This window comes from Hordeum vulgare, chromosome 7H, assembly GCF_904849725.1.
Source record: "Hordeum vulgare subsp. vulgare chromosome 7H, MorexV3_pseudomolecules_assembly, whole genome shotgun sequence".
NCBI lineage: Eukaryota > Viridiplantae > Streptophyta > Magnoliopsida > Poales > Poaceae > Hordeum > Hordeum vulgare.
The window spans coordinates 223,282,436-223,354,524 of record NC_058524.1 but is presented as its reverse complement, the minus strand read 5'-3'; the positions used below and the strand labels follow the sequence as shown (position 1 = coordinate 223,354,524).

The window sequence follows — 72,089 nt, the reverse complement described above, 5'->3', positions numbered from 1 at the left end:
CCTTGTCGATTCGGCCGACGACCTCTCTCAGTCGACCGATGAAAGGTCCCACTTTGCCCAGGCAAATGTGCGCTCGGAGCATGTCTCGATTGGCGTCCTCGCCGAGTGGAACGTTCGGAAGAACCGACCGCTCAACGTCAACTGCTTCAGCCTCAGCGTCCATGCAAAAATCTGCAAACACAAGACGAGCAAAAAGTAAGCGCAGAATGAAATACACAGTCAAGACGCACTCGGAAAAACAGAACTTACCACTGAGAAGCGCAATCATCTTCCATGCCCTGTTAGTGACGTACTTCTCCTGTGCTATGCACCGCCTGTTCATCACCTGCATCTGTCCCATCAGCTCGGTTCTTTGTTTCCCCATTTTCTCCATTTCGGCCACCAATGCCTTGTTTGCCTCACGGGACTCATCCAAGGACTTCTCTCGTTCAGCCAGAACACCCTTCATACCAGCCAAGGCAAGCATTGCTGCATCCAGTTCCGCAGCAAACTGAATCTTTTCAGCCTTCAGAGTGTCGTACACTGATCCCATCTCGCAAGTCTTCTGCAAGTCGGCGCCAAGAGATGATCAGACAAATTCAACAAGGACAACAATAAAAACTCGAAGTTCTTCAGACCCCTGCTGACACAAGCAGTCGACAGCAGTCTCGGGGACTACACCCAGTGGGTTCACTAAGAGTGACCCCACTGGAATGAAGCTCAAACAGTCCGCCCTATTGAGATACATAACAAAAACAAGCCTACGAGGCTACTACTACCCGACCTGAGTAAAATTACTCTCGGGTACTAATCCAGTAGGTGCACTCGGAGTGCCCCCACCGGTAACATTCGAACAGATTAGTTTTGACCTGATCAACTTAAAGAAAATGTATATAAAGACAACTGCCGGTGCAAGCACTCGACAGAAGTCTCGGGGACTACACCCACTGGGTTCACTAAGAGTGAACCCACTGCACAATACTCATCCTGCACCCGAGTATATTGCTTAAACACCCAGTGGGTTACAAGGAGAAAGCAAATACTTACTAGCCCACTTACTCGGATATCGTCCCGGAGTTCCAAGCTTCGCTTGTACACAGACGCGATGGAGTCGTACGCTCTCTTGGCGTCACCCACCATCAACTCCGCCTGCACCATGGCCCCCTTGGCAGCTCCCACCTGATCTTCCGGAAGGCGCTGGACGTCGAACTGGACGGTCGACGGACCTGGCACCACAAGAGACTCCTTGGGCATCCCAAGTCCTGCTCCAGTCGGTTCAGCAACGATGAGCGTTGTGTCAGTCGACGGCATCGTCTCAGCTGGCAGCGCGTCCATGGCGGGAGTAGTAACAGACGGAACAGCCTCAAGGACAGGCGCCGCAGCTTGCTCGGACCTCTTCTGATCGTCCTCCTCCACATGGATCACCTCTGAAGGAAGCCCAACCAAACGACGTGAGACCACAGGAAAAAGGACAAGACCAAAGACAGAATTCGTGAAACAATAATGTAAGCTCTCGGAGTCGCCACGACGTACCTTGCTGGGATGTGACAACGTTGTCCGTATCCATGGGATCGTCCCCCTGGCGTGACATAGAAGTGGCGGAGGTGGTAGCTCTGTCGAGTAAAATTCACTCGACCAATAAGCATGAGTTCGATCAAATACTGGAAGAAGATAGAAGAACAATACACTTACGCTGAGGCGACGGGAACGGCGATCCTCATCCGGGGCAAAGCCTTCCGAGGCTTGGATCCACTCGGTTTAGCCACCTTAGAGGGCTGGCCCGCGGGCTCAGCAGCAGAGTCCCTGGTCCTCGGAACCACGGGAGAAGCTGGCAAGGCACTCGGAATCGCAGGAGGAGCTGGCGGAGCACTCGAGGCCGCTGGAGGAGCCGACGGAGCCACGGGTTCGTGGCGGCGTTTAGTTCGAAGCTCTGGTGGTGGGGGTGGCGAGTTCTGTTCCTGATCTTCCCCCTCTTCTTCTTCGGACTCCTCCTCCATCTCCCCACTGTCGGAGACGTACTCGACGCTCTCCACGCTGCCCTCCTGGGTGCCTTCCTCTTCCTCAGCCGGAGTCCCGTTCGAGACGGGAGAAAACCAGTTGGTCCACGCCTACGCGAGATACAGTCGACAACATCAGACGTCAGACAGTGATACAAGAAAAAGTGATAAATCTAAGACAATTGTGTGCACTCGACAAGTTATACTCACCTCATTCGGAGGAGGGTTATCTGCGCGGAAGGGCTTCATTCGCCGGGCTCCTCTGGGGTTATCGCAAGCGCATGTGATGTTGCGGACCCACGACGTCACAAGCTCCCCGGTCACGCACTCGGTGTTAGTCCGAGTGGAGTCCTCACGCCCCGTGTAGTGCCACATGGCGTGGTGTCGAGCTTGCAGAGGCTGGATACGCCGGCCCGGAAAAATCTCCAGCAAATCTATGCTAGTGACTCCCTTTCGGACGACCTCTACCAGCGCATCGACCAGAGGCTGGATCTGGATCTTCTCCATCTTCGTGAGCGCAAGCTGCCTAGGCGGAGCCGGACGGTCTAGGCTAAAAGGTGGCAGTTCAGTTGCAGCATTCGGACACGCAACGTCCCGGCAGTAGAACCAAGTCGACTGCCAGTTCCTAACGGATTCAGACAACTGAAGAGCAGCAGAGCTACTTTTACTTTTCTTTTGGAAGTCTAAGCCTCCGCAGAGCTGGAGGAGGTGAGTTTTGTCATCCGACTGGCTAAGCTTTTTGATGGTTTGAGATCTAGCAGAGAAGATGTGCTTAAAGAGCCCCCAATGGGGAGGACAGCCGATAAAACACTCGCACAGCACGACGAAGGCACAGAGATGAGCTATTGCGTTGGGAGGAAAATGGTGGAGCTGCGCCCCGAAGTGGTTCATTATACCTCTGAAGAAGGGATGGGGAGGCAGAGAGAAGCCTCGGTACACGTGACTGAGCAGCAAGACGCGCTCCCCCTCCTGGGGCGCCGGCTCCGTCTCGCCCTCCGCCGGCAGCCTCCACGTCTTGTGCTCGATCATGCCTTGCTCCACCAGCTCCAGCATGTCCGCCACCGTCACCGTGGAGGGGAGGAAATCCCCCTGAATCAAACCCGCCGGCAGTGCTCGCTGTCGCCGCCTTCTTCTTCTTCTTCCGCGCCTCGAGCTTGCTCGTCTGCCCCTTCGTCATGGCGGAGGCTGCAGATCCGCGGAGGAGGAAGGGAAGGAAGGAGCTCGGGATGCGCAGGAGGTCACGAGAGAAGCGGGGCAAGTGCGAGATGTCAGGCGAGTGCAACGAAAAACCCTCGTTGTAGAGGTTTAAATAAGGTTCCGACTGGGTCACTAGCAGGTGGCCCCGAAATCTTATCCCCCGACCGGTCACTGCGATATTAGTGGAGAAGATGAAGGTGCAGAAATCGAGGCGGCAGATACTACTCGATTACGATGTCGTCATCCCCGCTGAGCGCGCGGCAACCGAAATTTGAGGATCCCAGAAAATCCGCCGCTGTCAGTTGACTGGTCCCGTCGAAAGATTCCACGGAAACACTCGGTCCCTGACGGTTCGTTTCACAAATACATCCACTCGGATCACTGGTCAAGAGGATAAAATGGATCGAGGCAAACAACGCCAAAGTCGCATCCATACCAGTCGGATCCGTGCTCCAAGCATCGTTTCGTCGTTCCAACCCCAATCCATTCGGGGACTAATGATGGGGTTATAGTCCTAGGGTAGGGTCATAGGCCTGCCCAATGGGTCCTACCCAAGGACTACCCTACATAAGGGATAAGGCCCTTAGTCAGTTCCGACTGAATTAAGGACTTCCCATCATCCAGTCGGTGACGATTCCTATATCATCCAGTCGGAGATGAGCATTCGGAGCGTATCAAACTTACCGACTGGATTCCACTCTGTACATCGTAACCCCCTGGAGGGCAACGGTCATACGTTTCCATGTACCTTTATTAGCATTTAATACATACATTACCTATAACGTAGGCCTTTATTCGCCACTACTCCACCCCTGTGCACCGAAACGTTGTGAAGGGCAGCGCACTCTATATAAGCCGCCCTTCCCCACTGGTGCAGGGGTTAGAAATTCATTGTAATCTATATTACACTCGACAACAAGCTCCAAGAGCACTGAGACGTAGGGCCTTTACCTCCATCGTAGAGGGGCCTGAACTCATACAACCTCGCCGTAGCTAAGGCTCTGCCCATCCTTTCGTACCCTATACATCTACTGTCATACTTATACCCACGACAGGGGATATTCATGAACCTCGTCCACGGGACTTGGAAGCTTTCATCGATACTATTTCTATAGGAGAGGAGAGAGGAGTGTCTTGCGCTAGAGCTGCTAGCATACATTTTCCCGTGCTTCGGTATTTCTCACTATTTGTGGGAAAATGTTTGATTGGCCGTGGGAAAGCTGGGTCCCTTAGTTCTCCGGATCTTTCGGTCTTCCGCAAAGCCCTTTATAATGATAAAACTTATAGCTTGGGCGCTATAGTAGCTCATAGGTTGAAAGCTAACCATTCTAAAGGCGTTGTCTATGCAGGTATCTATGCTACTCATCTTGCTAGACATTTTGAGATACCTATTAGACTGGATGGGGAAGAAGAGATTCTTCTTCCCGAGAGATATCTAGATTATGATAGCATCGTTCTCCATGACTTTCTTGATAGAGATATAAATAGAAGGATGATTTATAACCTGGTATTTAGTCAGGGTACTCGTGAGACTATTACTTTGCCTGCTCCTTCTTTGTTTAATCTTCATGTAGGCAAGTACATTATTATGCCTTCGGACATCTATGCATACTGGGGCATAGCCCAACCACAGGTGCCCGTGCCCGAGCCACCAGTCGAGTACCAGACGCCAGTTTATCAGTGGGAGCCAGAGGATCTCACACAGCACTGACATCCTCAGTCCACCCCGGAGCTGGTTATTTGCCTCCTTGGGAGTAGACCAACTTGGGCCAAAAGCCTAAGCTTGGGGGAGTACGTGTTTCTCACCGACTTTATATTCTTGCTTACGCTTTCACTTTGTTAGTCAGTGTTCACACTTTGCAACTGTTTCATCCATGCTAGTTTATTTCTTTTTCTCGTTTTATTTTCGTGTGTCTGTCTAGTTTGAGAAAACCCAAAAAGATTTTCTTGTTCTTCTTTTGTTTGTTGGGAGCTTTCCCGTGTAAATAGTTTTCTTTTTCTTTGGGTCAAGGTAGAATACCATGGTTACAATGTTTAGTGGCTCTCACATGCATATCTGTTTATCTGTTAAAGAGTCATATTACTTTGTCTTCTCCTTTGTGTTTGCATGAAGATTCCAGCTTAGTCCAATGCGCGAGCACTCTTATTATTGTTCACATCGTTCGCGCGTGCAAGTGAAAGGGAATAATGACGATATATGATGAAGTGACTGAGCCTGGAAAAGCTAGTATGGACTCGATCTATTTTGTTTTTGTAAATATGACTAGCTCATCGTTCCTGATTCAGCTTTGTTGTGACAAAAACATGTTTGCAATGACAACTTAGAGATCATAGTTGCTGATGCCATGCTTAATTAGCTAGGACCTTATAATGGTTTGTCTTGGATGCCCACATGAATGTTTAGATGACTATGTGATGACCCACAAGCATAGGGGATCAATCGTAGTCCTTTCGATAAGTAAGAGTGTCGAACCCAACGAGGAGCAGAAGGATCTGACAAGTGGTTTTCAGCAAGGAATCTGCAAGCACTAAAATTGTCGGTAACAAGTGATTGTGTGGTGAGATGATTCGTAGAAGGCAAAAAGTAACAAAAGTTGCAACGGTGCAGCAAAGTGGCCCAATCCCTTTTGTAGCAAGGGACAAGCCTGGATGAAGTCTTATAGGAGAAAAAATGCTCCCGATGACACACGGGAATTTCTCTCATGCTAGTTTTCATCATGTTCATATGATTCGCATTCGTTACTTTGATAGTTTGATATGTGGGTGGACCGGCGCTTGGGTACTGCCCTTACTTGGGCAAGCATCCCACTTATGATTAACCCCTCTCACAAGCATACGCAGCTACGAAAGAAGAATTAAGACAAAGTCTAACCATAGCATTAAACTAGTGGATCCAAATCAGCCCCTTAAGAAGTAACGCATAAACTAGGGTTTAAGCTTTTGTCGCTCTAGAAACCCATCATCTACTTACTACTTCCAAATGCCTTTCCTCTAGGCCCAAATAATGGTGAAGTTTTATGTAGTCGACGTTCACATAACACCACTAGAGAAAAAACAACATGGAACATATCAAAATACCGAACGAGTACCAAATTCACATGACTATTATTAGCATGACTTATCCCATGTCCTCAGGAACAAAAGTAACTACTCACAAAGCATAATCATAATCATGATCAGAGGGGTAATGAGTAGCATCAAGGATCTGAACATAATCTCTTCCACCAAACAATCCAACTAGCATCAACTACAAAGAGTAATCAACACTACTAGCAACCTTACAAGTACCAATCGGAGTCGCGAGACGGAGATTAGTTACAAGTGATGAACTAGGGTTTGCAGATGAGATGGTGCTGATGAAGATGTTGATGGTGACGAGTTTCCTCTGATGAGAGGAGTGTTGGTGATGACGATGGCGACGATTTCCCCCTCCGGGAGGGAAGTTTCCCCGGTAGGACCGTCCTGCCGGAGCTCTAGATTGGTTCTGCTCAAGTTCAGCCTAGTGGCGGCGGCGAAACCACGAAAAAGCTCCCTTCTGATTTTTTTTCCTGGACGAAACCCTCCATATAGCAAAAGAGGGGGGCCAGTGGGCTACCCACAAGCCCCCATGGCGTGGCTTGGGGGCGTGGCCGCGCCATGCAAGCTTGTGGGCACCCCCTCGTGCCCCTCCGGCATTTCTTCGGCCCAGTATTTTTTATAAATTGGGAAAAAAATCTCAGTTGATTTTCACGGTGTTTGGAGTTGCGCAGAATAGGTATCTCAACTTTGCTCCACTTTCAGGCCAGAATTCCAGTTGCCGGTATTCTCCCTCTTCATGTAAACTTTGCAAAATAAGAGAGAAAAGTCATAAGAATAGTACCGTGAAGTGAAATAACAGCCAAAGAAGCGATAAATAAAAACATGGAAACATGATGCAAAATGGACATATCAACTCCCCCAAGCTTATACCTCGCTTGTCCTCAAGCAAAAGCCTAGCTCACTAAATATGTCCACATGTTTAGGGAGAGAGGTGTCGACAAAACAAGATACGAACATGCATGCATCATGATCAAGATTAGAACAACAATACCAACATATAATCTCTCATGCTAAAGTGATGATTCCTTCACAAAGTAAAGCATGGATCAAGAACCTTACCGAGAAGTAACAATCGATAGCCTTTAGTCATTGAAGCAATTGAAATTTATCACAACATTAGAGAGAGTTAAATAAGAGCTTATAAAGAAAATCCACATACTCAACCATTCTTTCATTCTCTACAATTGTTGCAACTCACGTGGTACTCATGAGATCAAAGTTTCAGCTGGACACAGAGAAAGATAGGGGCTTATAGTTTTGCCTCCCAACTGCTTACCTCAAGGGTAATGTCAACAATAATAATTCATGAATGCCTAACTCCAAGTTGACATATGAATATAGATCTTTCCCAAGCATGCGACGGTAGCCTGGATAAAGGCGAAATAAGGAATTGGTGAAGATCACCATGACTCTTTCAGGGGCAAAAAGTAAAGGTACAAGATAGGCCCTTCGCAGAGGGAAGTAGAGGTTGTCATGCGCTTTTGAGGTTTGGATGCGTGTCCTCTTAGTGCGGAGGAACGTCACTTTATATTGCCCCCTGTGATAAAGAACTTTATTATGCAGTGTGTCGCTTTTATGTCTTCCTCATCACAGGTTTGTATAAAGCTTATTTTCCACACACACTAATAGATCATACATATTAGAGAGCAATTTTTATTGCTTGCACCGATGACAACTTACTTGAGGGATCTTACTAAATCCATAGGTAGGTATGGTGGACAATCATGGCAAAACTGGGTTGATGGTTTATGGATGCACAAGTAGTATCTCTACTTGGTGCGGGAGTTTTGGCTAATATGAGGTGGAAGCAATCGTCACATGCTAAGGGATCTCTAATCATATAACATTGTTCAGAGCCAACAAACACAATTCATTACGTTGTCTTCTTTGTCCAACATCTACTTCTAGGAATGTAATAGTTTAGTGAGTGTTCACAATCATAGATGGTGTCAGAGATGATATATTTATATGTGAACCTCTCCTTCTTTATGACTTCCTATTAATTGCAACAATGACCAAGGTCTACGTTTGCCTACCCTCGACAAGTTTCAATCCTCATTCTTTTTATATGTGAAGCCATCACTTCCCATAAGATCATTACATGATCTTTCATGCTTTTGTTCTATTCTCACTCTTTTGATCATGGCAAGAGACAAAGCCCTTCAACTAAGACACTATTTATTATATGGCTCAAGAGCAAGAATACATCGGGGGCGACACAAAGCAAAACTCAAGACTAAAACACTAAGACTTTTAAACTACTAGAGAAAGAGAAAACTGAAAAGGAAAACTAAAACAAAGGTAAAGCCAAAGATGTGATGGTGATACGATACCGGGGCAACTCCCCCAAGCTTGGCACAAGCCAAGGGGATTGCCCATACCAATGCTCAGTTGTCTTCGTTTGGTGGTGATGGTGGAGTTGTTGCAATCTTTGACTCCAAGAGGGCCATTAATCTTTTATTTATGCCTTGGAGATCTGCGATATGTTTTTCCAGCAAAACAACTTCATGAGTAAGACAAGTATTGCGAGCACGAGTTGTTTCACAAAACCTCAAGAGTTCAATCAAGGATGGAGACAGTAGGTGGAGGTAGGGTTGGAGGAAATCCACTCCTTCAACTTCTTCCTCGTTGAGCACAGATTGCACTTCATCCCATGCTTGATCCTTCTCCTTGGCTTTGCCCTTCGTTTCTTTACGTAGCCTCTCTCTAGCCTCCATGACCTCCATCCTTTTCAGATCAGCATGAACTTCCCCATAGATTTGACGGAGGCTGTTCTCCCCCACAGATTCCTAGGACGACATCTTGACCTAGATCTGCGGCAGAAAACAGGCTCGAAACGAAAAACAAAGGAAATTTGCGTGATGCAGGGGTCAGACCAAACGGAAGTATATATAAGGATTTTTTTCAGACCAGAAGGAGTCCCCTGCACGAAAACGGAGTCCGGGAGGCGTACGAGGTGGCCACAAGCCCTCACGGCGCGGCCAGGGGGTGGGCCCGCGCCGTGCAGGCTTGTTGCCTCCTCGCGCACTTTCCGGACTACTTCCATTTTTTGTATTTTTTTCAAATATTCCAAAACGGAGAAAATTTCCTACTGGAAAAGTTTTGGACTCCGTTTACTTACCGAAACACATACCTCTTCGTTTTCGGAGTCTGAAATAGGGTGATAAACATCCCTTAGGTATTCCTCCAGAGTTATGGTATTGATGATATTGCTTTCAACATTTATGGGAGTACGTGAGATATAATGCTTGATTCTCTGCCCATTTACCACTCTCGGACAATTACCTTCCGTGTGGTTGATCTTGATAGCACCGGAACGATATACTTCCTCAACAACATAGGGACCTTCCCATTTAGAGAGAAGCTTGCCAGCAAAGAATCTTAAACGAGAGTTATATAGCAAGACATAATCACCTACATTGAACTCACGCTTTTGTATCCTCTTATCATTCCACCTCTTAACCTTCCCTTTGAAAAGCTTGGCATTCTCATATGCTTGAGTTCTCCACTCATCAAGCGAGCTAATGTCAAATAACCTCTTCTCACCGGAAGTTTGAAATCAAAGTTGAGCTCTTTATTGCCCAATAAGCTTTATGCTCTAACTCAAGAGGTAGGTGACATGCTTTCCCATACACCATTTTGTACGAAGACATGCCCATGGGATTCTTATAGGCAGTTCTATAAGCCCACAGTGCATCGTCGAGCTTCTTAGACCAATTCTTTCTAGACTTGTTGACAGTCTTTTGCAGAATCAGTTTAATCTCTCTATTACTTAGCTCTACTTGACCACTGGACTGAGGGTGGTAGGGAGACGCAATTCTATGGTTGACATCGTGATCAGCACTACTAGTGGGGATAGCTTCTACCTACTTAGTGACGTAATCAACAGCAACTAGGATATGAGTATACCCGTTGGATTTTGGAAAAGGTCCCATATAATCAAAGCCCCAAACATCAAATGGTTCAATACAAGTGAATAGTTCATAGGCATTTCCTCATGTTTGCTAATATTACCTATTCTTTGACATTCGTCACAATACAAGACAAACTTACAGGCATCCTTGAAGAGAGTGGGCCAATAGAAACCTGATTGCAATACCTTGTGTGCAGTTCTATCTCCCGCATGGTGTCCTCCGTAGGCCTCGGAGTGACACTTCTGTAGGATATGTGCCTGTTCATGTTCAGGTACACAACGTCTAATAACACCATCTACTCCTTCCTTATAAAGGTGAGGATCATCCCAAAAGTAGTTTCTCAAGTCAAAGAAGAATTTCTTCTTTTGCTGGTACGTGAAACTAGGTGGTATGTATTTGGCAACGATATAGTTTGCATAATCAGCATACCATGGTGCACTACGTGAAGCATTGCTGACATTCAATTGCTCACCGAGAAGCTATCATCAATAGGTTGTGGGTCATCAAGAACGTTCTCCAACCTATACAAGTTATTTGCTACTGGGTTATCAGCACCCTTTCTGTCAACAACGTGCAAATCAAATTCTTGTAGCAAGAGAACCCATCTGATAAGTCTTGGTTTAGCGTCCTTCTTCTCCATGAGGTACTTAATAGCAGCATGATCAGTGTGAATAGTGACTTTGGAGTCAACTATGTAAGACCTAAACTTTTCACATGCAAACACGACTGCTAAAAATTCCTTCTCCGTAGTAGCATAGTTTCTCTGGGCACTGTCTAGAGTTTTACTAGCGTAGTGAATAACATTCAACTTCTTATCAACTCTTTGCCCTAGAACAGCACCAACAGCATAATCACTAGCGTCACACATGATCTCAAAAGGCAAGTTCCAATCAGGTGGTTGAACAATAGGTGCAGTTATCAAATCCCTCTTAAGTATTTCGAAGGCTTCCTCACAATCATCGTCAAAAACAAAAGGAATATCCTTCTGCAAGAGATTGGTAAGAGGCCTAGAAATCTTAGAGAAGTCTTTGATGAACCTTCTATAGAAACCAGCATGACCAAGGAAACTTCTTATTCCTTTGATATCCGTGGGGTATGGCATTTTCTCGATTACATCATCCTTAGCCTTATCGACTTCAATACCTCTTTCAGAAATTTTATGTCCTAAGACGATGCCTTCATTAACCATAAAGTGGCACTTCTCCCAATTCAAGACAAGATTGGTGTCTTTACATCTCTGTAAGACTCGATCAAGGTTGTTGAGGCAATCATCAAAGGAAGACCCGTAAACGGAGAAGTCATCCATGAAAACCTCAACAATCTTTTCACAGAAGTCAGAGAATATAGCCATCATACATCTTTGAAAGGTGGCAGGTGCATTACATAAGCCAAAAGGCATACGTCTATAAGCAAAGGTACTGAAAGGGCTGGTGAAAATGGTTTTCTCCTGATCAGATTGTGCAACTGGTATTTGGGAGAAACCAGAATAACCGTCTAGAAAGCAGAAGTGTGTGTGTTTGGACAGGCTTTCTAGCATTTCGTCGATAAAAGGCAAAGGGTAATGATCTTTCCTAGTGGCTTTATTCAGTTTCCTAAAATCGATCACCATCCTATAGCCAGTAGTAATCCTCTGTGGGATCAATTCATCTTTATCAATAGGGACAACGGTAATGCCTCCCTTCTTAGGGACGCAATGCACCGGAATCACCCAATCGCTATGAGCAACAGGATAGATAATACCCGCTTCCAGGAGCTTTAGTATTTCTTTTCTCACTACTTCTTTCATCTTAGGATTGAATCTCCTTTGATGATCAGCAACTGGTTTGAAATCAGGATCAGTTTTAATCTTGTGCTCGCATAGAGTAGCGCTAATACCCTTAAGATCATCAACAGTATATCCAATAGCAGCACGGTGCTTCATCGGAGTTTTTAGTAACTTCTTTTCTTCATGCTCTGAGAGGCTAGCACTAATTATGACAGGATATATCTCTTTTCAACAAGATAGGAATACTTAAGAGTATCAGGCAACTGTTTAAGCTCGAACACAGGATCACCCTTTGGTGGAGGTGGATCCCCAAGCAGTTCAACAGGCAAGTTATTCTTAATGATAGGATATTGCTCTAAGACAACTCTATCTATTTCATCCCTTTCATCCATATGCATATAATTTTCATGCTCAAGCAAGTATTGCTCTAAGGGATCAGTAGGAGGCACGGCAATAGAATCTAAGGCAATAGTTTCATCCTTACTAGGCAACTCCTTTTCATGAGGTTGTCTACCAAACTTGGAGAAATTGAACTCATGTGACACGCCTTCAAAGCCAACAGTGACAGTTTGCTTCTCACAATCAATATGAGCATTGACGGTATTGAGAAAAGGTCTACCAAATATGATGGGACAGGAGCTATCTTGTGCGGTAGCAAGAACGAGGAAATCAGCAGGATACTTCGTTTTACCACCAAAGACTTCAACATCCCTAACAATTCCCACAGGGCAGATAGTATCTCCATTGGCAATCTGAATAGTGACATCAATGGGTTCTATCTCAACAGGTGCAATCTCATCTTTGATTTCATCATATAAGGATTGAGGTATTGCACTAACACTAGCACCCAAGTCACATAAACCATGATAACAATGATCTCCTATCTTAACAGAAACCACAGGCATCCCAACGACAGGCCTATGTTTGTCTCTAGCGTGAGGTTTAGCAATTCTAGCAGCATCTTCACAGAAGTGAATATTATGTCCCACAACTTCTTCAAACAGAAGATCTTTGATAATAGTAATTCTAGGTTCAACTCTAATTTGCTCAGGGGGTGTAGGTGTTCTAATATAGCCTCTATGTATCATAGTTGAAGCTTTAGAATGATCCTTTATCCTAACAGGGAAAGGTGGTTTCTCAATGTAAGCACTGGGTACCACAGGATCGTTATAGGCAATGACTTTCTCTTCAACTGGAGTGGGTTTAACTACATTGACTTCTAACGGAGGATGATATTTAAATCACTTCTCATTGGGGAGATCAATATGGGCAGCAAAGGATTCACACAATGAAGCTACTATCTCAGAGTCAAGTCCATACTTAGCGCTAAAGTCAGAAAAAGTATTTGTCTCAACAAAGGATTTAACGCAATAAAAAGTGAAATTCATACCTAACTCCTTACCTTCTTCAAGCTCCCAATCTTCAGAGTTGCGTTTAATTCTCTCCAATAAATTCCACTTGAAGTCAATATCTCTCTTCATAAATGTGACAGCCCGATGCCGACGTTCCAGAAGATTCCCCTCTCTTTCCGTTTTCGTCGTGTGTCTATTTTCTTTTGTCGCATCATCATCACATCATGCACATCATCTGCATTGCATCGGCATCTTCGTTGCCGCCCGTTTTCAAAACTTGCATCCGTTGTTAGTTGCCGGTTCGCTTCGTTGTCCGTTCTGAGCCCGACCGCACATGCACGCGCCCGCGGCTTCATTCGAACCCTGTTTTAAAAGTGTGCACAAAACTTTCTCTGATCGGATTGAGATTTGACGTGCGGTCCTATTTTAATATAGCCAGGCCGCCTGTCGAATTTCGCCGCGATCGGAGTCCGTCTGGTACCCGAACGGTCGACCGTAGCGGCACCGTATTCGGTCTACCGTCGGACGTGTTTCGGTGTTTTAAAAATTCGTGTCGCGCCGCCCGTTCTCCCTCTCGTCTCCGGATATCCACTCTACATGGCCACGTAACCGTTCCCGCGTTCGGAATCGTCCGAATCCGACCCCGCGGTTGGATCCGGAACGCGATACCGGTTAACCCAGCCCCTCTTTTCTCTATAAATACCCCCCTCCAGCATATTTTTAGACAGCCCCCTCTTCCCCTACCTTGTTTCCCGTGCCAAACCTAACCCTAGCGCAGCCAGCCCTCCTCCTCTCTTCTCCCTAGCGCCGTCGGCCCGCCAGGCCCAGATCGGGCCCAGGCCAGGCCCATCCGCCGCCGCCGCCTCCCGTGCTCCCCGGCTCCCCCGTGCCCCGTGCTCCTCGTGCCCGCGCCGCCGCACCTCCCTCGCCGGCCAGCAGTCGCCGCTGCCGGAGCGCGCCGCCTCAACACCGCCCTTGGCCCCCGCGCCGTCCCCGGCCGCCTCCGCCGCCGACAGCCGACTATAGCCTCGCCCACCGGCCGGAGTTCCCTGTCGCCTTGCGCCGCTGCTGCAACCCCAGGTCGGGCCGGTGCTTCCCTCGTGTTGCGCCGCCCTCCACCGCTGACAGCCGCCGCCTCAAGGCCGCCACCGGCCAGATCCGGTCAGGATCGGTCCGGGAACCCCATCCCCGTCGTGTCCCATGCTGGAGTTCGGCCTCGTCGCTATGGCCGCTTCTGCCTTGTGCTCGCGCGAGGACGACGCCGGTTCCAGCGCCCGAGCCAGCAGCCCCGACTGGGCCTCCTCCCCTGCTGTTCGGCCCAAGCGCCAGGCCAAGGCCCTGACCGGCCCAGATCCGCCTCGGCCTGCCACCGCGACCGGCCTCCTCCAGCAAGCCACACCTGCCTCAGCCTTCTCCACCGACCCCGGCCCATCTCCACAACCGGCCCAAGGAAAGGTGAGATTCCCTCCGCCTATGCATCCTTTATCTAAGTTGCGCCCACCGTTCGGCCCAATAGGTTTATTAGGTATTTTAGGAATTAATAAATTCCAGTAAACAAAATAACGTATATTCGAATGCCCGTAGAATATTATCCGTAAGTCGAATCGCGAAGATTTAGATATGTATCTCGGGTAGAATTTCGCGTAGATTACGAATTTACAACTTGCATTTTTGTTTGATGTAGTTTAGCATGCCGAATGCCTAGTTTCGCGTGCTGTCCTAATGTGTTTTGCCCGTAATTTATTTTTCGCGCATGTCCGGTTTGTCCGAATGCCTTAGATAAAATGCTTATGTTTTAGGGACTATTTTCCATGTATTTTAGAGCGGTCATAGGTATTTTTGCATGTATGGATTGTCGGTAGTTTATTTTCCCGTGTATAGGTTTTAGAAAAATCCATGTGATTTTCCTGTGCAATTAGTTTTAGCTTTTGAGTAAGTTAGTTTGCGAGATATTTTGCCGTGATGCCCTTTTGTTTAATTCGTAGGATTTATTTCGTGCTCCGTTTGATTAAGTTGTCAACTAGCGAGTTGTTCTTGGATGTTTTGTCTAGCCCCTGGTATTTTTGGTTGCAATAGAAATGCATGTTTAGGTGTGGTTTTCTTGCTCTCAAGTTGCTAGAAATAGTGCTGATTTGGAGGTGCTGAAATATTTCTAAGTCTGGAATCTGTTATTTTTTTGTTGCTGTCTTGTCTTGCTTGTATCTTGTGATGTGTAGCTCTTTTGAGGTTGGTCCAATGGAGTTAGTTGTACCCCTTGTGTTTCTCTAGCTTGCTTTAAATTTTCATGCCATTCGGAGACCTGTAGCTTAGGATTTTTCTGCTGTCAATATTGCTTCAGATCGAAAACTGCACTTTCATGTGGTGTAATTTTCACTAAGTCTGAAATAGTGTGTGAGATGTCATTTTGTGTCTTCTTTCCCTAGTGATCCATGATGCCATGCTAGTTGTTGTTGGTTGTTTGTAGTAGTGCTTCTTGCCCTCTTTCGTGTCATGCCTTGCTTGAGTATATCGGAGTTGTGTAGCTCGTAGTTGTGGGGCATAGAAAGTGCTATGTGGCTGATTTTGGCAGATTGTAGTGGTTTCTTGTTTTGCTCGTAGTTATTGAATCGTAGCTCCGATTTGAATGTGTCCTATATGAAACTTGCTTAGAATCTCGTGTAGTTTCATTTTATCTTGCCGATTGGATGTTTTGAAGTGCTCGTGGTCGTCGTTGCACACATATTGCATTCATGCCATCATATCTTGTGGTGCTTGTATCTTTTGTTCCGTAGCTCCGTTGGAGATGTTCTTTATGTGTAGATTCCTCGAATTGACGCGTAGAATCACGTGAACCTATTTGTTTTGCTGTTTAACAACTAATTAAATGTGTTAGTTCAGATCTGGACAGAATTGTAAATTAACATATGAGGTCGTTTCGGAGGTGCTATAAGTCATTTCCGACCTCATTTAAAATGCCTAGATAAGTAGTTTAATTTGCGCTTCACCTCTTGCCATGTTTAACAACATTTAATATTGTCATGTACCTAATCGAGATAGAACTAAATAATCCGTATGTGGAGTTTTGTCAATATGTAACTTGTTGCATATTGAACTTCAATTAATGTGTAGTGTTTGATTGTGTGGATTGTCATGTCGTGACTTGCATGTTTTCAGCTGCTCATGCATCATTTGTGTTGTTCATCGTGTGGTGAATTCCGTGTGTTGATTTGTGTTTCCGGTTTGCTTCGTCTCGATAGAGTTCCGCAGCGTGTCGGATTGTGAGGACCCGTTCGACTACATCGGTTCGTCTGCTTCACGGAGGCATTCTTCTTCCAAGCGGGATCTCACGCAAGATGACCATTTCCCCAGATACCATTACTATCATTGACATGCTAGTTTTACCGTTGCTACCGTTTATGCCTCGTTGCCTACCACATGTTAAATATCAGCCTCTCAACAATGCCATGAAACCTTCAACCTCTTCAACCTAGCAAACCACTGATTGGCTATGTTACTGCTTGCTTAACCATGTTGTTAGAGTTGCTAGTTGCAGGTGCAGTTGCTTCCATGTGTAAACATGGGTTCCTTGTTATATCACCCTATTTAAATGCTATTTATTTAATGCACCTATATACTTGGTAAAAGGTGGAAGGCTCGGCCTTTCTAGCCTGGTGTTTTGTTCCACCTTTGCCCCCTTAGTTTTCGGCTACCGGTGTTATGTTCCATAATCGAGCGCTCCTAACACGATCGGGGTTGTTATGGGAACCCCCTTGATAATTCGTTTTAGATTAAGACTGGTCTGGCAAGGCCCAACTTTTGTACTACATTTGCCTAAACACCTAATAAAATTGCATAGGGACTTTCCGGACCCCGAGGATAATTTAATCAACCCCCGGGCCAGTGCACCTCATGAGTGTTGGTCCAAATTGGCAGACTACGGGGCCACCGCGGGGCAACCCGAGGTTTGGTTCTCCTAGTGTGACCCATCCGTCGTGTCCTGAGAACGAGGTATGCGACTCCTATCGGGATCGTCGACACGTCGGGCGGCCTTGCTGGATTAGTTTTACCTTTGACGAGATATCTTGTGCATCGGGATTCCGGTGATGCTTTGGGTAATCTCAAAGTTGAGGTTTTCCACTAGCCAATCCGACGAGATCGCGAGCTTCGCGATTGAGGATTTCTATGCGGCTTGTGGTAATTTGTGATGGACTAGTTGGAGCACCCCTGGAGGGTTAAATATTTTCGGAAAGCCGTGCCCGCGGTTATGTGGCAACGTGGAAGCTTTGTTTAACATTGGTTCTAGATAACTTGAAGTTAACTTAATTAAAACTTGTCAACTGTGTGCGTAACCGTGACTGTCTCCTTCGTGAGTTCCTTCTCCGATCGAGGACACGGTGGGGTTATGTTTGACGTAGGTAGGTGTTCAGGATCATTCATTTGATCATCATTATTTCACGTCTGTTATGCGTAGATCTTCCCCCTCTTATTTCTTGTACTCGTAAGTTAGCCACCAAATATATGCTTAGCCGCTGTTGCAACCTCACCACTTAACCATGCCTCACCCATTAAGCTTTGCTAGTCTTGATACCTTTGGAAATGAGATTGCTGAGTCCCCTATGGCTCACAGATTACTACAACACCAGTTGCAGGTACAGGTAAAGGTTACTTGACGCGAGCGCGTTGATTGTACATTTGGAGTTGCTTCTTCTTCTTCTTCTTCATCGATCTAGGATGGGTTCCAGGCCGGCAGCCTGGGATAGCAAGGATGGACGTCGTTCTTATTTTTTTCTCGTTTGTTTTCGTCCGTACTCGGACCCTGCTCTTACTCTTGATAATTATGTAATGTACTGAAGTGACTCTGATGTAGCTTGTGGCGAGTGTAAGCCAACTCTGTATTAATCTCTTCTTCTCAGTACATGTACTTGTAACGATATCCATTCTTGCGACACGACAAGATGCGCTTCTATCCCTGACGAGGCCTTCGTGCCAAATTGAGGATAGGGTCGCATCTTGGGCGTGACAAGTTGGTATCAGAGCAAGGACCGACCTAGGAGCCCCCTTGATTGATCGAACTTGGCCGAGTCGAGTCTAGTGAAAAACTGCTTTGAGTCTAGTTATATATCGGAGAGTAGGATTCTTTTTTCTCCTCTTCTATGCTCTGGTGAGGAATCTTGACGTAATAATTTAATTCTACTCCTCTTCTCATTCAAAAAAAATTTAGGATCACGCGGATATTTTTGGAATCTATATGATGCTGATGTGACGGAGTTCTGTCTTGGTGCCTCCTATCTGCTTTAAGTTTCAGGGAAGTTGAGCTCCAGGGGATTCTTGAGCACATCGTTATCATTCAGATTTCTTAGTATCTCAGAACGAAGGATGTTCGTAATTGCTTCAATACTAGTAGTGGCGAGATAACCCCGATGTCCCCAGTACTGGTGCAGATTGTTCGGGAGTACTGCCATACTTTGTATCGTTGTGATCACGAGGGTCTGTTGTAGATGAAGGTTCGAGATTCTGGTTGTGTGTTGAAGTATGTGATACAGGTGACGGGTTAGTATAGGAGTTGTGTGATTATTACTCCTTGTATCCGTGTACCAGATTGCATGACCAGACATTTCCCGAATTCATAGGAGGGAATTCAAGGAGTTGCTTATAGGACAATCTTCCAACAAATGCATGATGTTGGGTTGGGGTTCGACATCTAGTGGATTCGTTTGTTCATGGTCGACTTACAGCGGTACACGTTGTGTCTTAAAGAGTCCTTGTAGCTTGCTATGACTCGGCGACGCTTCGTATGTCGGGTGCACTGCCTTGCACTTGATGGCTACTGTAAAATCGAGCCCGTGCGATCCTGTCCACGAAAATATCGGACGAAATCTCTCTCATGAGTTTGTTCTGGCTTGTTTCATAAGCCTCACCTTTTGTTTTGTTGAAATATGGTAATTTGTGTTGCTTCGATGTCAAGTGGTGATTTCAGATCTTTCCTAATCTGTGTTCGCATAATTTTATGTGACTGCAACTTCTTTTCTCAATCAGATCGTCTTATCAACTCTTTTCAACCGGAGTCGTCGTATCAATTCCATTCAACCGGCGTGCTTCTCTGCAAATGAATTCAATCTTCTCCAGTAGTTGCAGATCATTCTCTCATTTTATTCCGGAGTTCATCTCATCTAGCCCAAGTTGTCTTTGTTTTTCCCCACCCTCCCGCCCTTTTTCTCAGTGATTCAATTTTCATTACGAGTTTTCTTTTCATGGTGCTTCCGCTGTCTGTTCTTTCTCTCTTACCCGGTGAATTTAATTCAGTTGCCCGTGTCATCATATCCTTTTCGTGCTTGTAATTCTTTCCGACGTTGGAAATTCTTATCAGTCTTATTCTATTCATTCCTCGCTTTTCTATCCGGAGTGTTAAAGATATTTCGGAAGTTTTGGTTTTCAATCCTTCCATTATTTCAAGGTACTAATCTCATCTAGTTTTCATTGTACCGGTGCAATATCCCTCTTTCTAGCAATCTTTTCAACGGTGGTTTCTTTGAGTAGGACCATAACCCACAGGTTTTTCCCAGGATCTTTCCTAGCTCTTCTATTTTTTCCGAAGATCTCTAATTCTTTTCAACTGTGACGTAAGTATGAATTTCATCATTCATACCCCTTCTCCAAGGCCTATTTGAATTAAATCTCATATTTGGCTCAACCTTTCATTCTTCATTATTCCGGAGTGTCTCAGCTATTCTTGGTGTTGTTCTCGTCATCATTCTCAGCTTGCAAATTCGAAGGAGTGTTTCTCTCAGTCTTTTTCCATTCTTGTGAAGATTGTCATCTCAGCTTCGTGTTATCCTCTCATTTGTTGTCAATCATGAGTAATCCCTTTCTTGCTATCCGGTGCACTTCTGAGTTGTTTTCATTCTCGATCCTCCGAAGGCCATCATTTTAGAAGATTCTTCGTTCTCAGCTTTCAGCTTTCATCCTCAATTCTTCTCCATTGTTGTCTCTTCGTTCGTCTCTTGATTATCCGGTGCCTTGTTCAAGTTTTATCTCAGGTGGCTCATGATCTCTTCATTCTCAGGTGTTTCCATGCATTCTTGGAATTCCCATTCAGTTGTGAATTCTTACCGGTGCTTCCTTCAATTTAGCCTCAAGTGGTGCTTATCTCTATGCCTCTTCAAGATTCATTTCTAGAACATTAAGTCGTATGCTAATTCCGTGCTTGTCATCAATTAAACTTGGTGAAGGTTTAGCATAACATAATTCTTATTCTTGTTCTTCCTTCTTCCAAGAGATTTCAACTCTTCTTCTGGAGTGGCTCATGATATCAATTCTTTTCTCAAGTGCCTATCTTTCTTTTCCACAGTTCCAAGTTCTTTTAAGTATCTCTTTGTGAAGCTTCATCTAAATCTTGGCAAGGTCTTAATCTTTCATCCTTCTTATCTTTGCTTCATCCTTTTCTTACGGAGGCTCGTCATGCTGATTCTTCAAGGATGTGATTCATTCTCATGTGTTCTTCAAGATTTCTGTTGGAGAACCTCAAGTTTTCTTCTCTTGCATTTCCAAGTGCATTTGTTCTTCCTTTTCCTCTGAGGTGCTATTATATCATTCTTGTTAGTGTAGGAGCCTCGAAGAGATTTCCTTTCAAGAATGAGATAATTAAACCCACCAATCCTTTGATCATGAGATTATCCTTAACTCATGGTTTCTTCATTGAGCTATCTTGGTTTGGATTTCACCTAAAGCTTTTCCTATGGATTACTGCTATCATGGTGCTTGTCATTAATCCAAGTTCTCAATGTATCCTCTTGGTGCAAGTAATTGTTCATATCTTGTTTCTCCCAATCTTCCTTGTTTCTTTTGGTGGTTGGTTGTCACCTCATAAATGTTGTGATTATTTCCTTAAGCCCACTACTATCTTGTTCTTTTCGTTGTTGTTTTTTCCAACAACTTCGTCCAATTCTTCTTGCAAGGATGCTTTCCAAGTTCATTGGAGTTAGTAGTTGCCATTCTCTCTTCATTCTCTTCTTCCGTATGAGCTAGTTCCTATTCTCTTGTTCCGAAGGCATTGTGATATTGCTCTTTTGGGTCTATCTTGTTGTTCTAGCAACATCATGGTGTTCCCTTGCTCTATTTAGTTGTTTGTTATGATTATTGTCTAATTCTACCATCTTTTCGATTTTTTTGTCCCATTTTCCTACCGAAGTGCTGCCGAAATTTTCCGTGAATTCTGGCTTCTTTCTCATGTCATTCCTCATCTCCTTGCAACCTTCAAGGATCGTTGGTTTCACTCGTTTGTCAAGAAGCGACTAAATTTTACCTTGTTCTTTCTCATCCTCTCCCCCTTTCATTCTTGGATCTCGGGGCGAGATCCTCTTGTAGTGTAGGAGAGTTGTGACAGCCCGATGCCGACGTTCCACAAGATTCCTCTCTCTTTCCGTTTTCGTCGTGTGTCTATTTTCTTTTGTCGCATCATCATCGCATCATGCACATCATATGCATTGCATCGGCATCTCCGTTGCCGCCCGTTTTCAAAACTTGCATCGTTGTTAGTTGCCGGTTCGCTTCGTTGTCCGTTCTGAGCCCGACCGCACACGCACGCGCCCGCGGCTTCGTTCGAACCCTGTTTTAAAAGTGTGTGTAAAACTTTCTCTGATCGGATTGAAATTTGACGTGCGGTCCTATTTTAATATAGCCAGGCCGCCTGTCGAATTTTGTCGCGATCGGAGTCCGTCTGGTACCCGAACGGTCGACCGTAGCGGCACCGTATTCGGTCTACCGTCGGACGTCTGTCGGTGTTTTAAAAATTCGTGCCGCGCCGCCCGTTCTCCCTCTCGTCTCCGGATATCCACCCTACATGTCCACGTAACCATTCCCGCGTTCGGAATCGTCCGAATCCGACCCCGCGGTTGGATCCGGAACGCGATTCCGGTTAACCGAGCCCCTCTTTTCTCTATAAATACCCCCCTCCAGCATATTTTTAGACAGCCCCCTCTTCCCCTACCTTGTTTCCCGTGCCAAACCTAACCCTAGCGCAGCCAGCCCTCCTCCTCTCTCCTCCCTGGCGCCGCCGGCCCGCCAGGCCCACATCGGGCCCGGGCGAGGCCCATCCGCCGCAGCCGCCGCCTCCCGTGCTCCCCGGCTCCCCCGTGCCCCGTGCTCCCCGTGCCCGCGCCGCCGCACCTCCCTCGCCGGCCAGCAGCCGCCGCTGCCGGAGCGCGCCGCCTCAGCGCCGCCCACGGCCCCCGCGCCGTCCCCGACCGCCTCCGCCGCTGGCCTCGCCCACCGGCCGGAGTTCCTTGTCGCCTTGCGCCGCTGCTGCAACCCCAGGTCGGGCCGGTGCTTCCCTCGTGTTGCGCCGCCCTCCGCCGCTGACAGCCGCCGCCTCAAGGCCGCCACCGGCCAGATTCGGTCAGGATCGGTCCGGGAACCCCATCCCCGTCGCGTCTCGTGTTGGACTTCGGCCTCGTCGCCATGGCCGCTTCTGCCTTGTGCTCGCGCGAGGACGACGCCGGTTCCAGCGCCCGAGCCAGCAGCCCCGACTGGGCCTCCTCCCCTGCTGTTCGGCCCAAGCGCCAGGCCGAGGCCCTGACCGGCCCAGATCCGCCTCGGCCTGCCACCGCGACCGGCCTCCTCCAGCAGGCCAAACCTGCCTCAGCCTTCTTCACCGACCCCGGCCCATCTCCACAACCGGCCCAAGGAAAGGTGAGATTCCCCCCGCCTATGCATCCTTTATCTAAGTTGCGCCCACCGTTCGGCCCAATAGGTTTATTAGGTATTTTAGGGATTAATAAATTCTAGTAAAAAAAATAACGTATATTCGAATGCCCGTAGAATTTTATCTGTAAGTCAGATCGCGAAGATTTAGATATGTATCTCGGGTAGAATTTCGCGTAGATTACCAATTTACAACTTGCATTTTTGTTTGATGTAGTTTAGCGTGTCGAATACCTAGTTTAGCGTGCTGTCCTAATGTGTTTTGCCCGTAATTTATTTTTCGCGCATGTCCGGTTTGTCCGAATGCCTTAGATAAAATGCTTATGTTTTAGGGACTATTTTTCCATGTATTTTAGAGCGGTCATAGGTATTTTTGCATGTATGGATTGTCGGTAGTTTATTTTCCCGTGTATAGGTTATCTTTCCCGCATTTTCGTGTGGCATTATATTGTTGTGCAACCCCACATATTTTATATGTTTCCGGGATAGAAAAATCCATGTGATTTTTCTGTGCAATTAGTTTTAGCTTTTGAGTAAGTTAGTTCGCGAGATATTTTGCCGTGATGCCCTTTTGTTTAATTCGTAGGATTTATTCCGTGCTCCGTTTCATTAAGTTGTCAACTAGGGAGTTGTTCTTGGATGTTTTGTCTAGCCCCTGGTATTTTTGGTTGCAATAGAAATGCATGTTTAGGTGTGGTTTTCTTTCTCTCAAGTTGCTAGAAATAGTGCTGATTTGGAGGTGATGAAATATTTCTAAGTCTGGAATCTGTTATTTTTTTGTTGCTGTCTTGTCTTGCTTGTATCTTGTGATGTGTAGCTCTTTTGAGGTTGGTCCAATGGAGTTAGTTGTACCCCTTGTGTTTCTCTAGCATGCTGTAAATGTTCATGCCATTTCGAGACCTGTAGCTTAGGATTTTTCTGCTGTCAATATTGCTTCAGATCGAAAACTGCACTTTCATGAGGTGTAATTTTCACTAACTCTGAAATAGTGTGTGAGATGCCATTTTGTGTCTTCTTTCCCTAGTGATCCATGATGCCATGCTAGTTGTTGTTGGTTGTTTGTAGTAGTGGTTCTTGCCCTCTTTCGTGTCATGCCTTGCTTGAGTATATCGGAGTTGTGTAGCTCGTAGTTGTGGGGCATAGAAAGTGCTATGTGGCTGATTTTGGCAGATTGTAGTGGTTTCTTGTTTTGCTTGTAGTTATTGAACTGTAGCTCCGATTTGAACGTGTCCTATATGAAACTTGCTTAGCATCTCGTGTAGTTTCATTTTCTCTTGCTGGTTGGATGTTTTGAAGTGCTTGTGGTCGTCGTTGCACACATATTGCATTCATGCCATCATATCTTGCGGTGCTTGTATCTTTTGTTCCGTAGCTCCGTTGGAGATGTTCTTTATGTGTAGATTGCTCGAATTGACGCGTAGAATCACGTGAACCTATTTGTTTTGCTGTTTAACAACTAATTAAATGTGTTAGTTCAGATCTGGACAGAATTGTAAATTAACATATGAGGTCGTTTCGGAGGTGCTATAAGTCATTTCCGACCTCCTTTAAAATGCCTAGATAAGTAGTTTAATTTGCGCTTCACCTCTTGCCATGTTTAACAACATTTAATATTGTCGTGTACCTAATCGAGATAGAACTAAATAATCCGTATGTGGAGTTTCGTCAATATGTAACTCGTTGCATATTGAACTTCACTTAATGTGTAGTGTTTGATTGTGTGGATTGTCATGCCGTGACTTGCATGTTTTCAGCTGCTCATGCATCATTTGTGTTGTGCATCGTGTGGTGAATTTCGTGTGTTGATTTGTGTTTCCGGTTTGCTTCGTCTCGATAGAGTTCCGCAGCGTGTCGGATTGTGAGGACCCGTTCGACTACAGCGGTTCGTCTGCTTCACGGAGGCATTCTTCTTCCAAGCGGGATCTCAGGCAAGATGACCATTTCCCCAGATACCATTACTATCATTGCCATGCTAGTTTTACCGTTGCTACCGTTTATGTCTCGTTGCCTACCACATGTTAAATATCAGCCTCTCAACAATGCCATGAAACCTTCAACCTGTTCAACCTAGCAAACCACTGATTGGCTATGTTACTGCTTGCTTAACCATGTTGTTAGAGTTGCTAGTTGCAGGTGTAGTTGCTTCCATGTGAAAACATGGGTTCCTTGTTATATCACCATATTTAAATGCTATTTATTTAATGCACCTATATACTTGGTAAAAGGTGGAAGGCTCAGCCTTTCTAGCCTGGTGTTTTGTTCCACCTTTGCCCCCTTAGTTTTCGGCCACCGGTGTTATGTTCCATAATCGAGCGCTCCTAACACGATCGGGGTTGTTATGGGAACCCCCTTGATAATTCGTTTTAGATTAAGACTGGTCTGGCAAGGCCCAACTTTGGTACTACATTTGCCTAAACACCTAATAAAATTGCATAGGGACTTTCCGGACCCCGAGGATAATTTAATCAACCCCCGGGCCAGTGCTCCTCATGAGTGTTGGTCCAAATTGGCAGACTTCGGGGCCACCGCGGGGCAACCTGAGGTTTGGTTCTCCTAGTGTGACCCATCCGTCGTTTCCTGAGAACGAGGTACGCGACTCCTATCGGGATCGTCGACACGTCGGGAGGCCTTGCTGGATTAGTTTTACCTTTGACGAGATATCTTGTGCATCGGGATTCCGGTGATGCTTTGGGTAATCTCAGAATCGAGGTTTTGCACTAGGGAATCCGACGAGATCGCGAGCTTCGTGATTGAGGATTTCTATGCGGCTTGTGGTAATATGTAATGGACTAGTTGGAGCACCCCTGCAGGGTTAAATATTTTCGGAAAGTCGTGCCCGCGGTTATGTGGCAACGTGGAAGCTTTGTTTAACACTGGTTGTAGATAACTTGAAGTTAACTTAATTAAAACTTGCCAACTGTGTGCGTAACCATGACTGTCTCCTTCGTGAGTTCCTTCTCCGATCGAGGACACGGTGGGGTTATGTCTGACGTAGGTAGGTGTTCAGGATCATTCATTTGATCATCAGTATTTCACGTCCGTTATGCGTAGATTTTCCCCCTCTTATTTCTTGTACTCGTAAGTTAGCCACCAAATATATGCTTAGCCGCTGTTGCAACCTCACCACTTAACCATGCCTCACCCATTAAGCTTTGCTAGTCTTGATACCTTTGGAAATGAGATTGCTGAGTCCCTTGTGGCTCACAGATTACTACAACACCAGTTGCAGGTACAGGTAAAGGTTACTTGACGCGAGCGCGTTGATTGTACATTTGGAGTTGCTTCTTCTTCTTCTTCATCATCGATCTAGGATGGGTTCCAGGCCGGCAGCCTGGGATAGCAAGGATGGACGTCGTTCTTATTTTTTTTCTCGTTTGTTTCCGTCCGTAGTCGGACCCTGCTCTTACTCTTGATAATTATGTAATGTACTGAAGTGACTCTGATGTAGCTTGTGGCGAGTGTAAGCCAACTCTGTATTAATCTCTTCTTTTCAGTACATGTACTTGTAACGATATCCATTCTTGCGACACGACGAGATGCGCTTCTATCCCTGACGAGGCCTTCGTGCCAAATTGAGGATAGGGTCGCATCTTGGGCATGACAATAAAAGAACTGGTACAAGAAGTATCAAGCATGGTGCGATCATCATGAGAAAGCCGAGCATAGAAGTTCTGAATGATAATTTCTCTCGAGAGCTCATGATTGGGGCATGAATATAGCATTGATTTAAGCCTCCCCCAAGCTTGAGCGATGCTTTCTCTGTCACGAGGCCAAAAATTATAAATATAATTCCGATCACGATGTACTAAATGCATAGGATAAAACTTTTGATGAAATTCCAATTTCAACCGATTGTAGTCCCATGATCCAGTATCATCACATAGCCTATACCATGTCAACACCTTATAATTCAAAGATAAAGGAAAGACCTTCTTCTTGACCTCATCCTCGGGCACACCCGCAAGCTTAAATAAACAACAAACCTCATCTACATAGATCAGATGCAAGTCTGGATGTGATGTTCCATCTCCTGTAAAAGGATTAGCCAGCAGTTTCTCAAGCATACCCGAAGGAAATTCAAAGCAAATATTTTCAGTAGGTGCGGAAGGTTGAGGAGCAACTCTTTGTGCTTCCGTTCGAGGTGAAGATACCCCGAACAAGCCCCTCAAAGGATTAGTATCCATAGTGACAAGTGACAATAAATTTCAGCACACTATATGAATGTTTCCTTAACAAGTTCCACTTACCAAAGGCGCTTCACTCCCCGGCAACGGCACCAGAAAAGAGTCTTGATGACCCACAAGTATAGGGGATCAATCGTAGTCCTTTAGATAAGTAAGTGTGTCGAACCCAACGAGGAGCAGAAGGATCTGACAAGTGGTTTTCAGCAAGGAAAAATCTGCAAGCACTGAAATTGTCGGTAACAAGTCATTGTGTGGTGAGATGATTCGTAGCAAGAAACAAGTAACAAAAGTAGCAATGGTGCATCAAAGTGGCCCAATCCCTTTTGTAGCAAGGGACAAGCCTGGACAAAGTCTTATAGGAGGAAAAACGCTCCCGAGGACACACGGGAATTTCTGTCATGCTAGTTTTCATCATGTTCATATGATTCGCGTTCGTTACATTGATAGTTTGATATGTGGGTGGACCGGCGCTTGGGTACTGCCCTTACTTGGACAAGCATCGCACTTATGATTAATCCCTCTCGCAAGCATCCGCAAGTACGAAAGAAGAATTAATACAAAGTCTAACCATAGCATTAAACTAGTGGATCCAAATCAGCCCCTTACGAAGTAACGCATAAACTAGGGTTTAACTTCTCTCACTCTAGCAACCCATCATCTACTTACTACTTCCCAATGCCTTCCTCTAGGCCCAAATAATGGTGAAGTGTTATGTAGTCGACGTTCACATAACACCACTAGAGTAAAAAACAACATACAACATATCAAAATACCGAACGAATACCAAATTCACATGACTATTATTAGCATGACTTATCCCATGTCCTCAGGAACAAAAGTAACTACTCACAAAGCATAATCATAATCATGATCAGAGGGGTAATGAGTAGCATCAAGGATCTGAACATAATCTCTTCCACCAAACAATCCAACTAGCATCAACTACAAAGAGTAATCAACACTACTAGCAACCTTACAAGTACCAATCGGAGTCGCGAGAGGGGGGCGAGTGGGCAAGTGGGCTGCCCACAAGCCCCCATGGCGCGGCCTGGGGGGTGGTCGCGCCGTGCAGGCTTGTGGGCACCCCCTGGTGCCCCTCCAGCACTTCTTCGGCCCAGTATATTTTCTAAATTGGGAAAAAAATCTCCGTTCATTTTCACGGCGTTTGGAGTTGCGTAGAATAGGTATCTCAACTTTGCTCCACTTTCAGGCCAGAATTCCAGTTGCCGGTATTCTCCCTCTTCATGTAAACCTTGCAAAATAAGAGAGAAAAGGCATAAGAATAGTACCGTGAAGTGAAATAACAGCCAAAGAAGCGATAAATAACAACATGGAAACATGATGCAAAATGGACGTATCACTATGATGTAGTATGATAGGATGGTATCCTCCTTTGAATGATTCAAGTGGCTTGACTTGGCACATGTTTATGCATGTAGTTGAAACAAAATCAACATAGCCTCTATGATATTCATGTTTATGGTGATTTATGTCCTACTCATGCTTGCACTCAATGTTAGTTAATCTCAATGCATTTTGATGATTGTTGTCGCTCTCTAGTTGGTCGCTTCCCAGTCTTTTGCTAGCCTTCACTTGTACTAAGCGGGAATACTGCTTGTGCATCCACTTCCATAAACCCAAAGTTGTTCCATATGAGTCCACCATACCTACCTATATGTGGTATCTACCTGCCGTTCCAAGTAAATTTGCATGTGCCACTCTCTAAATCTTCAAGAAATAATCTGTTTTGCATGCCCGAACTACTCATGTGGTGATAGGGGGCTATCAGTATCTTCCATGCTAGGCGTGTTATCCTCGATATGCGTTTATTCACTATCATTCACGAGAAAGGGGACGGTAATTGGAATGCCCAGTTCCATGCTCAAATCAAAAATATAATTGCAAACAAAACTCCCCGTGGATTGATGTTGGTATGGACGGCACCCGAGTATTCGGCTAGTCGTGGAGTGTGATTGATTGGTGATGGGGGAGTCAAAACTTTACTTTTCTGTTTGGGAACCGCCTATAGCATGTGTAGCGTGGAAGATGGTGAGAACTCTTAGTCATTGCGTTGACAATGAAAGCATGCCACCCAAAATTATTATCTCTGTTTTCAAAGCTTGAGCTCTGGTACCTCTGCAAATCAATGCTTCCCTCTGCGAAGGGCCTACCTATTTATGTTCCTGTTGAGTCATCCTCCTCTTATAAACGCACCAATTAGAGAGCACCTCTGTCATTTTTATGCTTTGCTTTTAACTGCGTTGAGTATGACTGTGACTCGATCTTCTTTGCCATGAATTACAATGTTTAGTCAGCCCTTGGTCTTTGAAGGTGCTCTGCATTTATGTTTTGCGGTCTCAGAAAGAGCTAGCGAGATACCATCTGTTCACACTGCTTCATGATTGTTTTGGTTGTAGTGTTGACATTTGAAACTTATTATTATTGCTCGCTAGTTGATTATGCCATTGATATGAGTTTACGTGAGACCTAGATGTCATTTTCTTTTGTGGTTTTCTTATGATCTTGCTGAAATTCTGGATATGAGTTAGCCATAATTGCGACAACAAGATCAAATAGAGTTCGTAAAAGTTTTTCTTTTGTCTCTTTCAGTTTGTCAACTGAATTGCTTGAGGACAAGCAAGGCTTTAAGCTTGGGGAGTTGATACGTCTCCGTCGTATCTACTTTTCCAAACTCTTTTGCCCTTGTTTTGGACTCTAATTTGCATGATTTGAATGGAACTAACCCGGATTGACGCTGTTTTCAGCAGAATTGCCATGGTGTTGTTTTTGCGCAGAAATAAAAGTTCTCGGAATGACCTGGAAATTTACGAGGATTTTTTGTGGAATATATAAAAAATATTGGCACAAGAATCAATTGGAGGGACGGAGCCAGGAGCTCACAAGCCCACCAGCCCCCCCCCCCCCCGGTCGGGCCTGGCAGGCTTGTGAGCCCCTCGGGGCTCCGCCGCCCCCAATTCCAGCTTTATATATCCTCTTTCATCCGGAAAAAAATCAAGGAGAAGAGTTCATCGCGTTTTACGATACGGAGGCGCCGCCACCTCCTGTTCTTCTTCTGGAGGGCAGATTTCGAGTCCGTTCTGGGCTCCGGAGAGGGAGATCGTCGCCATCATCATCATCAACCTTCCTTCATCGCCAATTCCATAATACTCTTCACCGTTCGTGAGTAATCTCATCGTAGGCTTGCTGGATGGTGATGGGTTGGATGAGATCTATCATGTAATCGAGTTAGTTTTGACGGGGATTGATCCCTAGTATCCACTATGTTCTCAAATTGATGTTGCTACTACGTTGCCATGCTTAATGCTTGTCACTAGGGCCCGAGTGCCATGATTTTAGATCTGAACCTGTTATGTTTTCGCCAATATATGTGTGTCTTAGATCCTATCTTGCAAGTTGTAGTCACCTACTATGTGTTATGACCCGGCAATCCCGGAGTGACAATAGCCGGAACCACTCCCGGAGATGACCATAGTATGAGGAGTTCATGTATTCACCAAGTGTTAATGTGTTGGTCCGGTTCTTTACTAAAAGGAGAACCTTAATATCCCGTAGTTTCCATTAGGACCCCGCCGCCACGGGAGGGATGGACAATAGATGTCATGCAAGTTCTTTTCCCTAAGCACATATGACTACATACGGAATACATACCTACATTAGATTGACGAACTGGAGCTAGTTACTTATCTCTCTGTGTTATAAATTTTGCATGATGAATAGCATCCGGCATAATCATCCATCACCGATCCAATGCATACGATGTTTCCTACTGGTCCTTGCTACGTTACTTTTCCGCTACTGATGTCACTGCTGCTACTGTTACTCTGCTGCTACTGGTTACTGTTGCTACTGCTGCTATCATACTACTTTGCTACTGATACTTTGCTGCAGATACTAAATCTTTCACGTGTGGTTGAATTGACAACTCAACTGTTAATACTTGAGAATATTCTTTGGCTTCCCCTTGAGTCGAATCATTGGGTTGAATACTCTACCCTCGAAAACTCTTGCGATCCCCTATACTTGTGGGTTATCACTCACCTGGCGGCCATGGGCCGGCTCGGGGCTGGAGAGGCAGGCCGGCTCGGCTGACGAAGCTGGGCCTCAAGGCTGCGGAGGCTCGGGCCGGCTGGGCCACTGCGGGAGGCCGACCCATGCGGCAATCATGGCCCAAGCTCGGGGCAGAGGGGAGCTCGTCTTGTTCATCCCGCACGAGCAACACACAGAAGGCACCCACGGCGGCGGCTCGTCGGACCAATGGCAAGGGAGGTCCAGAGGGGCAGTGGCAGCCGAATTTGTGACGGGGTCGGCCGGATCTACCCATTTCCGGCGGTTGGGGAGAGCTGGTGGCTGCGGCACAGCGACAGGAGGGAGACCCCATGGAGGCGGGTTTCGGCGAGCTCGATCCGCGGTTGTGCGGCGCTGGCCGACGAGGTAGGCACCGACTGGTGTTGTAGGTGGGCGAGGCGGCGGGGCACCGGCTGCATCCAGCGCTAGAGGTCAACGGGAGGCGGCGGCGCGAGGCTCAGGCAGCAGCGTGAGGCGCAGGGAAGCGCGGGGCGCTCGGGGGCGAGGAAGCAGGGGTGAGCAGGCGCTGCGGGCGAGCAGCGGCGCGACCGGGCCCGGGGAGGGCCGACGATGGGCTCGGGCGGGCCCTGTCGGCGGGGAGGATAGAGACAGGGGCGCTGGGGAGGCACGAATCCTGAGGAGCGGTTAGGTTAGGCCGTTTTTGGACGTGGGAATGTCCATATATAGGCAAATGGGGCTAGGGTTTGCCGCTTTCGTCCAAATTCGGACCGCGGGATCGCGATCGGACGGCTCCGGTCGCGAGCTCAGGCTAGGTCAGGTCTTGGTGGATGTGTAGAGTGGCTAGGTGGGGATAAGAGGGAAATAGGGCATCCGGCAACGTGATTGTAAAACACCGAAAAAATGTGAGACGACAAACCGAGGACGGTGCCGCTACGGACGACCGTTCGGGTACCAGACAGACTCTAATTGCGACGAAAATTGACAGGCGGCCTACCTATATGAAAATAAGGTCGCACGCCAAGTTTCAACCCAATCAGAGAATATTTTATACACACTTTTGAAAATAAGGATTTGACGATGTCGCGGGCGCGTGCGTGTGTGGTTTGTCTCAAAACGGTCAACGACGAAAACGGAGAGAACCGGCAACTGATATCGGATGCAAGTTTTGAAAACTGGAGACAATAGAGTGCCGATACAATGCAGATGATGCGAATGATGCGATGATGAATGCGACAGACAAATGAACCACATGACAAGAACGGAATAAAAGGGGAATCTTTTAGGGCGTCGGTCTCGGGTTGTCACAGCAGCCTAGCAGCATTCCGATTTAGAACAGATCTAGACGAAGGAGAAATGAGATGCGGAGTAAGTAGAGATGGGTAACCATGAGGCTTGTGATGCCTTTGGTCCACCCCCTCCCACCTATATTTATAGGTGGATGCCCAAGGGGTTGCACAATCTAGGAAGGAGGAATCCTTCCTTGATTGGCCACTCCCATAATCCCCATCTGAGAGGACTCCTCCCCAAGGTGCCTTACTGCTCATGGACTCTATGGTCCAACGGTCTTGGGCCCTTGGACCTCAAGGTGGCATGGCCTTGCCCACCAGGAACCTTCTAGAATTGGACCTTCTAGGAAGCTGCAGATCTGTCGGTCGAGACAGAACCATGCTATTGTTGCATGTCGCGAATGCCGTCTCGCTAGGATCCATATCAGATCAGCATGCCACTGGCCATCACCATCGCAAATCCGTAGCCACCATCACACGTCCAACTCGGCCTGAGAGACAGATCTGTTACAATCGTAGTTGCTGGCTCTGCACCTTCGTCCCATCATGACGCCCTTGTCCCCAACTCAAGCCCGACGCCATCTCGCTGACCCAACCCTGCATATGCGCAAAGCGAGATGCAAAGAGGTACCGGCCGTCTTGTGGGCTTTGCTGACTGGAACCCTCCAAGCGGCTGTGAGGGGGTCACAAGAAGTGGGGCGGTGTTTGGTGATAACTGATAACTAGGGTTTTCTCCTCGGCAATGACATGGGAATCATGATAGATTGAGACCGTTAGACGCTGGTTAGAAAAAAGCACATTGGAAATTTGTTTTTTTTTGTGGGGAACATTGAAAATTTGTTGGAACATTGAAAAGTGAAACCAACTGAACTGAGCTCAGTTGTTGACCCTAAACAAAAAACAAAACGTAGAACTTCTATTAGTATCCCCTACCATTCGCTGCATCAACTCCATTGCATTAGTTTCCTAAAAAATTCCACATATCGAGAAGCATCATAGGGTGTATGATTCAGGTTTGATATAGAACAAGAGCAACACCAACGGACCGACCCATTTCGTCCGCGCGCGTCTGTTTGGGTCGGTGCGGACAGAAAAGTCGGCCCAACGCACCGATTCAAACGGCGCGTGCGTCCGCTTTTCGTCCGCCGGCTGATCCATTCCCGGTCTAATTTTGGGCCTCATTTGCATCGGCGCGGACAAAAAATGGGCGTGCGCGGCGCCCGCCTACTCCTCCCCCTAGCCCGCTAGTCGGTGGCACTTTCGCCATCCTCTCCCACCCAAGATCGACAACAAGCCCTCGCCGCCGATGCCGGTCGCTGTCGCCGCCCATTTTTCGGGTGCCTCTGCCAGCAGTCAGCGCCAACACATCTCCCCTGACGTCGCCACCTCCCACGTCGCCGCCGCCACCGTCTCGCCGACACAGATCTAAAGCTTCGCGGCTCCACCTCCCCCACGCCGTCGTGAGCAAGGAGTCGCCTCACCGCCCCCGCCAGCTCCTTTGCCCTAACGCCGGCAAGCTCGTTCGACGCCTCGAGGCCAGCCAGCTGGTCCAAGGGAGGCGCGCCTCCCTTCACCGGTCGGCTCCTTTGTCGACGCACGCAAGTTGTTCGACAGTTTGCCAAGGTACAAAATGAACTCCGCCGACGAGTTCATTTTTTATAATATCCTTTGCGACTCCGACGATTCCTCGTTCAAGGATGAGGAGGAGATCTTGGTTGCCGTGTTGGTCCATCACCACCTCAATAGCCATCGCTCGTTGTTCTGTGGCTCCATCCCGGGGCACATTCGGGTGTTGAACCGCAACTGAGAGAGCGGCCATTTCCTTCTTTGGAAGGACTACTTCGACACAGCCAACCCACCGTTCAAACATTACAAATTCCAACGGCGTTTTCGTATGGCTAGGCATGTTTTCAACCGTATTTGAGAAGGGGTGGTCTGATACGATGATTATTTCGAGTGCAAAGAGGATGCCCTTGGAAAGATTGGCTTCTCATTTTATTAGAAATGCACTGCAGCTATCCAGATTCTTGCATACGGAGTGCCCGGTGATCTTATTGATGAATACGTCCGTATGAGCGAGACTACGTGCCTAGAGTCACTGTACAGGTTCTCCAAGGCTGTAATGCAGTGTTTGGCCCTGAGTACTTGAGAGAGCCCAATGCTCAAGATACAACCCGCTTGTTGGCGACGAATGCCAACATGGATTCCCAGGGATGCTTGGTAGCATAGACTGCATGCACTCAGAGTGGAAGAACTGCCCTTATGCTTGGCAAGGGCAGTATAAAGGCCATGTGAGGGCTTGCACTGTCATACTTGAGGCCGTGGGCTCTCAAGATCTTTGGATCTGGCACTCTTTCTTCAGCATGGCAGGATCACACAATGATATCAACGTGCTTCAACGGTCGCCTCTGTTTGCAAGGATTGCCGAAGGAAACAACCCGTCGGTGAATGTTAGCATCAACGGCCACAACTACGACAAAGGATACTATTTAGGTGACGGTGTCTATCCCCAATGGACCATTATTGTGAAGACAATCCCCAATCCTGTCGGAGAGAAGAGGAAAAGATTTGCCCAAGAGCAAGAGAGTGCTAGGAAAGACGTCAAGCGTGCCTTTGGTGTTTTGCAATCTCGATGGGGCATCGTTCGGTATCATGCTAGGGCTTGGAGTACGAAGAAATTGTGGAAGGTGATGACTGCTTGTGTGAGCATGCACAATATGATCGTAGAAGATGAGCGTCTGGAACGTCTCTACGATCAAGGGCTTCAGTTTTACGGTGAGAATGTTGTGCCTCGGCATGGAGTAGCGCCAATGTTTGAGGAGTTCATCCAATTTCATCATGAAATGTGTGATTGGGAAACTCACATGCAGCTACAAAATGATTTGGTTGAGCATATGTGGGCTCATATTGGCAACCAATAGATGCATCTTTTTTTCACATGTATTTGAGACAAATTAAATTTTTATTGGGCTTGTAAAACTATCTAAATTTATTTGGTTGTGAAACCATGCTTTCTATTTTGGTTTGGTTGAAACTATTAAAAAATGTATGCAAATTTGTTCAAAAACGACGGCAGACCGATCACGCGGACAAATTTGGATCGACGCATTGGACGTACTCCGATCCAAATCATAAACCGAACGAACATCGAGCGGGCGGCCGACGGACAAAAAACAGACAAAAACGTTGTCCGTTTGGATCGGCCGGTTAGAGTTGTTGCAAACAAACTTAAACTTATGAATACCATGAAAATTACTCCGTGTAAAATTATTTCTCGCTCAAACAGATGTATGTAGACGTAAAGAGCAAGTATAATCATATGAGAATAGAACCATAAATAAAACTAGAAATGACGAGCACAGGGCAGGACAAGAAAAAGGATTGTAGCATTAGAGTACAACCGAAGAAACAAACGATGCCAAATTGCCAATGCTTATGCCTGTTGAATGAATCAATCAATCATCCCCACCATTTGGTTGCATCGACCCATCCCTTTCACCAGCTAATTTAACAATATTTACATACCCTGTCTCCATACAATTCCAGCGGTCGCTTTTGAATCGCCGGCAGATTTGGAAGTCTTGTGGCTATTATTCATGATACAGCCTATTATTATGTCCAAAGCCGCATGCCTCTCATCTTTCCGCTGCTCGCAATCGCAACAACAGGTATAGCTTTGCTCCTTGAAGAAGATGAACCGCATGAGGAGAATCGCGGGGATGGGCAAGAGTAAGAAGGCCCCGTCCGCGGTTCAGAAAGATAAAGACGAGAGCATAGTTTTCTTCCGGGAGCTGTACAAGCATGAGAAAGATACGGATGTGAATCTCCTGGAGCCCATCTACTCCGTGGAGTTCGACGCCATCCAAGGTGACATCTCTCGTCCTTGCAGTTAATGTTGTTTCTTTGCAACAACAAAAAAACCCAGTAATACGTTATACGTGCACCAAACAAATATACATGCCTTTTCACCTGGTCACTAGGAACGAGTTTCCTTAATAACCATATGCTATTTTGAGTAAAGCTCACTGCCGCGTCTGTGTACTAACTAGGTGGTCACATGTCCAAACCTCCCCCGGGGAAGAGAGATCTCCTCGTGCAAATCAACGAGAAGCACGACTATGACTGGTAGGTTCATTTGGCACTAGCACTGCTCGAATTGCTTCTTACATTAGATGAGTTTGTCCTGTAAAAATATACGTGTAATCTCAGGCCCAAGGCCCCTCCAGCTGCACCAATGTTTCCTTCCCTTAGGATGGAGGAAGCCGGCTCCTCCGAAACGGTGGTTCCCATCCTACTGAAAGAGCTACCCATCCCGATCGCGCAACCTGTCAAACCTTCAGCTTCAAGATCAAGGGTATACTAATCGCTAAACCTACTTTGTGTTGCACATTTATTCATCCTCGGCAAACTGGGTTTCAAGTTGAAGAATTTCTCGTGATCTTGGCTATGGCTAGGGCAGTTCGTTGGCAAGACAGAGGCGGGCAAGGCTCCGGCAGGTTCCTCGTCAGGCAACTATGCCAAGAGCCAGCCTTGCACGACCGACAGGAGACCAGCTTCGGCTTACGCTTCAACTCTGCCAAACAGGCAGCAGAAAGCCAGTACCGGCACGAGCATCAGCTCAGGCAAGGCACACTCGCACATGTACTACGCAAATGCAAGCCAGGGCAGTGCAAGTGCAACCAACGCGGCGGAGACGCCAGGGGAAGCCCCTTACACGGCGCCCAAGAATCTGCTCACGACTGGATCCGTTTTCGCACGGCGCGGGGTACCGTCACCAGCAACGACAATGGCGGCAAGAGCTCGGTGGTCTAGAGGTCCTCCATTGGGCGTGGACGCCAAAGTTGAGAGCGGCAAGGCGAGGAGGTCACCGTGCCCACCGGCTGCTGCGGCAAAGGAGCTGCTGCAGGTAGATGGCAGAAAGAATGCTTTACCGGACAAGGGCAAGGCTGCCAGCACTGGCGTCAAGCCTGTTTGCAGCAGCGTTGGCCGTGCGGTCACCAGCAAGATCACGCCAGCCAAGGGAATGCCAAGAACAAATGGCAAGAGCGAGCGGAGACCAAGGTTTGCAGACCAGTGAATAACGAGCGGCAGCGCCATCAGTTGGCATGTACTTATATATGCTTGCAAAAAAAGAACCATAAAATTTGCTCCTCCCACTGAAGACTTCTTTCTGTTGATTTGTCAAGTCAAGTATGAATTTCCTTCAACTACGAAATTCAGACCAAAAGACAGGTCCATCGACCAGCGGTAACGCAGTATACATGATGCATGTATGTATCAGGGTATTAATATCCTTCCTCTTCATGGGATCACATCAAAATGGATCATCATATAAGCGCCCTTCTGCCAACCCCTCCCGAGTAGAGGGTACCACTAAACATCAGACAGCACTGCGGGGCTAACTTGGGGCTTCCCACGCCCCATGGCAAATCCTTTTGTGCCGTCCGGCATACGCGGACCAGGAGGTGGCTTTGACACCACCGGGTGCTCAACACTATGATTCGATGGAGGAGTGCCGATTGGATGTCCGCTCTGGCCATGGTATGGGCCCCGGCCCCGGCCTCTTCCCCCACGTCCTCGACCTCTCCCTTGCCTCATTCCAGCTTTGTCATAGAAACCATCCTCACCCTACATAAGAAACACACCATTAGACAATCCATTCTTAATCAAGTTTCTGATGCTTCAGCATGCTCTAGTACATCATAGGATACCTGGGCAGCATCTTCTGCTTCATACTCTTCAGGATCATCTTCATCTGCAGCCTCCTCATCTCCACCTTTTCTTCCTTGACCAACCCCATGTTTCTAGTGGCCGGTAACAAAATTAAATGTTAAAAAAAAAAGCATGTTTTATAATGAAGCATGTGATATAACGGTGATATTAAACAAGTCTTGCGGGGACAGTCTGTCATTTAAACGTAATCTTCACTAAGCAGGCTTACACTCGTCAATCAAATGTAATAGCTACACCAAGAATGATGCAAGTGGATAAATGATATTCCAGATGTTAATGACAAATAGATCTAGCCAGAATAGTAAGATAGAAAAGGAACACATAGGACAGTTTTGTGTGCATTATGCTCACAGTCAATCTATGATTACTTCAAATTGTGCATAAAACATGGAATGACCAATAAAAAAAGACATCAAATTGGTCAGGATTCATTAAGGTTTACCAGGCAGTCAAGCAGCGAATGAGCTTTAGGCCCATCTCTCAAGCTTCTGCCGCCAATAAACTCTGCAACCTGTAAACAGAAAAGATTCCTCTTTTATATGCTAGACGAGTGCCCGAAGGACGACTGGATAGCAGTCAAGATGACATACCGCCTTTTCAGCATCTTCAACAGTTTCATACTCCACAAAAGCATGCAGCTGCAGGTACAGCAAAATAGAAACAACATTGGAACAAACAGGTGTGAAAATATCTTACAAACAACAGATACCTTGCTTCAAAAGAAGCTATGATATGACTCATCAACATTTAGTATTCATATACAGAGGTAGATAGATCATATACGTACCTTATTAGCAAAAATCATCTCGATCCTTGATGATTTGCCGGCAGAAATATCGATCCCTTGTGGATAGCAAGTACGGATTGATTTCACACTGCAATATGTATAGATAATATAAGTCTTCAACATAGCACCCATAATTAATCATGGTAACAGACACCCATACCTCCCAACAGTGGAGAAAATCCTCATAAGATTCTGAAAACGATGATCCTCAGGTAATCTTTCAGCAACAATAATTCGAGACTGAGTACAGAAAGAATGTAAGTTTCAGAAGCATGACATAGCAAATACTCCTATAAGATTCCATGGATTGCATGCTAACCTGAACTTCTTCAGCATCCACATCAGAGAAGGGCACCCGTCGCCTAACCATCTTCCCGTCATCTGAAACTACCTATAAATGATAAAAGAAAGTAAAGAACCACACAGGCTATCATTTCTTGTGTTTGAATCAGGGCGAAATTGAACAAGAGTGCGGATGCATGATATCACAGGATAGCTCTTTCAGTAGAATGGTACAGGTTCCTAGATATTATTATTTTTGCTTTATCACTGCATGGATGTGCTGAGGCAGACACCTCCCAGATTTAACTAACACATATCTTGATTAAGCAGCGATATAAAATATATGCAAGCCAAGTACTTGGGCTGTGTCAATAACGGAAAGAATATGCATATCCAAAAGAAAGAGTAAACATGTAAATATGCCGATTTAGTTGAGATACTTACCAGCTCTGTTGATGTACGTAATGCACCAGGCAACAAGGATCTATCAATTAATTCTCGAATCTTCCTGAAGGATGCAACCACTGTCATCGGCACTGTAAGAAAGAAGAAAATAGTGAAAACAGTTACATTTTTTTTTTGTAAACTACTTGCTCATATTGGAGAAGTGTCAACTGTTATCTGGCAAAATAAAATCCAAACGGAAAAGGCACACAAAGAATGCCATGCAGCTCCCAGTAATGAATTAATGATGCGCAGCATAAATAATGCAAGAACATTTCATACTTCAAAGTTTCAAAGCAACATTTTTTTCCATTTTCGAATGTGTCAATACATATAGTACAAGATTACCTGCCAGAGGTAGTAACACAAACTGAGCCCACTTATAACTTTGCTTGTCAGTATATAAGAGAACCAAGAAGTAAATTATGGCTATATCAGCACTATGTAAGATCTTTATCATCATATATGTGCCTACTTCTATTGCTAAATTTTAATGATTTTGGCAAGCAAATGTTAAAGGAAAGAAACAATACATAAGAGTGAACAGTATGATCGGGTGCTTTATTCAAATTAAACAGGTTAAACTCACCAAATCCATCTGGATCTTTAGTAATATACTTCATCAGATGGTCAGTTGTAGCTAGATTGACATCACTAAAGTAAAATTCCACCTGTAATGGATACACAGTTATAACGATGCATATCAAGCAACTGATGAAGGTTTCATTATATTAATAAACAACAAAAAAGGAAACAGTAAAAAGGTAAAGCTAGTACACAGAGTCAATTTCAACTATATGAGTAAATGTATGAAATAAAAACAGAAAAAATGCAGATTATAATAATGGAAAAAAACATTTTTTTCTTGTTTATGACCTCTGTGTATTATATTATCATCATCATTTTATTTGCACCCACATAAAAAGTAGGGAAGACCACAAAGTTGACAGGAGTTACATGCTTTCCCTATTCAACCCTATTACCCTCAAAAGGTGAAACATTCTTCCTATGAAGCATCCAATACAACAGTTGCAATACTACAGAAAGACAACATTGTATAAATTTGTCGTATTTTCTCTACGATTCTACACAATCAGTAACTTATAAACTGAATGGAGGATCACATATCTGCCAAATGTTGATGACTTGACATACACACAAATCTAATTTATCTCTCTTTGATCCATGCTGCTCCACTCATGTCACTTAACCCTATCCCCAAAATACCACATGACAAGGCAGTTTGTGGCATTTCAGGGATCCCCCATATTTATCCAAAAATATGTACACCCTCCGTTTCAAAATATAAGACCTTTTAGAGATTTGACTAGGAGACTACATACGGAGCAAAATGAATGAATCTACACTCTAAAATATGTCTAAGTACATCCGTATGTAATTTATAGTGCAATCTCTAAAAGGTCCTATATTTAGGAACAGAGGGAGTAGTATTCTCCGAAAAAACAGTTGCAGATCTATGAGTTGGCGCTTACAAAAGTACCATTGCTCAACAGATATCATCTTATATCTAATCCCACCCACCTCTCTCAGGTCCATTCGTTTGTACTTACCAATGCATACTATACCAGACCCAGAGTACAATCTAGCATACATTTGTAAAGCCAGATTGGTTATCCATATTATAGTTGAGAAGCATAAAACTGGGAGAAGGCATCAGATAAATGATGAGAGGATCCGCTTAACCGTATATAAATATTCAAGAAAGCCATGCGGCCATGCCCTGACGTCCGACGGCCATCTCTATTGTCAACATATTTGAACCTCAAAATTAGATTTGCCAACGCATGATACTATGATCGATGTGCTGATGAAGTTATGGAGCAGCAAGCAAACAATCGAATCAGAGGTCAGCGCTTCACATCTCCACGCCTCAACAAAAACCCCATCTAAACCTTTTAGTTCTTCGCCAAAGGGTCAAACTTTATCGCGGGACACTTGAGGTTTCGTAGCAACGCAGTGGATACCGCAGCAATCGACTGAAAGAAAAGAAAAAGAGTCTACCTGCTTGACGACCCGGCGAGCGAGTTCCTCGGGCAGGACGAGCTGGGCGTTATCCACCACCGCCGCGGCATCCCCCTCACCATCTCCCTGGTGGTGGTGCTGGTGGCGGTACTGCTGCTGGTGCTGGTGATGCGGCTGGTGGTGGTGGTGGTGCTGATGGTGGGGCCCGCGGCGATGTGGACGGGCTTGGTGCTGGGCGGCGGATCGGGGGGTGAACTCCGGGGCGGCGGCGTTCAGGCGACCAGTCGCCGCCGAAGAGGGGGAGGAGGACTCCGGGACCTCGTCTTGAGCCATGGAGATTGGAGAGGGGAGGGGGCGGGGAGGGAGGAGGGTTTCGTCTCGCCTCCGCTTTCAGGTACAGTACAAGGAAGAGAGCAAGGAGGAGAGTACAAAAGGCGGCCACACCTCCAAAACAAAGGGGAAACAAAGGGAAAAGTAGTAGTACTAGCTTAGGGTGAGTTATTAGGGCACAAATACAAACATAGATTCCTTTTTCTTTTCTTTTTTTGCACGGGGAAATACAAACATAAATCGTCTCAAAAAGAGTAGTAGATTTTGATGTGGGATTTTCTTCAAATTCATCCCATATGTGATGATTAAATTCAAGTGGTTAGAGCATCTACAACAGGAATCCTCGGACGCCTCCTAAATTTTCGGACGAACGATCTAGTTAGTGACCGGTCACTAAATCACGACTCTGTCAAAATCCACAAACCAGTTCTATTACGTTTGACCTGACCAGCAATCCTCATATCTGAGATCGATATGAGGAGGCCCCGTCATGCTCACGCGTGTCCATCATGTCATATTGACGGGCATGACCCACAAACCCATGTCGAAACCCATCGGTCCAGTGTTGACGCAATCATGCCGTCGCTCTAGCGCGCAGCCTAAGGGGCGATATATGTCTATTTAAGTGGAACAGGGCCCATCAACCCTAGCCCGTTTCATTTTCACCCTCACCGTCCGCCGCCACTTCCAATCCACTCGGAGCTCGTCGCCCCTGGTAGCCATGGCCCGCCCATAGATCATTACATATGCCATGCTCGCTCTGAAGCACCGGTTGGTGCTCCTAGCAGAGATCCAGGCCTGACGCGCTGCTTGAATTGCAGTTGGCCTACCTCCATACCACTACTTGTGAGTTGCGTTATTTTTATTCAAAGAAGAAGGATGAAGCAATATAGTAGCGGATAAATATTTTCCCTTGATAAGAACCAAGGTTATTGAACCAATAGGAAAACCATGCAAATTACCGTCTTGGCAAATAAACACACAAAAGCAAATACTTGCACTTAATGCGGGCAAGAGGGTTGCCAATCCCCTTGAACTCGTTACTTGCAAGGATTAATTCTCATAGTGATAGATATATAAAAAGAAAATTAAAAAAGTAAATCAACTGCAGCAAGTCATTTTTGGTTTTGTGTGATAGATATATAAGTAGACCGGGGGCATACTTTTCACTAGAGACTTCTCTCTCGAACACATATCATACGGTGGGTAGACATATTGTTCAATAATTGATAGAAAAGTGCATAGTTATGATGTTATTCATGGCATTGATCATGTATATAGGCATCACGTCCGTGACAAGTAGACCGACTCCTGCCTGCATCTACTACTATTACTCCACCAATTGACCGACTCATGCATGCATCTATGGTAGTTAAGTTCACACGAAGAGAGTAACTCTTTAAGCAAGATGAGATAATATAGACTAAATCCAATCAATATGAATAAACCTCGTGGTTTTATTCTTGATGGCAATAATACAAATACATGTCTTGTCCCCTATTGTGACTGGGATATAGAGCACTGCAAGATTGAACCCACTACAGAACACCTCTCCCACTAAAGATAAATCAATCTAGTTGGTCAAACCAAATAGATAGATTGGAGAGAAATACAATTTTATAACAATCACGCATAATAAAGTTCAGATTTGACTCAATTATTTTCAATGAATGATCTAATCATAAACCCATAATTCATTGGATTCCAACAAACACACCAAAAAAATTACATCGGATATAACTCCAAGAAGATTGAGGAGAAAATGGTATTGAGGATCAAAGAGTGAGAAGAAGTCATCTAGATACTACCTATGGACCTGTAGGTCTATGGTGAACTACTCACGCATCATCATGAAGGCAGCAAGGTTGATGTAGATGGCCTCCATGATCGACCCCCCCCCCCTCAGATAGAGTATACGAAAAGGCCTCCAGCTGAGATTGCGGAAGAACACAGGCTTGCGGCGACAGAAAAAGTGTTTTGGGTGTCTCTCTGTTGGTTTGGGAATATATGGGTATTTATAGAAGTTGAATTAGGTCAACACGTGTGGCGAGGGAATCACGAGCCAACAAGGTGCGCCCTACCCCCACGGTGCGCCAAGCTTGCTCGTGACTCTCTCGTGGCTCGTCTGGTCTCCTCCCGAAGCTTCTAGGGTCCCTTTTGGTCCAAAAAAATCGTTGTAAAGTTCCATCATGTTTGGACTTCATTTGGTATTGATTTTTTGAGAAGTAAAAAACACGCAAAAACAGGAATTGGCACTGGGCACTGGGTTATTAGGTTAGTCCAAAAAAATGATATAAATTTGCATATAAAGTATTCAAGTTTAATAATATAATAGCATGAAACAATAAAAAATTATAGATACGTTGGAAACGTATCAACATCCCCAAGCTTAATTCATGCTCGTCCTCGAGTAGGTAAATGCTAAAAACAGAATTTTTGATGTTAAATGCTACCTAACATGTGTATCATGTAATCTTAGTCATGGTATAAATATTGAGAACGATGAAGTAATTGATATCAACGTAATAATATTCTGAAATATAATAAACATAATCATCACTTACTCAAAATATATGGTCCTTAATGAATGTTTATCCCAAGTCATTTTATTATATTAGCATGGCATGACTTCGTCTTCATCGTATAAGTATAAACCATGAGCACCCCGGTGTTACAACCAGGTAATTGGTTCGTACTTCTAACGTGCTTCAGCATTTCCAACTTCACGCAATACATGAGCATGAGACATGGATATATCACTATATGTGGAATAGAATGCAGTGGTGGAGATTAAAGGGGATGAATGAAGAAAGTCTCACATCAACTAGGCGGATCAACGGGCTATGGAGACGCCCATCAATAAATATCAATGCAAGGAGTAGAGATTGACATGCAATAGATGCACTAAGAGCTATAAGTGTATGACGGCTCAATGGAAACTAAGTGGGTGTGCATCCAACTTGCTTTCTCATGAAGACCTCGAGCGTTTGAGGAAGCGTGTCATTGGAATATACAAGCCAAATTATATAATGAAAAATTTCCACTAGTATATGAAAGTGATAACTCATCTGACTCTCTATATGAAGAACATGGTGCTACTTTGAAGCACAAGTATGGTAGAAAGATGGTAACATTACCCCTTCTCTATTTTCTCTAATTTATTTATTTATTTATCTCTTCTTCTTTTTTCGTCCGGAGCCTCATCCCAACTTGTGGGGGAATCATGGTCTCCATCACCCTTTCCTCACTGGGACAATGTTCTAATAATGATGATCATTACACTTTTATTTATTTACAACTTGATAAGATGACTCTATATGAATGCCTCTCGAAGTGTACGAGGATGTGCATTGATCTAGCATAACATGTATAATGATGATTAATGGTGGCTTTACCACAAATATTATGTGAGATCTATATGATCATGGAAAGCAATATGATGATGAACACACAAGTCATGTGGCGGAACGGTGGAAGTTGTATGGCAATATATCTCAGATGGCTATGGAAATGCTATAATAGGTAGGTATGGCGGATGTTTTGAGGAAGATATAAGGAGGTTTCTGTGTGATAGAGCGTATCATATCACAGGGTTTGGATGCACCCGTGAAGTTTGCACCAACTCTCGAAGTGAGAAAGGGCAATGCACGGTACCAGAGGCTAGCAAAGTGTGCAAAGGTAGGAGTGCGTATAATACATGGACTCACATTAGTCATAAAGAACTCATATACTTATTATGAAAGCCTTGGCAAAGTACTACTTGTTGGGAAACGTACTAGAAAACAAAAAAAATTGCCCTACGACCAACCAGGAACATTGTGAAGATACAATAATAGTTGTGAGCATGATCGTTACCGTCACTGAGTTGCGGTGGAAGAAGAGTGTGATGATGTCGATCGTACTTGGACTCCCTCGAACCGTAGATGAACAATCCCGCAAACCGCCCACGAACGATCCCTCAAATAGAAGACCGAAAGCACGACCTCTTTACTTGGTTGCAAGCATGTAATCTTCACGATCTCTCAACGCTTCACCGTCGAGAGCTAATCGTCACTTGAGAATTAGAGGGAGGAGATTAGAGCCACACGGGGCTTCTAATTATAAAGATTAGAGGAACTAAATATAACTCTAATTAGTCAACTAGGACCAACTAGAACTAGAACTAGAAGAACTAGAGGAGGCTCTAAAACTTGTGTATTCAATAGGTGCCAATACCTCAAGTATATATAGGTTTGAGGGGAGAGGGAGGGCGCCACAAGGGGAGGGAAAGTCCCTCCTGATATGTCTCCAACGTATCTATAGCTTTTTATTGTTCCATGCTGATATATTATCATTTCAGAATACTTTTAGGGTAATTATTTAGAATTTTTATATTATTTTTAGAACTAACCTATTGACACAGTGCCAAGTGCCAGTTGTTGTTTTTTGCATGTTTTTCACTTTTCAGGTTTCCCATACCAAACGAAGTCCAATTAACCAGAAAAAAATTTGGTGATTTTTTATGGACCAAAAGAAGACCAAGGAGTATGGGAAGAAGGCTGGAGGCTGCACGAGGGGCCCATAACCCAACAGGGCACGACTTGCGGGGGCTTGATGGCTTGTGCCTCCATCGTGGCCCTCCTGACTCTATTTCTGTGTCTTATAAATTCTCTTTTACCCTAGAAACACCAGAAGGAGTCCCGAAACACCTTTTATGCTGCCGCAAGTATCTGTTTCAACGGGAGGCCATCTGAAGCTCTGTTCCGCCACCCTGCTAGAGGGGGATCAATTACAGAGGGCCTCTTCATCAACCTTCCTACACTCATGATGATGTGTGAGTAGTTCACCACAGACCGATGGGTCCATGGCCAGTATCTAGATGACAATCTCTCTCTCTCTCTTGATCTTCAATACAATGATCATCACATCTTCGCTTTGATCCACATGATGTAATTCCTTTTGTGCGGTGCGTTTGTTGGGATCCGATGAACTGTGGGTTTATATTCAGATTATTAATTATAAATATTTGAGTCTCCTCTGAATACTTATATGATTCTTATGTGCATGATTATGATAGCTTCGTAATTATCTCCGATCTACTAAAATAGTTTGGCTAACTAGAACGATATTTCTTCAGTGAGAGAGGTGCGTTGCGGTAGGTTCAACTTGACGATTTTCTATATCCCAGTGACAAAAGGGGACAAGATGCGTCTTTGTGTTGCGTCTACTAAAGATAAACAATGGGGTTTATTCATATTGTTTGAGTTTACTTTGTCTACATCATGTCATTATTCTACATGCATTACTCTGTTTTACTTAATACTCTAGATGCATGTTGGATAGCGGTCGATGAGTGGAGTAATAGTAATAGGTGCAGGCAAGAGTTGACCTATTTGTTTGTAGATGTGATGCATGTATACACATGATCATTGTCGTGAATATCGGATAACTATCCACTTTTGTGTCAATTGACCAACAGTAATTTGTTTACCCACCGTATGATATTTTTCATGAGAGATGCCACTAGGGAAAACTATGCCCCCGGGGTCTATTCACAACATATATAAAAAAACTTCAATACCTTTCTGTCATTTACTTGTTTTTATTTTATCTTGCTATCTACAATTACCTACACACCTCACTCGCTTGCAAATAACAAGAACAAGAGGATTAACGACCCTCTTGCCTGCATTGGGTGCAAGTTGTTTGTTCTTTTGTGTGCAACCACTAAAGACGGTTGTGGTTGATATTCATATTGGTTTGCTAAAACTTGGTTTCATAACCGAGGGAAATACTTACCCACATTGTGCTGCGATAACTCGTTCCTCTTCACGGAAAACCCAACGCAAATCACAAGTATGAGGAAGGATTTTTGGTGTGGTTGCCGAGGAATATCATCACCAACTACCAAGTAACTCCACACAATTTTTCATTCACTTGTTCCTATTTTTATGTGCTGGTATATTTACTTTGTCTCATAAAAAATAAAACACACACAAATATTTACTTTTGCTTGCTTATCTTGTCACTAGTTTGCATATTTGCTCTCTAGTTTACTTGCCTAACTATGCTATCTTTATCCTTGTCACACCAAACAGGAAAGTAAAATGCAAAGATTAAGATAAATGGATCCTCATCCACTAGCTAATCTTTTCAAAAGACCCGTTTATGTTGAAACAATTGCTAGTGAGAGTGCACTAGATTATCTTCATGAGGTCTTGCTTGAAAATCATGAATCCAAAAATTGTGATATTTATAAAGTGATTCATGATAGTTCCTTGAGGCCTTGTTTGGTACTAGTGTATTTCAGGGAATTTGTGGGGATTATCCCGGTCAAACCCCTCAATCCCCACACATCCCATAACATCATTTGGTTCTAGTGTATTTGACATGTTTCATCCCCACATTTGCCCTCAAATACTCAAATTATAGTGTATTTTTTTCAATATCCAATACACTACCCCTACCTAGTGTATTGGGGATAAATGGGGATTTGAAGGGATTGGATGAAGGTTGGGTTTTCACCCAATCCCTTGGGGAATTATCCCCACCAATCTCCTCAAAAACACTAGTACCAAACAAGGCCTGAATGATAAGCATGATCACTATATTGTTGAATTTGAATATGATCCTACATGTAATCATTATGAGATAGGCAAATATGGTTATAAAAAATTTCATGTTACTCACTTACCTCTCTTGATATTCAAATTGTTAATGCTTCATTCTTCCTACTTGCTTATGCTAGACACTTCTTGTCTTGGTAAATTGTTTTCTTATAAAATGCCTATGCACTGGAGGTACGTTAGACTTAAATGTTCTTGTCACATGTTTTATGGTGCTCTCTTTGTGATTCAATTCTTGTATTTTATCTGAGCATCATTGAAATTTCAAGCATATCTTAGTTATCATTTATAAAGAAAGAGCTTGTTGGGAGACAACCCAATAGTTATCATTTATTTCTGTTTGTTTGCGAAAACATGATTATTGCCTCTGCAATGATTTTTTTAATGTTTTAATTAGTGTTTGTGCCAAGTAAATCCTTTGGGATGATTTGCATGATGAGTAGGATTGATACGGTGCAAAAACAGAAACTTCCACGTCGAGTGCAGAATTTCTATGATTTTAGTGGAACATATTTTTAATCTGAATGTTTTACACAATATTGCTATACAAATTCCTCAGGTCTTCCTTAATTCTAGAATTTTTGGAGTTACAAAAGTATAGGCTCATTACAAATTACAGACTATTCTGTTTCAATCTGATTCTGTTTTTGCTTACATAGTTTGCTTGTTTTGATGATGCTATGGGCTGTATCGGGGGGTATAAGCCATGGAGAAGTTAGGATACAGTACCCTATGCTAAAATATGATAAGAATCAACTTATAAAAGCAGCTGGAAGTATTTGATATGTTGCTTATACTAATGGATCTCGCGAAGTTTTGTTGAGTTTTATGTGATTGAAGTTTTCAAGTTTTGGGTATTATCCCAATGGGCAAAGGATTGAGGAGCAACAAAATCCTAAGCTTGGGGATGCCAAGGCACCCAAAGGTAATATTCTAGGAAGACTCCAGCATCTAAGCTTGGGATGCCCCGGAAGGCATCCCCTCTTTTTGTCTCAATCCACCGGTATGTCACTTGGAGCTATATTCTTATTCATCACATGATATGAGTTTTGCTTGGAGTGTCATTTGCTTTTGTTTGATTTTACTTTCAGTTTTCAACAATCATTGTTTGCTGGACACACCTATTTTAGAGAGATACCACATCATCATAATTTGTTAGAATACTCTATGTGCTTCACTTATATCTTTTGAGGTTAGGAGTTGCTCTAGTACTTCACTTATATCTTTTTGAGCATGATGTCATCTAGATTTTATAGAAATATTATGCTCCCGTTTTTCACTTATATTTGTTTGAGAGTTAGATAAATAGTGACGCTAATTTTCATGGGTCATAAGGCTAGATGAAAATAATGGGTATTCAATGAGTGATAATTAAAACCATCATGTAGCACATATAGAGAAATTGTGGGTTAATGATATTGATGTGGTGATATGAAAAAGGTGTGAGTGCATTATTATTAATTCAGAGAGGTGTTGATATTAAGATATGTTAAACTTCATATTAATCTAAAAAATAAAAGGGTGTGGTGATGATGTGTGAGCATTTATATTCCTCGTTGAAATCCTAGTGTTATTTTGAGCCGGAGTCGCGCGATGGTTAATTCCTACCAACCTCTCCCTCGGGGCATGTGAGTACTACTTTGATTTGTGATAAAACTAATAAAAATTTGCAATAAATACATGAGTTCTTCATGACTAATGTGACACCATGGACATACGCAATCTCACCTCCTCATATTTGCTAGCCTCTTCGGTATCATGCATTGTTCCATTCTTACCTTCAGGATTGGTGCAACTTTCGTCGGTGCATCCAAACTCCGTGACATGACATGCTCTGTTGCACATAAACCTTTTTATATCCTCCTCAAAATAGCCACCATACCTACCTATCATGGCATTTCGATAGTCATTCTGAGACATATTGCCATACAAATGCCATCATCACTTCACATGACTAGTTCATTCATCATCATAATGCTTTGCATGATCATATAGAGCTGACATAGTATTTGTGGCAAAGCCACCTTTCATCATATTTTTTATACATGTCATGCTAGATCTTTGCATATACTAGCACACTGCTAGAGGCATTCATACATAGTCATATCGTCCTATCAGTTTTCATATTGAGTTTGTAAGTAAATAAAAGTGTGATGATCATCATTATTAAAGCGTTGCCCTAGTGATGAAATAAAAAATGGGGGAGGACAAGTGAGCCACCATAAAAAAGTGAATGAAAAAAGAATGAGAGAAAAAGAGAGAAGGGACTTTGCTACTATCCTTTACCACACTTGTGCCTCAAAGTGGCACCTTGTTCTTCATAGAGAGAGTCTCATGTTATATCATTCATATGCTAGTGGGAATTACTTTTTCATAAACTTGGCTTGTATATTCTGATGACGGGACTCCTCAAATGACCGAGGTCTTCATGAGCAAGCAAGTTGGAGGAACACCCCACTTAGCTTATGTGGAGCTTTCATACACTTATAGCTCTAGTGCATCATTTGCATGGAAGTCTCTACTCCTTGCATCGATATCTATCAACGGGCATGTCCTTAGCCCGTTGGTACACCTAGTTGATGTGAGACTATCTTCTCCACTTTTACCCCTTTGAAACCCACCACCATATTCTATTCCACCTTTATGTTATGTCCAATGGTTCGCGATCGTGTATTGCATGAAGAATAAAAAGTTGATGCATATTTAAAAAGTACGATCCAATTGACTCACTTGGACACTGTGGTGCTTGACATTTCTATTAATGTGGTGAAAATGGAGCCATGCCTTGCTAATATAATAAGATGAATGAGGGTAAAACAATCTTTGAGGATCGTATACTTTGATAGATTAATGATTTTGCTGCTTATACCAATAAGTATTGTTGTGTTAATATTTTTTAGTTCATTGTTTCTCAATGAGCATACATGCATAAAGTTACATCATGGACGGCATGTCACATCAAAAATTATGTTTTTATCATTTACCTATTCGAGGAAGAGCAGTAATTAAGGTTGGCGATGATTGATACGTCTCCAATGCTATAATTTTTTATTGTTCCATGCTCATATATTATCATTTTAGAATACTTTTGGGGTATTTATTTACCATTTTATATTATTTTTAGCATTAACCTATTGACCTAGTGCCCAGTGCCAGTTGTTGTTTTCTGCATGTTTTTCACTTTTTAGGCTTTCCATACCAAACGAAGTCTAGTTGACCTGAAACTTTTTGGTGATTTTTTCTAGACCAAAAGAAGATCGAGGTGTATTAGAAGAAGGCTGAAGGCCGCATGAGGGGACCACAAGCCAACAAGGTGCGACCTAGGGGGTGATGGCTTGTGCCTCCCTCGTGGCCCTCCCAACTCAGCTTTCTAGCTAATAAATTCTCTTTTACCCTAGAAACATCAGAAGGAGTCCCGAAACACTTTTTATGCCACCGCAAGTCTCTGTTCTGACGGGAGGCCATTTGGAACTCTATTCCGGCACCCTGCTAAAGGGGGGGGTCGATCACGGATGACCTCTTAATCAACCTTGCTGCCCCCACGATGATGTGTGAGTATTTCACCACAGACCTATGGGTCCATGGCCACTACTTAGATGGCAATATCTCTCTCTTGATCTTCGATACAATGATCATCACATCTTTGCTTTGATCCACATGATGTAATTGCTTTTTGTGCAGTGTGTTTGTTGGGATGAGATGAATTGTGGGTTTATGTTTAGATTATTCATGATAAATATTTGAGTCTTATATGTACCTATATGATTCTTATGTGCATGATTATGATAGTTTCATAATTCTCTCTGATATATTGAAATAGTTTGGCCAACTAGATCGATATTTCTTCGGTGAGAAAGGTGCGTTGTAGTAGGTTCAACCTGGCAAATTTCTATATCATGGTGACAGAAGGGGACTAGATGCGTCTTTGTTTTGCTTCTACTAAGCATAAAAACGATGGCGTTTATTCATATTGCTTGAGTTTATTTTGTCTACATAATGTCATTGTTCTCCATGAATTACTCTGTTTTTACTTAATACTCTAGATGCATGCTGGTTACCGATCAATGAATAGAGTAATAGTAATAGGTGCACGCAGGAGTCACCCCATTTGTTTATGGACGTGATGCATATATACACATGATCATTTCCATGAATATCACATAACTATCCAATTTTCAGTCAATTGCCCAACAGTAATTTATTTACCCAGCTTGTGCTATTTTTCATGAGAGATGCCATTAGGGAAAATTATGCCCCCGGGTCTATTCACAACATATATAAAAAACCTTCAGTACCTTGCTGCCATTTACTTGTTTTTATTTTATCTTGATATCTATAATTATCTACACACCTCACTCGCTTGCAAATAACAAGAATAAGATGATTGGCAACCCTCTTGCCCGCGTTGGGTGCAAGTTGTTTGTTCTTTTATGTGCAGCCGCTGAAGACGGTTGTGGTTGATATTCATATTGGTTCGATAAACCTTGGTTTCATAACTGAGGGAAATACTTACCCACATTGTGCTATGATAACCCATTCCTCTTCATAGAAAACCCAACACATATTTAAGTATCACCTCCCCTTTGGTCGGCCAAGGGAGGAGGAGTGGGACTCCCCCCTCCTTAGTTCGGCCCCCTTCCTTAGTGTAATGCCCCAAGTGTAAAGCTTTCCATTTTTGTAACCTTCCATGTGGGACCACCTTGACATTGATATGAGAGAGTCCTTTTGCATGTATGATTTCATGTGTCTCTTATTTTTGTCTCCCTTGCATGCATGCATACCATAATGTTTCATGTCATGTCATGTCATGTCTTGTGTGCACATATCTTGTTGGATGTGATCTTGTGATTTCATGTGGTGATGCACATGTGTTGATGTGGGGTGTAGTAGTGGCTTGTGATGGGGTGTTAATTTCTATCCCTTCCCTCTCTCCTTATCTCAAGTTCAAAATTCCAACCTTATATTCCTGTTTTAAAATGTCCAATGTTTAGGGAATAATGTGGGGATGATGGTGTGTAAGATTTGGTGTTTTGAAAAGTGTCCTAAAGGTGCAATAAATCACAAAACAGATATTACAATTACTGTTTTGTATTTAATTAATTGCCCCATAAAATTCCTCTTGTATTTTATTTAAATATCTTATTTATATTCAGGTCCACGGGCATTTTTGCTTTGATTTTATCTCGAGTAGTTTGCTGGTTTTATTTCTCTCTTTTCTGCCTTTTCAGTTAATAGGTAATAGCCCAGGGATTGTTTTTCTCTATTTGTTGCTCTGGTGGGCTTCCACCCACTCATAGAGGCCCAGCTCCTCCTCTCCCTCGCGACAGCAGCCCAGCGCGCTCCTTCTTCTTTCTTCTGACGTCGTTCCTTCCTCTAGCGCTTCTTTCCGTCAGACGAACCAGAGAGAGACGCAAGCGCCGTGAGGCACTAACATCGAGGCCCCCCTATTTATCTTGGCGTCCGTGCCCTCTCCATCTCGTAGGATTTCCCTCTCTCCGCCGCAGCCACCATCTCCTTCCCCATCTCTCTTCTCCTCCTTCTGGTAAGTCTCTGTAGATTAGGAGCAGAGAGAGGGAGAACCCCTCGCCGCCGTCTACCCCGCCTGCATCGACGACCGTCGCTGCCGCCATGTCCAGGAGCTCGGGGAGACACCCCGCGCTCCATTCCCGACCTAGCTGAGGCCGGGGAACCTCTGCAACGACGGCCTGTTCCTCGCCAACGCCGCGGCCGCGAAGCTCTTCTTCCCCTTCGTCGATCTGCAACAGGGGCATCGTCCGATCGTCTTCCTCTTCTTCGTCCGGCCTCCTCCTCCGTGGTGCGGCCTCCTTCTTCCTTCTCTAGGTGAGGACATCGCCCCTTCCTTCTTCCTCCTTGGATCGGCCCAGATCCGCCGTAGTGCTCGTCGTACTTCTCTATTCATAGCAGATCGGCAACAGGCGCATCAGGTGCAGTAGATGTGTGCTTGTGTGTGTGGGTGCATTCGGTTTGTGTGTCGCCGAGCAAGGGCCCCCTCCCCCTCGTAGCACCATCCCATCGATCAGGGTAGATCGCCCTTGCGTGAGCGCAACAGTAGATGCAGGATCTGCCCCGGCGTCCTCCCTGTCGTCGACGTGCAGAGTAGAGAATAGGTGCTAGTGCTAGTATACCTTGCGGTACCCCCTCTGTTCTATCAATTGCTGTGTCGTAGCGCAGTGGTGTGGTCTGTTGGTGCAACAGAGGTCATGGGTTCGATCCTAGGGGAAGCCTCCCCCTTTTTTGTTGGTTTATTTCAGCAAAGTGGATGCGCACCAGGGCATGCTTACCTGTATGTAACCCCCTCCCTGTCGAGCACCTTGTCCCTAGCAGAGTGGTAGCGCTGTGGATGCACCACGAGCAGGTCTGGGGTTCGATCCCAGACCCTGCCCATTTTTAATTTCCTTTTTATTTTAGTTCTTTTCTTTCCCCTTGCTGTTTGATATATGCAGCCCTTGTTCATATTAGTTTGTAGTTATTTTTTTGCAAGTGTAGGTTGGGGTTTTTGCCCATTCTCATTTTCTGCATGGTTGTTTGGTGTTTTGCTAGTTTATGAATCAATGTGATGCATTGTGTGTGTATGTAGATGCATATAAGTAAAGCAAGTATAGGTTGTTCAACACTTGCAGGTTGGCAAGATTAGTGTGTTGTTATATGGCTGCACTAGTAGTTTTGTGTTGCATCTTGTAAGTTTTAGAGGAGTGTGTATGCGTGGGTGGATGGTCTCCCCCTCACCACATATAATTTGTGTGTGTGAGCTTGTTCTAGTGATGATTGTTATGATAGCATGTCTAGGTTTGTGTTTTGATCAAGAGCATGATGTTGTTGTGGGTGATGTGGAGTAGATGTGTGTGTGTGGAACTTTCCCACCTTTGCAAACTATGTACCTTCACATGACCATATGTGAGAGGGCATGGTGTTGTGTGTGTGTGGATAGTTGGGTAGATGAGCTTGGTGTGATGTGCTATGACACATAGATGGGGTCAAAACCCTCATGCCACTATTGTCATGATGCACATGAACAAGTATCCTTGTGGGAGTTGTTCTAGTGAAATGCACATGAAATGTTGCACTATTCACTATGCATGATTTCGTGTAGTTTCTTCCTTCCTAGTTTGTAGTCACTTGCTCCAAGTAAGTGCATGCATATTATATATGTTTTTGGGGTAGAATCTCCCAAGTAATCCATTGGTGTACTTAGTTTTTCCATTGGAACATTTTCTGAAGATGACATATTTCATTTTTCTTCTATGTTTAGAGCTTGGTTCCATGTGATTTGTTGAGCACAAAGGTTTGCTTCTTGGTTGTGCTAGTAGAGGGTGACCCCCTCTACCTCATGTTGGTTTCATCTCATGATTAGGATTCCATATGTGCAAGTTATGCCCACTCTAAGTAGGCATGTGGCTGAAATTCCAAATTAGTGAAAATCTGAGATTCTCACTAAGTCTGAGAATCTGTTTATATTTTCTTCTCCTGTTGATGAGGTTGTGCAGGTCAATGTGTTGTGATCTAGCCTTAGATTTCAACTGGAAAGTTGGAGCTGATATGTTTTTCTAGCTCCCTGTAAAATTTCATGCCATTTGGAGTCGTGTAGATATTGTTTTGGCTGCTGTCAAAATGCTTCAGAGCATAGACAGAAAGTGAGAATCTGGAATTTTCACCCAAGTCCCTGAAAACTGATATTTTTGGGCAAGTTTGGAGCCTTGTAACTTTCTGTGTTTAATTACTTTTTGTGTGATTCTTGCTTGTGCTTGTAGTATTCTTGGATAGCTACAACCACATATATTATTTGTCATATTTGGGTGGCTGTAGGTGCTTTGCATGTAGCTCACAAAGTGCTATGATGCAGTTTATGGCAGATTGTGTAGTTTTGCCATTTTGATGTTTGTGAATGCTTAGTTGATGTTGTGGTGTTATTCTTTGCTCCACCCCATTCACGTTGGTTTGTTTTATGTCTTGGCTACCTGGAAATACCGGAGTTGTGCCATTTGAGTGTGTGGTGATGATTTTGACACGTAGGGCTTCATATCTTGTTTCGATGATTCCCGTTGATCCCTAGATCCGAGTGTAATGTTCTTTATATGGTTTTGCATCGTTTTCACGAGACGCATCTGATCATGCCATCCTAATGCATGTCAAAGTAGCTTAGGATGCAGTTTTGTCCAGGAACATGTATTTACTCTTTATGCTTGTGCTAGTAATAGAAATAGTGATGCATGCTCATATTCATCTCATGCATAATGTGCTTGTTGCATCTTGAGGTGCTGTTGTTCATTGGATGTTATTCTTATGTTGGGTAGCACCGGGATCGGAGAACGAATACGTGGATTCAGGAGAGTACGTGCAAGACGAACAAGAACCATTCCAAGCTGAGGATGTCACATGCAAGATGATATGACCTTGATTCCATCTCTAGACTTGTTATGCTAGATTACGTTTCCTTGTCATATGCTCGCTGCCTACCACTGAAATATTTGCCTCTTGTTATGCCATGAAACCAAACACATATCCCTTCCTAGCAAACTTGAATGGCTAAGTAGGCTTGCTCACCTACTAATGTTAGCGTTGCTAGATGCAGGTGCTTTGTCTCATGTGATAACATGAGCTTGATATCATTATCTTAATTCTGTTATTTAATTAATGCACCTATATACTTGGTAAATAACGGAAGGCCTAGCCTTTTGCCGGGTGCTTTGTTCCGTTATTGCCGCCATAGTTATCGGCTACCGGTGTTTGATTCCATATTGATCGCTCCTAACACGTTCGGGGTTGTTATGGGGACCCCCTCGATAAATCGCGTAGTGTTAAGACTTGTCCGGCAGGACCCAACCTTGGTGTTAATTTGCTAATCACTTAATAATAATCTGCATAGGGAATAGCTACCCCGAGGAATTTAATCAACAACCCGGGCCAGTGCTCCTCATGAGTGTTGGTCCAACCGAGAGCAGCTTATTACGCTCCCCGGGGCAACTCGGTGTTTTGGCGTGGTAACCATCGCTCATCCGGCGTGTCCTGAGACTGAGATACGCGGCTCTTATCAGGGTCGTCGACATGTTGGGAGGTCCTGCTAGTCTTGTCTTACCTTAGCGATATATCTTGCGTATAGGAATCTCGGTGAAGCTTTGGTTCTCCCCAGAGTTGAGGTTTTCCTCTAAGGAATCCGGCGAGATCACGAGATTCGTGATAGAGGATTACTTTGCGGCCTGTGTACGTTTGTGATGGACTAGTTGGAGCACCCTTGCAGGGTTTAATATTTCGGAAAGCCGTGCCCGCGGTTATGCGGCAACTTGGAATATTTTGTTAACATCCGGTATTAGATAACTTAAACATAAGCTAATAAAATTGCCAACTGTGTGCGTAACCGTGACTGTCCCCTCGAAGATCTCTCTTCGATCGGGAACACGGTGGGGTCATGAATGACGTAGGTAGGTGTTCAGGATCACTTAGTGATCAAGTATTCTCGACCGCTAGTATAGACCACCTTCATAAATGTTCTATGTAAGTTAGCCACCATATCAAGTTTAGGATGCTGCAACCTTAAACACTCTACCCTATCCAACCTAATAACTTGACTAGTTCTGGCACCGAGGTCATAGATTGCTGAGTCCCCGTGGCTCACAGATTCCTTCACAACACCAACAGGTTCAGGTACCCTAGAGACAGGTGATCCCGACGACGCAGCTGGCGTGGCAGTACGATGAGGAAAACAACCGCTTGTACGTGAACTATCCAGAAGATTGAGGCGTGGTCGTGATCGTGGGCCAGCAGGCAGGGTAGTATAGCCATTTTCCTTGTTTTGTAGTCCGTAGCGGAACTACTTTGATTGTATGCGTGATGTACTCTGATATATTTATGAGATGGCAATTGAACCCCTGATTGTCAATATATTATTATTATGTATGTGCTATGATACCTTGTTTGCGAGACGCTTAGATGCGCTCCTTTCCAATTCGGGGCCTCGATCCCCAGATCGCAAAGAACCGCATCTTAGTCGTTACAAGTTGGTAAGCAGAGCCTTACGACCATAGGAGCCTTTGTGTGATCGTACTTGGCCGAGTCGAGTCTAGTTAAATGTTTTGAGTCTTATTTATATCGGAGAGTAGGATTCTTTTTTCTCCTCTTCCATGCTCTGGTGAGGTTCCCGACCTAGGAAATCTTTTATTCTACTCCTTTTCTTGCTCAAATTTTTTTTAGGATCACGCGGGTATTTGTGAAATCTATATGATTTCGATGTGATGGAGTCCTGTCTTGGTGCCTCCTGTCTGCTTTGATTTCTTCTGGGGAGTTTAGCTCCAGGGGATTCTTGCGTACATCACCATCATTCAGATTTCTGAGTATCTAAGAACGAAGGATGTTCGTTATTGCTTCAATACTGGTAGTGGCGAGATAACCCCGATGTCCCCAGTACTGGTGCAGATTGTTCAGGAGTACTGCAAGAGAGAGCCAATCAGCAACAAGGCAATTTCCAGCATGGTGGCAATCAGTTTGCGAGTCTGAGTCAGTTCCTGTCGAACCAGCCAAAGACTTTCACTTCCTGTGACCAGCCATTTGATGCAGAGGACTGGATCCGTGATATGAACAAGCATTTCGAGTGTAGCAATGTGCATCCTGAGGATTTCGTAAAATTTGCAACATTCCAGTTGAAGGGGTAGGCTTCTATCTGGTGGCAACAGCTGAAGGACTCCAGAGGCGTTAGTGTGATTTATTGGGATGAGTTCTGTCGTGACTTCACGTCCCACTACATTCCTTCGAGCTTTGTGGAGGAGATGCGTGAGAAGTTCAGGCGTTTGAAGCAGGGTGGCAATTCCGTGTACAAGTACAACGTTGAGTTCCACGAGCTAGCCCGTTACGCTGTGCAGGATATCCGTGACCAGAAGAGCAAGATTTATCAATTCAGAGGTGGCTTGAAAGAAGATTTGCAGTTAGCTCTTGCTTTGCACAATCTTGAGGAGTTCGACAAGTTCTACAACCTAGCTCTCAGAACAGAGGCAGCCTTGCTCAGGGTGGATAATTCTAAGAACCGCTTCAGAGATTCCAGCTCTTCCTCGACTCAGGTGGTTCAAAAGCAACAGAAGTTCTGGGTGTCTCCTCCTCCTCCTCGGCACTCGCAGCAGCTCAAGCACTCCGGTGGTCGTGGTTCTTCCCACCCACCCAACCCTGTCTTCCAGCAGAGATTCCAGCATCAGAAGCAAGGGCCTCCTCAGACTCAGTACCGGCAGCCAGCAAATGTTACTTGTCACAAGTGTGGGCAGAAGGGTCACTATGCCAACAAGTGTACTTCTCAGCTCTGACTGCCGCCTCCTCCTCTAGGCAAACCTTCAAGCAACCCTCTTGTCAAGTTCAACCCCAGATCAACTCGACTCAACATGGTGAATGCAACTGAGGCAGAAAACTCGTCAGATGTGATCATGGGTAACCTCCTCGTTAATGATATTCGTGCTAAAGTGTTATTTGATTCTGGTGCATCGCATTGCTTCATATCCAAGCCTTTCATAGCTAAGCATGATATTCATGCAATTCATTTGGATAGTCCCTTCCGTGTGGTTTCTCCGGGCATGCACATGAGTTCGCACATGAGGGTTCCGGATGCTTCTCTCAAGACAGGCAGTTATTCCTTTCTGGCGTCTCCTATTGTCTTGGGCAATTCTGACATCGACTTGATACTTGGTATGGACTGGCTGGCCATGAACAAGGCGTCAATTGATTGTGAAGCCAAAGAAGTGAAGCTTACCCACTCTTCGGAGGACGTGATTATATTCGCGGCGCGCAATGATACAATCCGTCTGTTCTCTTTGAATGAAAAGGGTGAGATCAATCCTATTTCGCAAGTCCCAGTGGTATGCGAATATGAAGATGTGTTTCCTGAAGAGCTGCCAGGCATGCCTCCGCACGGAGAAGTTGAGTTTGTGATTGAGCTAGATCCAGGCACATAGCCCGTGTGCAAACGGCCGTACAAGCTGGGTCCAGAAGAATTGAAGGAACTTAAGAGGCAACTCGATGAGCAGGAGCGTTTGGGTTTGATCAGACCGAGATCGTCTCCATGGGGCTGTGGTGTTTTGTTTGTCAAGAAGAAGGATGGCACGGACCGGCTGTGTGTCGATTATCGTCCATTGAATAAGAAGACAATCAGGAACAAATATCCACTTCCGAACATAACTGAGTTGTTCGAACAGTTGAAAGGTGCTAAGGTCTTCTCCAAGCTTGATCTCAGAATGGGCTATCATCAAATTCGCATTCGCGAGGAAGATATTCTGAAGACTGCCTTCAGGACTAGTTTTGGCTCGTATGAGTATACGGTCATGTCTTTTGGTCTGGCAAATGCTCCTCCGACATTCTGTCCATTGATGAACTACATATTCTCTCCGTTCAAGAATGACTTTGTCTTGCTCTATCTCGACGACATTCTGGTCTTTTCTGAAACCGAGGAAGAACATGAAGAACATCTCAGATTGGTGCTTGATAAGCTGAGAGAGTACAAGATGCATGCCAAGTTTTCCAAGTGCGATTTCTGGTTGAAAGAAGTGGTGTATCTTGGGCACATTATCTCTGCCGAGGGCATTGAAGTTGATCCGTCCAAGGTTCGGGCCATTGTTGAATGGGAGCCTCCGCAGAATGTGAAGCAGCTTCGAAGCTTTTCTCGGGCTTGCTGGCTATTGCAGAAGGTTCGTTGAGAACTTATCCAAGATCGCCAAGCCGCTCTCAAGTCTTCTTCAGAAGGGTCTTAAGTATGCTTGGTCGCCAGAGTGTCAGTTGGCCTTCGACACACTCAAAGAGAAGCTTACCTCTACTCCAGTCTTGGTTCCTCCGGATGATTCCAAGTCTTACCAGGTCTTCTGCGACGCTTATCTCCAGGGTCTTGGTGCAGTCCTGATGCAAGATAAGAAGGTGGTTGCTTATACCTCCAGGCAGTTGAAGTCAGCGGAGAAGAACTACCCTGTGCATGATCTTGAGCTAGCAGTTGTGGTACACGCTCTGATGACTTGGAGACACCTTTTGTTGGAACGTAAGGTTGAAGTTTTCACCGATCACAAGAGTCTCAAGTACATCTTCACTCAGCCTAACTTGAATCTTCGGAAAACACGTTGGGTGGAAATGCTCCAGGATTTTAATCCGAGTGTGGAGTACACGCCAGGCAAAGCTAATGTCGTGGCGGATGCTTTGAGCAGGAAGGCATATTGCAACAGTCTGATTCTGCAACCTCTCTAGCCTGGTCTTTGTGAGTCTTTCAGGAAGCTCAACCTTCAGCTAGTACCTCAGGGATTTCTTCCAAACCTTCAGATCTCTCCTACCTTGGAAGATCAGGTCCGAGCAGCACAACTTCTTGATGCTATGGTGAAGAAGGTCAAGATTGGCGTGGGAAAGAGTCTTCCTAAGTATAAGTGCTTCACTATTGATGCCAAAGACACGTTGTTCTTCGAGGATCGCCTTGTCGTCCCGAAAGGTGATCTCAGGAAGGTAATCATGGAGGAAGCTCATAACTCTCTGCTCTCTATTCATCCTGGAAGCTCCAAGATGTACCACGACTTGAAACAGACCTTCTGGTGGACTCGTATGAAGCGTGAGATTGCTCAGTTTGTAAATGAATGTGATGTATGTCGAAGGGTGAAAGCAGAGCATCAACGTCCAGCAGGTCTTTTGCATCCATTGCCCATTCCTGAGTGGAAGTTCGATCACATTGAGATGGATTTCGTCACCGGGTTTTCGAAGTCCAAGAAGGGTAATGATGCCATCTTCGTCGTCATCGACAAGTTGATTAAAGTGGCTCATTTTCTTCCAGTCAAGGAGTCCATTTCAGCAGCTCAGCTGGCAGAGTTGTACATCTCCAGGATTGTCTCTTTGCACGGCATGCCTATGATGATCTCTTCGGATCGTGAAAGTATCTTCACTTCCAAGTTCTGGGACTCCTTTCAGTCTGCTATGGGCACGAAGATCCGCTTCAGCACAGCGTTCCATCCTCAGACTAGTGGTCAAGTGGGGAGAGTGAATCAAGTTCTTGAGGATATGCTGAGAGCCTGTTTTATCTCTTTTGGCATGAAGTGGGAAGATTGTCTGCCTTTTGCGGAGTTCTCGTATAACAACAGTTATCAAGCTAGTTCTCGCAAGGCTCCGTTTGAAATTCTCTATGGCAGGAAGTGCCGTACCCCGCTCAACTGGTCCGAGACCAGCGAGCATCAGATCCTTGGGAATGATTTGATAGAAGAAGCTGAGGAGATGTGTCGAGTCATTCGTGACAACCTCAGAGTAGCTCAGTCTCGTCAGAAGAGCTATTATGATAGCAAGCACCGTGACATGTCGTATGAGCTTGATGACTTCGTCTATCTCAAGGTGTCGCCTATGAAGGGTATGTAGCACTTTGGCATCAAAGGCAAGCTTGCGCCTCGTTTCGTTGGTCCGTTCAAAGTGGTTGGCAAGAGAGGAGACCTTGCGTACCAGCTCGAGCTTCCGTCAACCTTTGCAAATGTCCAGGATGTGTTCCATGTTTCTCAGCTTCAGAGGTGCTTCAAGACCCCCGAGCGCACTGTTCATCTTCAAGACATCGACCTTCAGCCTGACCTTTCTTATCGTGAGCATCCAGTTGCGGTTCTCGAGGCGACTGAGCGCAAGACCCGCAACAAGACCGTCAAATTTCTCAAAGTGCAGTGGTCACACCATTCCGATAAAGAGGCTACTTGGGAACGCGAGGATCACCTCCGTTCTGAATTTCCGGAGTTCTTTCAGGCGTAGATCTCGGGCGAGATCTTTTTGTAGTGTGGGAGAGTTTGTAATGCCCCAAGTGTAAAGCTTTCCCTTTTTGTAACCTTCCATATGGGACCACCTTGACATTGATACGAGAGAGTCCTTTTGCAAGTATGATTTCATGTGTCTCTTATTTTTGTCTCCCTTGCATGCATGCATACCATAATGTTTCATGTCATGTCATGTCATGTCATGTCTTGTGTGCACATATCTTGTTGGATGTGATCTTGTGATTTCATGTGGTGATGCACATGTGTTGATGTGGGGTGTAGTAGTGGCTTGTGATGGGATGTTAATTTCTATCCCTTCTCTCTCTCCTTATCTCAAGTTCAAAATTCCAATCTTATATTCCTGTTTTAAAATGTCCAATGTTTAGGGAATAATGTGGGGATGATGGTGTGTAAGATTTGGTGTTTTGAAAAGTGTCCTAAAGGTACAAAAATCACAAAACAGATATTACAATTGCTGTTTTGTATTTAATTAATTGCCCCATAAAATTCCTCTTGTATTTTATTTAAATAGCTTATTTATTTTCAGGTCCAGGGGCATTTTTGCTTTGATTTTATCTCCAATAGTTTGCTGGTTTTATTTCTCTCTTTTCTGCCTTTTTGAGTTAATAGGTAATAGCCCAGGGATTGTTTTTCTCTATTTGTCGCTCTGGTGGGCTTCCTCCCACTCAGAGAGGCCCAGCTCCTCCTCTCCCTCGCGGCAGCAGCCCAGTGCGCTCCTTCTTCTTTCTTCTGACGCCGTTCCTTCCTCCAGTGCTTCTTTCCGTCGAACGAACCAGAGAGAGAGACGCAAGCGCCATGAGGCACTAAAATCGAGGCCCACCTATTTATCTTGGCGTCCGTGCCCTGTCCATCTCGTAGGGTTTCCCTCTTTCCGCTGCCGTCACCATATCCTTCCCCATCTCTATTCTCCTCCTTCTGGTAAGTCTTTGTAGATTAGGAGCAGAGAGAGAGAGAGAGAGAGAGAACCCCTCGCCGCCTTCTACCCCGCCTGCGTCGACGACCGTCGCCGCCGCCATGTCCAGGAGCTCGGGGAGACACCCCGCGCTCCATTCCCGACCTAGCTGAGGCCGGGGAACTTGTGCAACGACGGCATGTTCCTCACCAACGCCGTGGCCGCGAAGCTCTTCTTCCCCTTTGTCGATCTGCAACAGGGGCGTCGTCCGATCGTCTTCCTCTTCTTAGGCCGACCTCCTCCTCCGTGTTGCGGCCTCCTTCTTCCTTCTCTAGCTGAGGACATCGCCCCCTTCCTTCTTCCTCCTTGGATCGACCCTGATCCGAAGTAGTACTCGTCGTACTTCTCTGTTCATAGCAGATCGGCAGCAGGCGCATCAGGTGCAGTAGCTGTGCGCTTGTGTGTGTGGGTGCACTCGGTTTGTGTGTCGCCGAGCAGGGGCCCCTCCCCCTCATAGCTGTCACATCCCTGACACCTTCATCAAGTTAGCTTTGTGCTCATGTTTTCTTTGCATTGCATCTAGGAAATTTTCGACAAGAACAAAGCAAGTGGTGAAGGAAAATTCTAAAAACCCTAGCCACTTTTCAAAATAAAGGAAAACTCAAACTAGTTAAAATCAATGAACCCAAAATGGCCTCAAGAAAAATTCAGTCTTTCTGATAATTCATGGAAGTAAATAAGCAATGAAGAAAACCATTTTCTTGATACTTTAAGCATTTTAAATAAATGCAAAAAGCTACTGGTTTCAAGTTTAAAATTTGAAATCAGAAACTTTAAGTCTTCAAAAATATTGAAAACTCCAGGAATGGTTGGATATATTCCAACAAATATTCTGGTGTGTTTAAAATAGCTTTTACAAACTATTTGGGAGCTGAAATAAATAGTAAATCAATTAGTTAGCAGAACAGAAACAAAACAGGAAAAAAATAGAGGAAGAAACTACCTGACGCTCACCTCAGCCCAGGCCCAGTAGCGTTGCCGTCTTCCTCCTCGCCAGTAGGAGCAGGAGGTGGCCGCCGCGTCGCCGCGCGCCTCCATGCAGCTCCCTGCCTGCCTGGCCGCCGCTTCGCGCTGGCAAGCACGGGGATAACCTCCCCGAGCACGTAGCTATCCATTCCCGTGCTCATTCTTCCCCCTCTCCTCTCGGTTCTCCCGATCCCCTCTGCTGCCATTGACAGGAGCTCGAGCTCGAGCTGCCCGTGCCCCTAGCCATAGGAACTTCCTCCCGAGTGTGCCGTTAGCTCCGCCTCGACGAGCTGGTCCTCCCTGCAGAAGCCGAAGCCTCCCCGAGCCCTGCCGTGAGTTTGGTCGTCGGAGGCGAGTTTCCGATGCCCTCCACGGTACTGGTGGTCGCCGGAGGCTCCCTGCCGGCGAGGACGACCTCGCCGCCGGTGGATCTCAGCTGGCCTGAGCCACTGACGTGTGGGGCCAGCCTCTGGATAATCTGGAATAGTAAAAATAAAACCAAATAATTTAATAAGTCACTGACATGTGGGTCTAGTGAGATTAATTAGCTAATTAAGATTAATTCTAATCTAAAACTGACCAGAGACACTCACCAGTGGGTCCCACTAGTTAGGTTTGACTTTCAACACGTCAGTTGACCTGCTGATGTGAGGGTGAGGCAATAAAGGGGTTTTTGAGTATAAAAATAATTTTCAGAAATGTTTAAAACTTCTAAAATTAATAGAAATTAATCTGTAACTCTAATGAAAATAATTTATATATGAAAAAGTATCAGAAAAATTCAAGGAATCTGAATATGTCATTTTCAAACATGTTTGAAAATGTTACAGAACCCAAATATGTAGATTAATGAATAAGTTAATTCTTATAAATACTTTGTGGATGGAATTTGGAAAATATTTAAATTTCACTATAAATGACATGATCAAACATTGTCCTAATTACAAACCAGCAACCTAACATGTCATCCCATGCATGTTAACATCAAGTTGATCTGAGCATCAGGTCGAATCAATTAAAATGGTATCCGAGAATACCTCGTTTGAAGTGGTATTTGAACTTGATTCAAATCAAATTCAAACCTTATACATGTTAGCTATAATAATTACCATCTTGTATTCTCATGCCATGCTCATGCATCATATTGATTGCATATGTTTGATATTGGTTGTTGTCATTCCTTTCGGTAGGCTCCGCTCCCCCGGATTCCACCGAATATCCGTCTAACGAATATTGTCACTCCTCTGAGCAACAAGGCAAGCAACCATTTTTGAACATCCCGATAAATCCCATGTTCTTGCTCCTGCACTTACTTATTGCATTAGGATCAAATGCTTTTGCCACGTTAGTTGAACCCACTTCCTTTGCATGACCTATCCTTGTCACAGTAAATAGCTGAACCTTGCAACCTAGCATACCTGGTAGTTGCTTGAGCCATGATGTGCCTTATCCTGCTATGCATGCTATGCTTAGAGTTGTGTATGGTCTGTCATCTGGGAGATGAACAGAATTGTGAGAATGTGTTCGGTAAGCAAAGGTTGTGTGTTGAACCTGATTTGGTAAAGGTACCGGTGAAAGGCTGTGTAGGAGTACATGGCGGGTTGTTTCATTGGAACCGTCCTTAGGAACTGATTTCCGTGTATGTAATCCAAGACTAGATACTACCACACGTTGGGATACTTAATTGACCCTCTCAACTTATTAGTCGCTTAGTATTCGGTCCAGGAGTTGCAAGTAGTTTCTAGTGTTTATAGTCATGCTGGAGGCCGTGCATAGCGCTGACCTGAGAGGTGGGCTGTGATGCGGTAGGCAGTGGCACGGTGTACCAAGTGGCACCCGGATGGTGGGCTTGGGAACCCGCGCACATCGTTTGAGGCCGTGGCTGAAACCTTGGCCGGACTTCCGTACGGGTTACTCTGGGATAGGCGATAAACCTGGACTAGGTACTAGTGTGGTTAACGGTCGTGGTCGACTCCCTCGCTGGGCTTCCGCTTGAAGGTTGCCGAGGTGCATGACGTGCACATGGCGATAAGTGGCGAGAGTGTGTGTGACGAAGTACACCCCTGCGGGTTATGATCTATTCGAATAGCCGCGTCTGCGGATATGGACTACTTTGAGACATATGTTATTCATAGATAACTTAAATGGCTACTCATAAAATTGTCAAGCTAAGCGTGAGTGTCGCGGACGGCATTTGCGTATGGAGACGGAATGATTCCATGATGGTGTATTGTTGTGGTGTTAGTGGACTCGTGTGCGAGAAATCAAGTTGTCAAAATTATTTAAAAATGCAAGCTGTCTAGCCATGAGTCAAATGCTGGCTTTCCGCATGAAACCCCACCATACCTTATTGATACATTGCATGAGTAGTTAGTTAACCTAAAGTCTTGCTGAGTACCTTCGTACTCATGTTTGCTTAATAAATGTTGCAGAGGTTGCTAATGACCCTAATGGAGGGTTCTTCATAGACATCGACGACGACGAGTAGCTGGTGTCCCAGCTACGATCTGGCCCTAGGTTGGGTCTGTAGTATAGTCAGGCAATGTGCCTTCTAGTTGCACCTGTCTGTACTCAGACAGTTTTAAACACTTCCGCTGGCTTGTAACTGAATGACTGCTATTATGGGTCATGAGACCCTTACTGTGTAATATTATGTGTGTGGCTCTTCCGAGCCTCTTAAATAAAGCTTGTATGTTTATGGTTATGTTGTGATGCCATCGATGTATCTATACATATCGGTATGTCATGCGTACGTGTGTTGTACTTGATATGTATGGGGTTCGATTACCTAGCCATGAACTTTAGTAGCACTCCTTACAGGGAAATGCCCCTTTGTGATCCAACGAGCCATGGTAGCTCGCTACTGCTCCGGATACATTGGTTGACCGGCATGTGTCCTTCTTAGCTGCTGTGTCTGTCCCCTTTGGGGAAATGTCACGCGATGTAATGGAGTCCTTGTAGCTTGCTACGACTCGTCTACACTCGCTGGTGACCGACACCTGCTTTGTTGGGTCATGTATGCCTGTCCTTGTGCGGTACTGCCACTTTGGTTTATGACTAGACTTGTCGATCCGGGTTCTTGGACATTGGAATGCTAGCGACACAATTGCATACATGAGCCAAAAGGCGCAAACGGTCCCGGCTAAGGTAAGGCTGCAGCCGTGGGGTTAACCGTGCGTGAGACCGCAAAGGGATGTGACGTGTTACAGGTTGGATTCCTATGGCTTAGGATCGGGGTCCCGACAGCGTTGGTATCAGAGCCTGACTGACTGTAGGATTACTAAGCCAAACTGGTCGAAGTTGAGTCTAGAATTTCTTTAGTTATATATAAGGGAATTGTTTGTGGAAGGGAACGTAAGACTCTTGTTCTCTCCTCAAGTTATTCTATTCTGGTCAACCTCGTCTTTTCTGCGGGAATTAAGGACTAGGTTACTCATCTTCTTCTAGGCTCGTGTTTCTGATCGGTAGATTATAGAACTACGGGTCAAGAGATATTTGGGTTTCTTTCATTCCTAGGAAAAAGGAAGTAAGTTTGATGATCAGAGAATTGAACTTGATAGCTGAGTGGTTACGCTATTCCATTTTGGGTTGTCTCAAAATTTGTTTTTGAGCATTTACAGCCGTTATGCTGCCCAATTTTGCATTCGGAGCTGTAATGCTTTTGCATTACTCTCTATTTACAGATGCCTGGCCGTCCTTCTTGTCAGGTGATACGTCTAACCAGGTGCATTGATGTACCGGGTCATACGGCCATGCTGGTCAGGGTGATGTCGGTGTGCGGTTACCGCTGGTACCCCGAGTACACAGTGGAGGAACAGTACCGAGACTTCAACCAGAGCCAGTATATCTGCACTGTTAGGGTATTTCCAGACTACCCTGGAGCTAAGGAGCCAATCCATTGGTCCTCTGGGTTGGGAGTCACTGTTGACATGGCAGTACAAGATGCTGCCTATTCAATGCTGACCATTATGAGAGCGAGACATGCACTGCTGTAGAATTCAGAGTTCTGCTATGTTCCGGCCTCTCAGCCTGGTGAAGAGGGATACCTCAGTGGAGTCTATTTTGATTCTTCTATGGAGGATCCACTACTGTAGTCCACTGTTGAGATGCTAGAGAACAGAGAGAGGGATGCTCGTGCTCTCCGCATGGAGCTTTATGCTACCCGTGCCCGTCTGTGGACGGCTTTGACGCAGCTGGCACCGGTAGTACAGACAGGGTACGGAGATATGGAGATGCTGAACCCTGTTAGGACCCATCTTCCGGCCCACGTTGACTGGCCAGCTATAGGAGGAGTCACCCCTCTTCGGGGACCCCTCTTACCACCAGTCAGGGGACCAAGGCCACATCCGTGTCCTTATGGATCCCAGGGATCTCAGGCCAGAGTGTTTCCTGATCCGCAGGTTGAGCTTCCAGGTCATGGAGGTAATGTCTATGAGATGTTCTATGCGGATGCCTGAGCTGTGAGCGGAAGGATAGTATGGTAGTAGCCGTACGTTCATAGTCCTGCGTGACTTGTGAAGTATGCCTGTGATGTGAAATGAATTCCGGAGGCCTAGATAAATAATGTACAGGAAGCTTGTAAGCCTCTGATGAGTAGTTTCATAATTTCAGTAGTTTGCTCTTTGGATAAGGTTGTACTGAACTATGTAAGGGTGTGTATGAACCATGGTGTATATGTAGCAGTTGCTTGTTACCATGCTGTTCGGATATTCATTTCCGCATTCCGCGTGTTCAGTACATTCTTAATCCATAGCTAGTATTGATATGATATTGGTCTAAGCTGTGAGTTTGTTTGTCAGGATGGTGTTCACCAGGTTGAACCGTGCCCCTGCTCATGAGCAAGGCGAGGATAGTGAAGCATCGCAGGAAGACCTACCTCACCCGCCCTCTCTGGCAGAAGTTATGCTTGAGGCAGAGAGAAACAAAAGGGAGACCAACCGACTGTTAGAGCGTATTGAGCAGAATACGGCTCGTCAGCCTAGGAATGCTGCAGTGTCCCTCAACGACTTTATGAAGCTGAATCCTCCAAAGTTTCATCATTCCGTCGATCCCCTCGACGCTTATGACTGGCTGTGCAGCATCTCACGCAAGATTCGCTCTGCGAATGTTTCTGAGGCCGACAAGGTGACCTTTGCGGCGTATTTCCTGGAAGGACCCGCCAATCTGTGGTGGGAGAACTTTGAAGCTATGCGTCCTGCTGAACCAGCAGCCACATGGGCAGACTTCAGTGCAGCCTTTCGTCTGCACCATATTCCAGAGGGCCTGATGGACGGAAAGAGAGAGGAGTTATGTGCTTTCACCCAGGGCAAGTTGACCGTGGATGCCTATAGCCGCGAGTTCGGTAACCTCGCCCGCTATGCAACAGAGGAGGTGTCTACTGACGCCAAGAAGCAAGCAAGATTCCGTAAGGGTCTGAGCCCTGAGCTTCGTCGTGATCTGCACCTCCACGAGTGTGCAAGCTTTCAAGCCCTGGTCAACAAGGCGATCAGTGCCGAGACTGGTCATACTGACTTTGAAGCCACAAGGAAGCACTCCCGTGACTTTGGCTCGTCTTCTGGTTCCGGGTTTCCCAAACGCAGGTTGTGGGTTCCGAACAGTTCTCTGCCGCCAAGATACACTCCGAGGCCATCCTACGTGGCGCCTCAGACGAATCAGACCAACCCTCCAGCAAAAAACTTATGGTGGTCCAGCTAGCAATGTTGCACCACGTGCCAACCAAGTGATATGCTACAAGTGTTGAGAACCAGGGCACTATTCCCGTGAGTGTCCTCAAAATGTGGGTGCCAAGCAACCCGGAAAGTCCGTCAGGCAAGGCAAGTCGGGCAAAGCTTACTATGTGAAGCCAACTCCTGCACGTGGCCGTGTGAACTATGTCTCAGCAGAAGAAGCTGCAGAGGATCCCGATGTCATACTGGGTACGCTTCTTGTCAATCATCACCCAGCGTCTGTTCTCTTTGACACTGGGTCTTCTCATTCCTTCATTTCAGAAAGTTATGCACAGTTGCATAACATGTCTTTTTGTGATATGCCAATTCCATTGGTTGTCCAAACTCCTGGTAGTAAATGGCAAACCTCTAGGATAACCTATGACAATGAAATTCTAGTAGACAGGCTAGTTTTTCTAGCCTCACTGATAGCATTGAAATCTTCGGATATTAATATCATCTTGGGCATGGACTGGATGTCACCTCACTATGCCAAGATTGATACTTATTCTAGAAAGGTCCAACTTACCCATCCCTCGGGTGAGATAGTAACTGTCTCCACTCGAGTTGACAAATGCCAACTCTATTCCCTAAATGCCAACCCTCTTCCAGAACTTGAAGACATTCCGGTAGTCCGTGACTTCCCGGATGTTTCTCCGGAGGAACTACCAGGAATTCCACCTGGCAGAGATGTAGAGTTTGTGATAGATCTTGTTCCGGGAACCGTCCAATAGCCAGAAGACCATATAAGATGGAACCCCTGGAGCTAGCCGAACTTAAGAAGCAACTAGATGAGTCCTTGAATAAAGGTTTCATTCGTCCTAGCTCTTCTCCTTGGGCTTGCCCCGTCCTCTTCGTCAAGAAGAAAGACGGAACGGATCGGATGGTTGTAGATTACCGGCCAGTTAATCTGGTCACCATAAAGAACAAGTATCCGCTCACCAGGATCAACGACCTGTACGATCAGCTCGCTGGGTCCTCAGTCTTCTCCAAAATGGATTTGAGGTTGGGATACCATCAAATCAAGATCAAGAACGGGGACATTCCAAAAACGGCTTTTGTTACT

At 45.1% G+C, this 72,089-nt stretch overlaps 2 protein-coding genes across 2 annotated transcripts; one reads left to right on the top strand and one right to left on the bottom strand.

Annotated features, from left to right (window-relative positions):
• Positions 1 to 35,935: 35,935 nt before the first annotated feature.
• Positions 35,936 to 37,733, top strand: LOC123408890. The gene is made up of 4 exons (XM_045101921.1): positions 35,936 to 36,344; positions 36,527 to 36,602; positions 36,687 to 36,831; positions 36,937 to 37,733. The coding sequence occupies exons 1-4, from the start codon at positions 36,170 to 36,172 to the stop codon at positions 37,552 to 37,554; spliced, it is 1,014 nt and encodes a 337-aa protein (XP_044957856.1). The 5' UTR covers positions 35,936 to 36,169; the 3' UTR covers positions 37,555 to 37,733.
• LOC123408889 (la-related protein 6B-like) lies at positions 37,621 to 42,143 on the bottom strand. Its single transcript, XM_045101920.1, has 10 exons — positions 41,746 to 42,143; positions 40,313 to 40,394; positions 39,724 to 39,815; positions 39,317 to 39,388; positions 39,158 to 39,237; positions 38,998 to 39,085; positions 38,801 to 38,848; positions 38,653 to 38,721; positions 38,189 to 38,281; positions 37,621 to 38,105 (listed from the first exon to the last, which is right to left on the bottom strand). The coding sequence occupies exons 1-10, from the start codon at positions 42,037 to 42,039 to the stop codon at positions 37,851 to 37,853; spliced, it is 1,173 nt and encodes a 390-aa protein (XP_044957855.1). The 5' UTR covers positions 42,040 to 42,143; the 3' UTR covers positions 37,621 to 37,850.
• Between the last annotated feature and the right edge of the window lie 29,946 nt (positions 42,144 to 72,089).

Excerpts from the sequence above, each read along its gene's own strand:
- LOC123408889 (XM_045101920.1), bottom strand. The coding sequence starts at position 42,039 with ATGGCTCAAGACGAGGTCCCGGAGTCCTCCTCCCCCTCTTCGGCGGCG. Across the intron at positions 39,389-39,723 it reads TACGTACATCAACAGAGCTG|GTAGTTTCAGATGACGGGAA; the intron begins GTAAGTATCTCA and ends TATCATTTATAG. Across the intron at positions 39,238-39,316 it reads TGGATGCTGAAGAAGTTCAG|TCTCGAATTATTGTTGCTGA; the intron begins GTTAGCATGCAA and ends TTCTGTACTCAG.
- LOC123408890 (XM_045101921.1), top strand. The coding sequence starts at position 36,170 with ATGAACCGCATGAGGAGAATCGCGGGGATGGGCAAGAGTAAGAAGGCC. Across the intron at positions 36,345-36,526 it reads GGAGTTCGACGCCATCCAAG|GTGGTCACATGTCCAAACCT; the intron begins GTGACATCTCTC and ends TGTACTAACTAG. Across the intron at positions 36,832-36,936 it reads CTTCAGCTTCAAGATCAAGG|TTCGTTGGCAAGACAGAGGC; the intron begins GTATACTAATCG and ends TGGCTAGGGCAG.